The sequence below is a fragment of the Notamacropus eugenii genome, chromosome Y, assembly GCF_028372415.1.
Source record: "Notamacropus eugenii isolate mMacEug1 chromosome Y, mMacEug1.pri_v2, whole genome shotgun sequence".
In the NCBI taxonomy this organism is placed as follows: Eukaryota; Metazoa; Chordata; class Mammalia; order Diprotodontia; family Macropodidae; genus Notamacropus; species Notamacropus eugenii.
The window spans coordinates 5712297-5784385 of record NC_092880.1 but is presented as its reverse complement, the minus strand read 5'-3'; the positions used below and the strand labels follow the sequence as shown (position 1 = coordinate 5784385).

The following is a 72089-nucleotide window of genomic DNA, read 5'->3' as shown; positions in this document are numbered from 1 at the left end:
TATGTGTATGTATGTATTTAGGTATCTGTATGTATACATACATATATACACACAGATATGTGCATATACATATATATATACACGTGTGTACATATATATGTATGTGTGTATATAGGTGTGTAAGTATATGTTTATGTAAAGTAGGCAAGGAAATGTTGTCTTAATTGATGTTTTTTCAGTACACCAGCGTTTACATCTATATGACTCATTGTTCTCTGGAATTTGTTTGAAGAGCTTGGGGAGATTGGTTTTTACAGAGAGTGCAATGTAGGAGAAATTTAAGGTAAATGTACTCTATTCTCTTCCTGTGGCTTCCTTTCTTGCAGCTTTTTTTTTTAAATTTGGGGACAGAAAATTCTGAGAAAGAGTTATGAATTTTCAAAATGTTTGTGGCTGAGATCCATTATCTCCTAGAACTATCTTAATATCTCATATCTGCAATAGAAAGAGATAGTAAATGTAAGGTGAGGAAATGATAGATGTCTTCCTTCTAATATCTTCGTTCTCTACCTTATTGTCCTCTATATTTTACTTATTTTGCGCAATATTCAGGCCCCTCCTCATATCACTTCTTTTCTTCCTTCAGATCTCTTCACTCTTCTCCATTACCCTTTCCATCATTATTTTACTTTATGTATTTTAGGGGATAGTTTCAACTTGTCACTTAATTGGTGCAAGGAACTCTTCAGGAGTTTATTTACTTTTAAAATTTTAGTCACAGAGAGTTGTGTGTAGAGCTGAATGGTAAAGCAAACTTGCCAATGTTACATTATCTATTTGAGTCAGAATTGAAATTTCATGCCAGGACTCTCCAAAGGGCAAATGTAAACGAAGGAAATAGCCTGGCTGTTGAAATCGTTTCCTGTAGATAAATAGGGGGAAATCAAGTGCAAAGATAAGTTGTAGAGGGCCTTGAAAGCTAGGATAAAGACTTTGAACTGTATTAAATAGACAGAGTGGAGCCACTGAAACTATTTGTCCAGGGAAAAATATGTGAAATAAGCAGTTTTTGAGGAAAATTAAACAAGGATCACAGTTATAATACACCTTTGATTGTGAATAAATAAAATAATTATTTTGTATTTCCCTTCATTTGAGGTAATTACTTTATTGAGAAAGGAATAATTGTTTTAATGATCTTGCTTCATGCATTTATGTTTTGAGAGGCAGGTGAGCAGGAACCATTCTCATTTGTCAGAAAGATGATAAAAGTGATGTACAGACATGTTAAGTGAAATGATTAATGAATCTGCTGCAGGAATCAGATTCTTCATATTTTCTAACATTAAAAATATTTTTTCCCAAAATTATGAATTGTTGTAAGATACAGCAATTTTAGTAATTGCGATTCAGATTAAAATTAGGCAGAGGAAATAATGTTTGTTAAATTTCTCTTTTTGCTGTTACATTTTTTTACACAGTTGATACTCATGCACATTTTCAACAACTGATGAATCAGTCAGAAGGTAGAAAGAATCTTTTACATTTCATTGGTGACTGGATAGAAGGTGGAAGGTGGGAGTATCAAAAAGAGGAAAAACAACAATGTGTCAATTTAATTTTGTATTCCTAAAAGGGAAAAAATTCATTTTACAAAATGTAACATTTGATTCTATGAAACGAAGACTTAAAAAACCAAGTGTTTCCAGATCTCCATTTTGATTCTAAAATGGAGAGAGCACAGAGCCAGGGGAGATAAAGAGGGAGAATAAAATCAGAACAGAGATAAAGCACTGAGAGAAAGTCATGAAAATATTTTTTATTAAAAGCAGTTCATCATCTCTCAAACACAGTGTCCAAACCTCTGTGAGAAGAATTTTTAAAACATAAAAATGAGTTAGTTTGTAATTTTTCAAGTGAATGAAGCTAATATCTTTCCCTCATTCAAAAAAAATTGGTGGAAATCCAAACAAATATAAAGTCAGTTCTATCAGTCCAATCATGACTTTTTAATCTATCTACATATCTGTTTTAATTTCTTTTTGCTTATTTTCTTGACTTTTATTTTAATGTCTTATCTCCCCAACCAGATATTTAGCTTATATCCAGACATGGTGTAGTACACTGTTCTTTGCTCCTTTGTTAGTTTATTTTCCATATACTTTACTAAAATAATTCATAAAATGTCAGAGCTAGATGGAAGCTACAGTCATCAGATTCTGGGCGTTCATTTATGAAATTCAGGGAAAGATCTAGAGCTGTGAGGTCAATGATTTCATAGCTAATTAATAAGAAACTTGAAGGAGGCTAGATAGCAGGACTCCTCACTCAAAGTCCAGTTTTCTTTCCACCAAACCACATAGCACTGCTAAATGTTTAGCACTTGACATTTGATGAATTAATCAACTAGATTTGATATTTTTAACTTTTCTAGACTACTAAAGTATAGGAAGAAAAAAGCACATCAGTGATCAGAGAGAGCAATTCTTATATAACATATATAATATTTTCACTTTCCAATTTTGGTGCTTCTGTCATGGGTAGAATCCTGTGAGGTATGGACAACTACGTGTTCTAAAAAGACAAGTCTCAGGAAATATGAGTTCCAAGAAATCAAAAGGAATACCTTCAGATTTTTCTTCTGTTCTATTTCCTCTCTATAGAATCCCTTGTTCATTTCATTATATAAATATTTCCCTTTTTATGAAGTCCTATACTACTCATGGACTTACTGCTTCACAGTATTCTCAAAGATGCTCTCTTTTGTATTGTTCTCTCTTGTTTTATGTCTTAAATTTCTTAAGTTAGCCCAAGATTACATTATCTTCACAGGTTGTCGTATAGCACTCATAATTTATTGTAAGATTGATATCGGTTTATTATGACAGGGAAACAAAAAATATCATCTGAGGTTGAGATGTAGACCTTCTAGGGCTCAGGAGGAGCCAGTTCTTTTCTACTCTCTATGAGAAAAGAAAATATGGCGTATTTTCTTATGTTCTGGGTGCCAATAATTGTTCAATATATCAATAAACTGATAAGTATCCAGAGCAATACAAATAGTATATGAAAGGAGTTGGGATTCATAAAAAACAAAAATTAGTTGAAGGAATTGAGAATTCTCAAACCTAAAAACAAAACAACAGCAACAATAACAACATTGTCTTCAAGGTATTATAATTATAGTCACTTAGGAAAGAAATTATATTCTCATTTTGGTCTTAGATGGTAGAACTAGTCTAAATGGGTAGAAGCCTCAAAGATAAATTCAGCATTGATGCCAGGGTAAAAGAAATAAAAACGTGAATGGAAAAAAAATACACTTTCTAATGATTGCAGCTCTCAAAAACTTGAATGAGATGATTCAGGAATTAGTAGACTCCCTCTCATTGTCTGTAAGGAGGGGGGAAGGGGTCATTCATTATGTTGTGGAAGGAATTGTTTTGAAGGTAGAGATAAGAAGTCTTGTCAAATAAAGTTCTTTTCAACTTTAAAGTTCTGTAATCCCATTTATTGTCTTCCCTTATAAATAATAAAAACATTGAGAAAAGAGAGAAAGGAACTGACTGACTGACTACATAATTTGATTTCAAAGTATACAGAAAGGTTATGGTTTATGAATCACATAATTACTCAAGTCATTGAGGTTCTGAAAGTTCAGTCAAACATCATAAAGAATTATTCCAAATTGGATCCTTTGGGCAAACTGATCGCAGTAAGTACATATGAAAACATTTGCATATTTACTTTATAAAAAACTTCATTTATTTATTTTTAGTTTTCAACATTCACTTCCACAAGATTTTGAGTTCCAAATTCTCTCCTCATTTCTCCGCTCCACTCACCCCAACACATCATGCATTCCTATAACCCTTCCCCCTATCTGACATACATTCTATCGCACCCATCCCTTCTCTCATCCTCTCCGCCTTTATTTCCTTGTAGGACAGGAAAGTTTTCTACACCCCAAAACTTGTATATCTTATTTTCCAGTTGCGTGTAAAAACAATTTTTGGCATTATTTTTTAAAACTTTAAGTTTCAAGTTCTCTTCCTTCCTTACTGCCCACCCATCCCCACTGAGAAGGCAAGCAATTCTATATACATTATACGTGTGCAGTTGTGCAAAATACTTCCACAACAGTCATGTGACAAAAGACTAATTACAATTTCCTCCATCCTATTCTGCCCCCATTTATTCTATTCTCTCTCTTGACCCTGCCTCTCCTCCAAAGTGTATACTTCTAATTAGCCTTCCTCCCACTTGTCCTCCTTTCCATCACCCCCACCTTACCTGTAGTGTAAGAAAAATCTTTACATCAAACCGAGTGTGCAAACTATTTTCCTCCTTAAGTCAAATACGGTGACAGTAAGGTTCACCCTTTCCCTCTCACCCCCAATTTTTTCCCTCCATTGAAAAACTTTTTTCTTGCCCTTTTGTGTGAGATATAATTTACCCCATTCTTTTTGTCCCTGTCTCCTTCTACTTCTCTCTTATGATTTCCCTTTCCTGTTTACTTTTTCATATTTCTCTTGATTCTGTGTTCGAAAGTCAATTTTTTTATTCAGCTCTGGTCTTTTCATCAACACTGATTAACATCTATTTTATTTAATGACCTTTCTTTCCCCTGAAGTACAATAGTCAGGTTGGCTGAGTAGATGACTCTTGGTCTTAATCCTACCTGTTTCACCTCTGGAATATCATATTCCAATACCTTCTCTTGGTGTAGAAACTACTAAATCTTGTGTTTTCCTGATTCTCTTTCCACAACATTTGAAATATTTCTTTCTGGCTGCTTGGAACATTTTCTCCTTGACCTTGGAACTCTGGAATGTGGCTACAATGTTCTTAGAGATCCTTTTGGGATCTCTTTCAGGAGGCAATAAGTGGATTCTTGCAATATATATTTGACCCTCTGATTCTAGAATATGAGGGTAGCTTTTTTTTCTGGAAAATTTCTTGAGAGGTGATGTTTTTATCTTGGTTTTTACATAGTCCAATACTTTTTAAATCGTCTCTCCTGGATTTATTTTTCCCAAGGTCAAGTTTTTTCCAAGGCGATATTTCCCATTGTCTGCTATTGTTTTGATTCCTTTAGGTTCCTTTTATAATTACTTGATTTTTTCAGAAATTTATTACCTTCTCTCTGCTCCATTTGAATCTTTAATATTTTTTTTTTCTGAGAGCTTTGGACCTATTTTTTCCATCCAAAAAATTCTGCCTTTTAAGGCATTCTTCTCTTCAATGGCTTTATGGATCTCTTTTGCAATTTGGGTTAGTCTATTTTTAAGGTGTTATCTTCTTCAGCATTTTTAGATCCCCTTCTGCAATCAGTTGACTTGGTTTGCATGATTTCATTGCTTCATTCTCATTTTTCTTCTCATTTTTTTCTTTACTTCTCTTACTTGATTTTAAAAATCCTTCTTGACCTCTTCCGTGGGCTGAAAGCAATTCAAATTTTTCTTGGAGATTTTGGATGTAGGAGCTTTGACTTTGTTGTCTTCTTCTGTTTGTATATTTTGACATTCCTTCTCACCAAAGTAGATTCAATAGTCTCATTTTTCCCAGTTTTTGCTCATTTCCTCAGCCATTTACTAGACTTTTTAGTTCTTTATCTAGGTAGATATTTTCTTCCAGTGGGGGGTGTGTGTGTATAATGTCAGCTTCTTGATCCCCTCTCAGACTGTGAGCCTAAAATCCCATGAAAAGCATCTTGGGCTACCCCTGATGCTGCTGTGGCTGCAGTGGGCTCCTCCACCCCCTCTGCTGCCCTGGTACTGGGGTCAGTTCACTCAACTCTCTCACACAAGTCCCACATGTTTTTTCGACTGACCTTCCAATTTGTTCTCCATGTTTTGGCATTATGAAGTCTGAAAACCTCCGCAGGTGCCAGGAATTCAATCCCCTCAAGGCCTCCTCAGGTCCTGTCTGTGTTGGTGGGGCCCAAACTGGACTACTCTCTGCTCCCAAGCAGCACAATAGATTCTTCCTTCCGACCTTCTAAGATGTCTTGGGCTAGAGATTTGCTTCACATCGTCATTCTGTGGGTTTTTCAGCTCCAGAATTTGTTTAAGATCAAATTTTACAGGTATTTAGCTGGGCTTATGGGGAGAGCTCTAGCAAGTCTCTGCTTCTACTTCAAAATTTTGATTTGACCCCTATATTTACTTGTGAAAGCAGAAATGACTGCACGCACACACACACACACACACACAAGTGTGTGTGTGTGTGTGTGTGTATACATATACATATACGAATTTTTTATTTTGTATGCATTTCCCTTATAGAATGGAATTTCTATGTGGAGAGCAATGGTTTCATTTAGTCTATATTTCTCATTTTACCTTAAACAATTCAAAAATTTGAGTATAATTTTGATGCAACCCTACTTCTTGTAAGATAAAATGCAGGAAATTTAGGGAGAGATGATGATCATTTCTAAAAAGTGCAACTGTCATCTATTCAAATTGATTTCATCACTATCTTTTACAGAATATTTTATTTAAAGGATAATTATTCAGAAAACTAAAAGTTGAACTAAGTGTCAGCATAATATATCAAGTACAATTCACAGCAAACTAACTTGAAAACAGAGCAATGATATAGATGAAGTGTCCTTAAAGATGATCTGAGTATCTGAAAAAAAAGATTTCATGGTGTTTTTGAGGAAAAATATCTAAAAAAAAATTAGGCATAGATAGCAAATGAATAGTTAAGTTGTTGAATAAATGAGGTGATTTCTACCTGCAGAGAGTTCATGAAAGATAAGTTTACAGGGATTTGTACTTGGACCTATCCTATTTCATCATGTTTTCAATGCCTTCAATGGAGATTTGCATGGTACGATTACACCATCCGAAGATAGGCTGAACCTGGAAAGTAGAGTTAAGACAATGGCTTATAGAGTAAACATTTTGGCAGGCTGAAACAGTGAGTTCTAAGAAGATGCATTTTGGAGGTCGTATAAGTATAATTTTTATTTAATTTCAACAAATCAGTTCTTGCAACACTAGGTAGAGTTGTTTTGCTTGATATAAGTTAATGTGAAGAAAAAGCAGATCTGTTTTTGCAATCCATGTCTGATGATTATTTTCAAAGGCAAGCAATTTGTTTCTCTCTTGGTCTCAGTTAATTAATGTTCAATCAACAGTTTGGATTAGGTAACTGCTAATGTTTCTCATTGCTCTAAATCCAATTTTCTCTTTTTCTGGGAAATTAAACGCTAACTCCAAGAATGAAGAAAAGAAGTGATAGCAGTATTATAAATATAAGACTTATTAATAAGCAAAGGCTGGAAAAATGGAGTAATATGGGCTTTCCTATATGAGGACTCACTAAAACAAAGAAACATGTAATATTTAGTATGGGAAGAGAAGAAATAAGGAGGGTATAATACCTGACCATTAACTGATTGTGGTTGAAGGACTGTCATATTGAAAAAAACAAATTTTATTCCTTATTTTTACATCTGCTTTGTCCCAGTATGTAACTGTGAACAACAGGTGTAAATTACCAAGAATTAGACTCAATGGAAATGAAAACTTTCCGATTAGATCCATCCTTTTCACCAATCGTATTTACTTTAAGCAGGATGGCACATTGCTAGGGCACATTTCATTATAGGTAAATGTCTATGAAAAAGGTGGACAACCTGCAGCCAAGAGGTCACATGTTGGTGCCACTTTTTGACTGGGTCCAAGTTTTACAGGACAAAACAATTTATTAAGGGGATTTGTTTTGTGAAGTTTTGATTCAGTTGAAGGATCACACTCAAGAACGTAGAGGGCAACATGTGACTTTCAGATCACAGGTTACCCAGTCATGGTTGATGAAGTGCATTTAAATTCTAGGATTCTCTAAAATGCATGATAAGAATAATATGATTCCTCAGGCTTTATTTCCTCATACAGGACAAGACATATCAGATTTTTAGTAATTTACCCAGTAATATAATTTTCCCAGATTTGGAGAAACAAATCCTATATTTGGAATAATGGAGCAACAAGAGCCTGAATCAAAAAGAACAAGGAACAAAGTACGACAATTGCATGGGTTCTAAAGGTAATATTTTTGGGAGAGTTCCTCAATGAAATATTAAAGAGCTCAAGCATACAGATATATTTAAAAGCTGAGGACAGAGGGAAAAATACTGCTGCCAGATCACGCAAAATTTATCTTCATCATGTTTCTTTCTCTTTTTTGTGCTTTGAGTAGATCTCACTGGTTTCCAACCCACTTGCATTGACATTATAGAAATGAAAAATAATGTAACTGAATTTCTTCTTGTTGGACCCAAGATCCATAAAGGGAGAAAATAGCGTTTTTCATCATCTTGATTTTCTACATTGCCACATTTTAGGGAACCTGCTTAGTATTGTCACCATTAAGAACAGTCCCACCCTTGGGTCTCCTATGTATTTCTTTGTCATCTATTTATCCTTTCCTGATATTTGTTTGTCTACCACCACAGTCCCAAGACTCATAGTAGACAGTCTGCATAAGAGGAAAAGTATCACCTTTCATGAGTACATGATCCGGATATTTACAAGGCGCTTTTTTGGTTGCATGGAGATCTTGCTTCTCATTTTGATAATCTATGACAGCTATGTGACCATCTGTAAACCTCTGCACTGCTTGAGTATCATGAGTAGGAAAGTATGTAAGATCTTGTTGGAATTAGCCTGCCTGGGGTAATTTGTGCATTCCATTGCCCAACTCTTCATTGCCTTGAATTTACCCTTCTGTGATCCCAATGTTGTCAACCACTACTTCTGTGATTTACAGCCCTTGATTAAATTGGCTTGTACTGACACGTGTTAAACCTCTTGGTTGTTTTTAATAGTGGAGCCATCTGCATAGGGAGCTTTATATTACCGATGATCTCCTATGTTGTTATCTTATTTTCTCTGAGAAATTAGAATAGAGAAGGAAGGTACAAAGCTCTTTCCACCTGCAGCTCTCACATCACTGTTGTCCTCATATTCTTTGGCCCCTGTATATACAGCAGACCACTAACCACCTTTCCTATGGATAAGCTTGTAGCTGTGCTTTACGCCATTGGAACTCTTTTCCTAAACCATCTGATCTACACATTGAGGAATAAAGAAGTTAAAACTTGTATGAGGAAACTGTGGAGCAGCAGGAAAACTTTGCGTAGAAAACAATGTGCATAAACACCAAGATTTTTAAATAAAGATTTGATCAAACCAGGATCTATGCAGTAGTGTTAATATTTTGATGTTGTTGTGTAGAAGACATAAGCTTATCTTATTGAGTGTTTGTCAGGACTTGTCTAGAAAGAATAGGTATGGATGAGTTTTGGTCAATATTGTGTACAAAAGGAGATATCTAATTACAGGGATTTAAAGTCCCTAGGCCTGATGATGATCTACTATCAAGGTCCTGCCCTTTATAAATCTGGATCCAATATCCCTGATTCTATATGACTTCACTGTGCATTCTGAAAATGGAAAAATGTCATATCCCACTCTGCTTATGGTCTAAGTCAGGCATTTTATCTTATTCCTGGTTTACATTTCACTACTTAATTTCAACAATCTTGACCAAGGACCACTGGCTTTTTTGACTAAACTTTGCCTAGAGGATTCCTGAAAGGGATATCATCCTTCCTTTAATTCTGTCATATGAATTTCTTTTCTTTGAGATCATTAACTGGATGTTGCTAATTTATCAACAACCACATAGATACAGGAATATTGCAATTTTATTCACTCAAAATGAGACACAGTCCTTTAGGAAGAGTATGAAAATGTGTCTACTACGTGACAGTTGGCCATATTTAGTGTGACAAAATAGTTGACTGCATGAGATCAAAAAGAGGTATATATTTGTTATAATGTATGATATAAAGAGAGTATTTACTACTCAATATACGAGATAAAGAGGACCCTTAAAAAGTCATTGAATTGGTTATAAAAGAAGGAATAAAAAGTTCAGGAAGTTAGGTGGATTAATCCTGTCCTGCGTTCTTTTTGTTTTTCTCAGAGTAGTTAATATGTGCTAGGGTGATATATAGTTATTGGTGAACTTGAGTAAACGAAAGTTCCTTATGCCAGTTCTTACCATTCGTTTCTAAGAAGATCTAGGAGTTGTGGAGACATAGTCTGGTTGGATAAATACGAAAATGGAAGGAGCTTACAGAAGAAGACAAAAAATAACCTGAAAGAATATTGTGTCTATTAGCTTTGGACCTCAAAACAAAAGGATATATAAAAACTCATACATGTGTTTAATGTTGCTGAAATAACTTATAATTAACATATTCAAATATATGTACTGTTTTTCCACTTTGACCTGATGGACCTATACTTAGTGGTTATCAAAACTAGGAATAGCTGGATATTTTTGGGAAAAAACACAGCTAGAAATTTGGAGCAAAAGTGTGTTCTACCTGCAGTAATGTTGAAACTTGCCTCCATAATGCTTATGGAATCTTCATTGCAATTGGCATATTCTTGCTAATGGTTTTAAAGGAACACTGTCGAGATACATTGCAAAGAATTCTGGAGGATTTACATTTTGAGAAAGAGATGGATATGTTAGGATAAAAAAGTGATTTTGATCATAGGAGCTTTTTCTGTGCCAGCTAGAGAAGATTCCTTTAGAGGGTTAACAATATGCCAAATACCTGAACTCTAGGACCTGGTACTGGAGGCATGTTTTCCCTGGAGTGCTCCAATAAAAGAGAAATAATAGTGACTTTGAAGAAGAGGAACTTTTCCATTATTGCTTGATTTTTTTTCCCTTCGATAACTGAGCCAATCAATAAGCTACAGGAAGAAGTTTTGCAACAGGTATGCATAAAGATACTTTCAAGAAAAAAATTTTTATTAGGAAGAAATCAAAATAATACTTTTCTTCAATGTCTTAAGGATTATCATTATTTTGGTGGAATCAAGATGGTGGAGTAGAAAGACTCACATACTCTAGCTATTCCCCCACAGCCCATAAAATACCTGTAAAGAAAGACTCTCAACAAATTCTAGAGCAACAGAAGCCACAGAACGATGGAGTGGAGGAGATTTCCAGCCCAGTGTGACCTTGAAGGCTAATGGGAGAGGTCTGTTGCACTAGGCTCAGAGCAGAGTACACATCAGCCATGGCCTTGCCAGGCAGGGAGGAGTAGATCTCGGGGGTGGCATGCCCAGCAGCAGCAGTGTTTCCCAGATCCCTCAACACACAGACCCCTAAGACAGCTTCAGAGGTCAATGAGAGGGTTTTTCCAAATTGGAGAGAAGGGAGCAGGGGCCTCCCCTAGCCCTAGCCCCAAGTGGTGGCAGCAGCAGCAGCAACAGGCAGTGGCTACAGTAGTCGTGGAAGGTGGTGGTTGGCTTCCAGGGTTGGAGCCTCAGCTTAAATCCCTTGGGGAATTGAGCAGCTGATCCGAAATTCAGTTCTGACTGGCTGCCCTGCCCCTGCTTAAAGACACTGGGGGAACTGAACAGATGATCTGAATCTCAGCCACCAACCAGACCAGGGAGTAAACTCCTCTCCCTTGAGTGTGCCACTTTGGAAGAACTAAGATGTTACACGTCCTCAGAGTATACCTTATGCTTAAAAAAGGACCTAAAAGTCAAGGAACTGGTTGTGAAAATGCACCGAAAAGGGGAAAAAATAAGACTATGAAAGTTACTTTCTTGGTGAATGAGTATTCTCTCCCATCCTTTAGGGTGAGGAAGAACAATATTTACCATCAGAGGAAGACATGAAAGTCAAGGCTTTTGCTTCCAAAACCTCCAATATAAATACACAATGATCCCAGGTTGTGGAAGAGCTCAAAAAGGATTTTGAAAATTAAGTAAAAGAGGTGGAGGAAAAATTGGGAAGAGAAATGAGAGGGATGCAAGAAAATCATGAAAAGTGAGACAACAGCTTGCTAAAGGGGACAAAAAAAGCTGAAGAAAATAGCACCTTTAAAAATAAGAGAACTCGATTGGCAAAAGAGCTCCAAAAAGCCAATGAGGAGAAGAATGCTTTAAAAAGCAGAATTAAACAAATGGAAGAAGAGGATCAAAAGCTCACGGAAAAAAATAGTTCTTTAAAAATTAGAATGGAACAGATAGAAGTTAATGACTTTATGAGGAACCAAGTAGTTAACAAAACAAAACTAAAAGAATGAAAAAATGGAAGATAATGTGAAGTATATCATTGGAAAAACAACTGACCTGGAAAATATGCAGGAGAGACAATTTAGAAATTACGCGAGTACCTGAAAGCCATGATCAAAAAAAGAGCCAGACGTCATCTGTCATGAAATTATCAAGGAAAACTGCCCTGATATTCTAAAACCAGAGGGTTAAATTAATATTGAAAGAATCCACTGATCGCCTCCTGAAAGAGATACAAAAAGAGAAACTCCTAAGAATATTGTACTGAAATTCCCAGGTAAAGCAGAATATATTGCAAGTAACACTAAAGAAACAATTCACGTGTTGTGGAAATGCAATCTGGGTAACACAAGTTTTAACAGTTTCTACATTAAGGGATCAAAGGACTAGGAATATGATATTCCAGAAGTCAAAGGAGCTAGGATTAAAACCAAGAATCACCTACCCAGAAAAACTGAGTATAATACTTCAGGGGAAAAATGATCATTCAATGAAGTAGAAGGCTTTCAAGCGCTATTGATGGAAAGACCTGAGCTGAAAAGAAAACTTGACTTTCAACCTCAAGAACCAAGAGAAGCACGGAAAGGTAAACAAGAAAGAGAAATCACAAGGGACTGACTAAAGTTGAACTGTTTACATTCCGAAATGTAAAGATATTTGTAACTCTTGAAACTTTTCTCAGTATCTGGGTAGTTGGAGGGATTATACATACATACATACATACATACATACATACATGCATGCATACATACATACACACACACACACATATATATATATACATATATATATATATATATATATGCAGAGAGAGACAGAGAGAGAGACACACACACACACACACAAAGAGAGAGAGACAGAGAGCACAGGGTGAGTTGAATAGGAAAGGATCATATCTAATAAATAAAATTAAGGGCTCAGAGAGGACTATATTGGAGGAGAAAGGGAGAAATGGAATGGGACAAATTATCTCTCATAGAATAGGCAAGAAAAAGGATTTCCAATGCAGGGGAACGGGGCGGGGGAGGTGAGAGGGAAAAAAGTGAAGCTTACTCTCATTACATTTGGTTCAACGAAGGAATAACATGCACCCTCAGTTTGGTGGGAAAATCTATCTTACACTACAGGAAAGAAGGGGAGAAGCAGAGTGTGGTGGATGATGGAAGGGAAGGCAAGTGGAAGGATCGAGCAATTAGAAGTAAACATTCTTGGGTAGGGACAAGGTCAAAAGAGAGAATAGAAGAAATGGGGGACAGGATAGGATGGAGGGAAATATAGTTAGTCTTACACAACATGATTATTATGGACGTCATTTGCAAAACTGCCCTATATAGCCTATACTGAATTACTTGCCTTCTCAATGGGGATGAGAGGGAGGGAAGGAAGAAGAGAAGTTGGAACTCAAAGTTTTAGGAACAAATGTTGAGAACTGGTTTTGCTTACAACTGGGAAATAAGAAATACAGGTAACAGGGTATAGAAATTTATCTTGCCCTGCAAGACAAGGGAGAAGATGGGAATAAGGGAAGGGAGGGGTGTTATTAGGGAGGGCACATTGTTGGAAGGGTCCATCAGAATGCATGACGTTTTGCAGGGTGGAGGGGAGAGAAAGGGAGAAAATTTGGAACTCAAAATTTTGTGGAAACGAATGTTGAAAACAAATTAATTAATTAAAAAAAAAGAAAATGACTTCATCTGGTACATATTTTTTTTGTCTCCCTTTCCAAGACACACCCAAAGAAATATATCTGCACAACTATCATATATTTTATACAGAAGCATTTTTATAATTAGATAAATATAAATTCCTTATTGATTCGGGCAAGCGAATTTAATAAAAATTGAAATATTACCTAAATTAATTTATTTATTGTGCTGAAACAGGGATGAAAATCATCTGGAGGGAAAGGTCAAGAATCTTAAGGAAAAAATGTCCTAAAATGTTATTAAATCTCGATTTGCTCCCCAAAGAATTAATCATTGCATGATATCAATTGGTTCCTCAAGAAAGAGAGAGATTGATCAATGGAAAAGATAAATTAAAGAAGAAAATTAGACCAATAACCAGAGTCTTTGTCAATCCAAAGACCCAGGCTGTTGTGACAAAAAAAGTCAATATCTGACAAAAATTTCTGCGGTAACTAGAAAGCTTCCTGGAAGAAACTAAATATAGAACAACATCTCACACCATCTACCAGTATTGGTTTTTGAAGGATTTATGACTTTGATATAAAGGGTGAAAACATAAAGAAATTAGAGAAACAAAGAGAAAACACTTCAGACCCTTACAGGAGGTTAGTTTATGGCCAAACAAGGAATAAAGGGGCAAAATTAACAATTTGCATGTGGTTTCTTTGAAGTTTTATGCAAAACAAAACAAAACAAAACAAAACATGTCCATGAGGGAAAATTAGAAGAAGAGTGGAACCAAGGAAATAATTACCCCAATAACTGCACAAATGTAGCCACTAGATGGTGCAGTGGACAGGTCTCTAAGCCTAGACACCAAAAGACATGAGTTTAAATTCTGCCTCTGATACTTCCTAGTTTTACCTTTGTTTTCTTCCATTTCCTTAGCAGAAAAAAGGGGACAATAATATTTCTTATCTCCAAGGTTTATTGTGAGGATAAAATGAGATAATATTTGTAAAACATTTTACACAATATACTAGTTACTCTCCAAATGTTTTCATCAACATCATCATCAGCATAATGGTGTTGTAGTGTTCTAGTAGTAGTAGTAGTAGTATAGTTACATGTGGACATTACTCAAATCTATATGAATGAGACTTATACTCCAATTACGAAATAATGAAAAGAATTAATGGCAGTTTTCAGAGGGAACAATCCAAATTATCAATGTCCATAAGAAAAAAATGCTCTAAATCAGCAACATTTAAGGATACAAAATAAAATAACTCTGAGGCTTCACCTCAGAATGACAACATTTGACAGCGATAGAAAATAACAAATTCAGAGAGGTCAGGAGAAGAAAATTTATACTAATTCTTTTTGTGGAAGAATTGAATACTGATTCAGTCATTCTGGATATAAATTTGGAATTTTATCCACAAAGCTATTGAACTATTTTTTTCTCTGACCTAGAAAGAGCCTGTCTCAATTTATGCGAGACTTATTGAACAGAATGGAAAAGAACACGGATAAATTTGTGTGTTTGAGAACAAGCAAATAAATGTGTGTAAGTGTGCAAATATGCATATTTAGTATATGACAAGTCTTTAATTGTGGCAAAGGACTGGAGACTAAAAAGGTGTATGTCTAACAATTGAGGAATTTGTAAAAATTATCATAACAAAAAACTGGGATGGAACTATATTCTGTATAGTAAATATAGAGAATGGTTTCAGAGAAATCTGGTGATACCATAAATTGACACAGAGTGAATTGAATGGAAACAAGAGGACCATTTATACAATAAAAACAACATTGTAAAAATTAACATTAAGATGACCAAGTGACTTAAAATAAAAATATCTGATCAGTGCAATGAGCCACCGTGATTTCACAGGAGTAGTGATGAAACATACCAACAACCTTTGGGGGAAAATATGATGAACTCAGTGTTCAGAATGAGAGAAAACATTTATTTTTGCAGGAATTTGTTTTGTTTACATATACCATATATATTCGTCTCAAGGTCTTTCCAATGATAAGGAGAGGGAGATAAGATGGTTTGTTGCTAAATAAAAGAAATACAATTAATTTTAAAAGACTAATGTCTATTTATTCAGCTGTTAAAGATTGTTGCTTCCCTCATACTAAAGTGGTACAGATCGAAGGCACAGACCAACTAATTTTTATTAAATGCCTACTACATTCCAGACCCAAACTACTCTTTTTAATTTTTTTTTATTTTTAGATTTCAACATTCATTTCCACAAAGTTTGAATTCCAATTTTTCTCACCATCCCTCCCCTCCCATAATGTCTTGCATTCTGATTACCCCTTCCCTCAATGTACCCTCTCCTCTATCACAGCCCGCCCTTCCCTTATCCCCATCTTCTCTCTTTTCTTGTGAGGCAAGATAAATTTCTATACCCCATTATCTCTGTTTCTTTTGGCCCTGATATACATTAATAATTCTCAACATTCGTTTCTAATACTTTGAATTCCAACTTCTCTCTCTCCCTCCTTCCCAACCCATCCCCACTGAGTGAGAAGTCAAGAGATTCAATACTGGCTATATATGTGTCGTTTTGCAAAAGACTTTCATAATAACCATGTTGTGTGATACTAACCATATTGCCCTCTGTCCTACCCTGTCTCTTCCCTTTTTTATTTTCTCATTTGACCTTGTCACTCCCCAAGAGTGTTTACTTCTAATTGCTCTCTCCTCCCATTTACCCTCCCTTCCATCATTCCCCCTCACCCCACTTGCCCCCTCCTCCCCTACTTTCCCCTAGTGTAAGATAGATGTTTATACCAAATTTAGTGAGCATGTTGTTTTCCCTCCTTAAGCCATCTGTGAAGAGAGTAAGCTTCACTTTTCCCCTCTCATCTTCTCCTTTGTCTCCTCCATTAAACAGGATTTTTCTTATCTCTTTTATGAGTTATAGCCTGCCCATTCCATTTCTCCCTTTCTCCTCCCAGTATTTTCCTCCCTCACCCTTTAATTTTTATTTTATCATATTTTATGTATGTCATCTCTTCTGATTCAACTCAACCTGTACACTCTGTGTGTGTGTGTATGTGTGTGTGTGTGTGTGTAATCTTTCCACCTACCCAAATACTGAGAAAAGTCTCAAGAGTTAGAAATATTATGTTTCCATGTAGGAATGTAAACAGTTCAACCTCAGTAAGTTCCTTATGATTTATCTTTCCTGCTAACCTTTTCATACTTCTCTTGAATATTGTAGTTGAAAGTCAAATTTCCTATTCAGCTCTGATATTTTCATCAAGAGTGCTTGAAAGTCCTCTATTTCACTTAATGATCATTTTTTCCCGTGATTTATTATACTCGGTTTTGCTGGGTTGGTGATTCTTGGTTTTAATACCAGTTCTTTTGACTTCTGGAATATCATATACCATGCCCTTCAATTCGTTAATGTAGAAGTTACCCTATTCTGTGTTATCCTGATTGTATTTCCACATTACTTGACTTTTTTTCTTTATGGTTGCTTGCAATATTTTCTCCTTGATCTGGGAACTCTGTAATTGGCTACTATATTCCTAGGAGTTTCTCTTTGTGGATCTCTTTCAGGAGGTGATTGGTGCATTCTTTCAACATTTGTTTTACCCTCTGGTTCCAGAATATCAGGACAAATTTCCTTGATAATTTCATGAAAGATGATGTCCAGGCTCTTTTTTTAATCACTGCTTTCAGGTAGTCCCATAATTTTTAAATTGTCTCTCCTGGATCTACTTTCCAGATCAGTTATTTTTCGAATGAGATTATTCACATTGCCTTGTATTTTTTTCATTCTTTTGGTTTTGTTTTGTAATATCTTGGTTTCTCATAGACTCTTTGGTTTCCATCCGCTCCATTCTAATTTTTAAAGAACTATTTTCTTCAGTGAGCTTTTGAACCTCTTTTTCCATTTGGCTAATTCTGCTTTTTAAAACATTCTTCTCCTCATTGGCCTTTTGGGCCTGTTTTGTCAATTGAGCTAGTTTATTTTTAAAGGTGTTAATTTCTTCAGTATGTTTGGGTCTCTTTTTGCAAGCTGTTAACTCACTTTTCATGATTTTTTTGAATCGCTCTAATTTCTCTTCCCAATTTTTCCTCCACCTCTCTTACTTGATTTTCAAAATGTTTTTTGAGCTCTTCCACACCCTGAGACTATTGCATACTTATTTTGGAGGTTTTAGATGCAAAAACCTTGACTTTTAGGTCTTCCACTGGTGGTATGCATTGTTCCTCCTCATCTGAAAGGATGGAAGAAAATCTGTGCTTACTAAGAATGTAACTTTCTGTTGTCTTATTCTTTTTCCCTTTTGGGGGCATTTTCTGCTGCATTTACTTGACTTTTCAGTTCTTTGTCAAGAGGAGTGTATACTCTGGGAGCCTGTAAGTTCTCAGTTCCTCTAAGGTGGCACAATCAAGAGAGAAGTGTTTACTCCTCCCCTGACCTGCATGATGATCTGGGAGACACTACAAACACTCTTTTCTCCTGGTAGTATTCCCTCTCCAAATTCTCAGCCGGCTGCACTGGCCAGCGTTCCTCCTAAACCCAGGGCCACCACTCAGGATTGAGAAACAGATCAGCAGCTCAATTCCCCCAGGATATTTAGGCCAGGGCTCCAATAATGGAAGCTGTAGGTGCCTGTGGCAAAGACTAGACTGCTGTGTTCCCTTCTCACAGAAGGGAGACAGCTTTCTCACTGACCTTTGAATCTGTCTTTAGCATTTGTGAGTTGAGGAATCTGGGACCCATAGCTGCTGGTGGTGGTGCATTGAAGCCCATTCTAGTCCTGTCCTTGCCACTGCATGACCCAAGCTATGCCATATTCTGCTCCACTCATGGTGCAATAGACCATTACTGTCAGTCTTCCAGGCTGCCTTGTGCTGGAAATCTCCTTTTCTCTGTCGTTTTGTGCCTTATTCTGCTCTAGAATTTGTTTAAAATCACTTTTACAGGTATTTTATGGACTGCAGGAGGAGAGTTTCTGGAGTTGTGTCCTTCTACACTGCCACCTACAACATTTTAAATTTTAAAGAAAAATTTTCTTCAGTTAGCTTTTAAACGTCTTTTCTATTTGGCTAATTCTCCATTTTAAAGCATTCTTCTCTTCATTGACTTTTTGGATCTCTTCTGTCATTTGGGTTGGTCTATTTATAAATGTGTTATTTTTTTTGGTATTTTTTTGGGCCTCCTTTAGTAAGCTGCTGACTTACTTTTCATGATTTTCTGGCATCTCTCTCATTTCCCTTCCTTACTTTTCATCCACTTCTCTTACTTGATTTTCAAAATCCTTTTTGAGCTCTTCCATGGACTGAGACCATTGCATATTTTTTTGGAGGTTTTGGATGCAGAAGCCTTCACTTTTTTATCTTCCTCTGATGATATGCTCTCTTCTTCTTCATCCAAAAGGATGGAAGAAAAAAACCTTTTTGCCAAGAAAGTCAGCTTCTATAGTCTTATTTTTCCCCTTTTTGGGCAATTTAAAAACCAGTTACTTGACTTTTCAGTCCTTTGTCAAGTGAAGGGTATACTCTGCAGACGTGTAATTTCTCACTTCCTCCAAGGTGGTATAATCAAGAGAGAGGATTTTACTTTTCTCCTGGTCTTCTCTCTGATCTGTTAGAAACCACCAGCTTTTATTGCCCGGGGTACGTGAATAGGATTCCCTCTGCATGGTCACCACCAGCTCCACCAAGCCAGTTGCATCTCCTTGTCCCAGGACCACCGCCCAGAACTTTGAACCAGATTAGACACTCAGTTTCCCAAGGTTCTTTATGTCAGGGCTCCAAAAATGAATGCTGTTGCCACAGTAGCTGCCCCCACCCTGGGGCCAAGAGTAGGGCCAGACCCTGCTCCCTTCTCACCCAGGTGAAAGAGCTTTCTCACTGACGTTTCAAGCTGTCTTTGGAGTTTGTGGGCTAAGAAATCTGGAAAACGAAGCTGCTGCCCATGATTGCGTGGCCTGAAGGTGGCTCTAGTCCCATCCCTGCCACCCTGTGTGGCCAACAATGGGCTGCGTTCCACTATGGAGTAACAGACTTTTCCTGTTGGCCTTTCAGGCTTTCTTGGGTTTGAAATCTTTTTCAGTCTCTCGTTTCGTGGCTTGTGCTGCTCTATAATATTTGTAGGTATTTTACAGCTATCAGGGTAGAGCTAGAGCAGGTCCATCCTTCTACTCAGCCATCTTGACTCTCCCCCCATCCCTGCATAACCTGTTAATTGTATTATAACTGGACAGTGATTTGTCCCCCTTCATTGAACTAATTTTATGTGAGATTTAAAAAAAAAGCAACAACCTGTTACCTAGTTCTAGGTAATAGATGCCAGTCTAATTAAATCATGGATCTTCAAAATGTTGAAAAAATCAAATATGGTAGATTGGATGGGGAGCACCCTAGCTTTTAGGGTTCAGAAAATATATTTAGATGATGGGTTCTGAGTTGAATCTCAGAGGAGGAGAACATTCTATTAGGTAATTATTTTCTAAAACAGAGAGAGATGACCAATGTAAAGATTTTGATAAAGAGATGGGGATGGAAAACATCATTTGTTACGAAAATAGAAAAGTGCATATTTTTTGGATCATGGAGAATTGGAGGGGTAGTAATGTCCAATGATATTAGATGACTAGATGAGGACCATGCTGTATGAGAGTTTTAAAGTTAAGATGCTGCTAAAACCCTCAATCTGCAAAGAATCCATTCATAAACAAGGTTTTCTTTGTCTCCCACTTTGAGCAGAAGGCAGTTCTTTGCTTAAAAGGAGATATAAGTTTATGCAAGTCATAGTCTTGTGTCTGCAATAGCTTATTGTATCCCAGATACATATGAAATTAAAAAATAGTCATTCCACCTCAAATTTCATGAACAATTTGTTTATTCATTATGACTTTTATTATTGTATTTGATTTCAGTGCTCTCCAATCACTTCCTCATAACTTAGATTTTTTATTCCCTCACTCCTCCTCTCTACCCCCTGTCTTCCCCCTCCCTCCTTGAGACTGCGTACAGTTTTATATAGGTTCTACACATACACTCCTACTAAATACATTTTTAGCTTAGTCATGTGCCATAGAAGAATTAAAATGAATGGGACAAATTATAAAACTGTAACACATAATAAAATGATCTGATTCATTCTGTGGTTGAATTCCACAGCTGTTTCTCTGCATGTGAAAGGCACTTTTCCTTAAGCAACCTTTGGGACTTTTTTAAGTCCTTAGTTTGGAATGAAGTTTGAAGTCTACCACAAAAAATCCTCGCACACTATGGTTGATGCTGTATACAAAGTTCTTCTGGTTCTGCTCCTTTCACTACACATTGCTTCATAAAAGTCTTTCCAGGTCTCTCTGAAGTCTTACAGTTCATCATTTCTTATAACAAAATAGTATTCCATTGCATTAATATACCACATTTTATTCAGCGATTCCCCAATTGATGGGCATCCCCTTGATTTCTAGTTTTTGGCCATCACGAAAAGTGCTGCTATAAAAATTTTTTATACATTTGGGACCCTGTCCCATTTTTATGATCTCTTGGGGATACTGTCCTGGGAGTGGTATTTCTGGCTCCAAGGGTAGGCACACTTTTGTAGCCCTTTGGGTATAGTTCCAAATTACTCTCCAGAATGGTTGGATTAGCTCCCAGCTTCACCAAGAATGAATTAGTGTTCCAAATCTCCCACATCTTTTCCAACATTTATCATCATCCTGTTTTGTCATGTTAGTCAAACTGATAGGTATGATGTGGTATCTCAGAGTTGTTTTGATGTGTATCTCTCTAATTAATAGTGATTTAGAGCATTTACACATGATTATAGATAGCTTTGATTTCTTCCTGTGAAAATTACCTGTTCATATTATTTGCCCAATTGGGGAATGACTTGTATTCTTGTACAATTGACTCAGTTCGCTACATATTTTAGAAATGAGGTCTTTATCACAGACATTAGTTGCAAAAATTTTTTCCCAGTTTTCTGTTTTCCTCAAAATCTTGGTTGCATTGAGTTTGCTAGTGCAAAAACTTTTCGATTTAATGTAATCAAAACTAGCCATTTGGTACTTCATAATGTTTTCCATCTCTTGTTTAGTCAAAAATTTTTCCCTTCCCCATAAACCTGATAAATGCACTATTCTGTGTTCCACGAATTTGTTTATAATATCAATCTTTATGCCTATATCATGTACCCATTTGGACTTTATTCTTGTGTACAGTGTCAGGCATTGGTGTATGCCTAGTTTCCTCCATACTCTTCTCCAGTTTTTCCAGCTATTTTTGTTGAACAGTGAGTTCGTATCAGGGAAGCTTGGGTCCTTGGGTTTATCAAAGAGTAGATTACTATATTCATTGACTACTGCGTCTTGGGTACCAAATCTATTCCCCTGGTCTACCCTTCTGTTTCTTAGCCAGTACAAAGTGGTTCTTATAATCCCTGCTTTATAATACAATTTGAGATTAGATGGAGCTAGGCCACCTTCCCTAGCATTTCTTTTCATTAGTTCCCTTGATCTTCTGGACATTTTGTTCTTACGCATGAGTTTTGATATTATTTTTTCTAGTTCTACAAAATAGTTATCTGAAAGTTTGATTGGTATGGCACTAAATACGTAAATTAATTTAGGTATATTTGTCATTTGTATTATATTGGCTTCACCCACCAACGAGCAATTGATGTTTATCCGCTTACTTAGATCTGACTTTATTTGTGGAAAAGTGTTTTGTAATTGTGTTCATATAGTCCCTGGGTTTATTTTGGCAGGTATACTCCCACATATTCTATAGCGTCTACCCTAGCTTTAAATGGGATTTTCCTTTCTATCTCTTGCTGTTGGGCATTGTCAGTAACATATAGAAATGCAGACGATTGGCTTGCATTTATTTTGTAACCTGCAAGTTTGCCAAAGTTGTTTGTTATTTCAAGTAGTTTTTTACCTGAATCTCTGGGATTCCCAACCTTCTTTCAACCCCCTACCTTTTAATACCATTTTCCTTACTATTTCTTCCCTATCTTTTAGCCTCCCCTCCCTTTTCTTACCCCTTTCCCCTCCTACAGCCTATAGAGCTAACGCTATTTCAATACTTAACTGAGTTCCTTGAAACTTCCTTGAATCCAATCAGTTGAGAGTACCTCTCAATCGATACTGACCTCCCTCCCCTCTTTCCCTCTACTGTTAAATATATTTGTGCCTCTTCCTGTGATGGAATTTATTTTTTTCTACCTCCTCCTTTTCACATCTCCCATTAAAATCCCTTTGCACCCTTAAATCACATTTGTTATCATCACACCATTTAATTTATAACCACTTCCTCTATCTATGTATATCCCTTTTACATTTCATACTAAATATGCAATTCTCAAGATTCACAATTAGCATCTTTCCTTAGAGGAATGTAAACAGTTTGCCCATATCGTGTAACAAGTTCCCCCTGTTTATCTTTTTATGCCTCTTGAGACCTGCGTTTGAAGATCAAATTTTCTGTTGAGTTCTAGCCTTTTCATCAGGAAGGTCTGGAAATTCCTTATTTCATTGAATGTCCATCTCCTTGCCTGAAATATTATGCTCAACGTTTCTGGATAATTAATCCTTGGTTGTAGTCCCAGCTCCTTTTCCTTGTGGAATATCATATTCCAATTCCTTCTACCTTCAAATGTAGAAGCTGCAAGGTCCTGTGTGATCCTGACTGTAGCTCCTCAATATTTGAATTATTTCTTTGTGGCTGCCATTCCATTTCTGCCTTTCTCCTCCCAATATATTCCTCTGTCACCCCTTACTTTTATCTTTTAGATATGATCCCTTCCTATTCAATTCACCCTGTCTTCTTTTTCTCTCTGTCTCCCTGTCTCGGTCTCTATATCTCTCTCTTTTCTTGTCTCTCTCTGTGTCTGTCTCTCTGTCTCTGTCTCTCTCTCTCTCTGTATATATCTATATATGTATATGTGTATATATATGTATATATACATATGTATGTATATATGTGTGTATATATATAGATACGTGTATGTTTGTGCGTATAATCACACCAACTACGAAGATACTGAGAAAAGTTTCAAGAGTATCTTTCCATGTAGGAATCTAAACCGTTCAACTTTAATAAGTCCCTTGTGATTTGTCTTTCTTGTTTACCTTTTCATTCTTCTCTTGATTCTTGTGTTTGAAAGTCAAATTTTGTTTTCAACTGTGATATTTTCATCAAGAATGCTTGAAAGTCCTCTATTTCATCTTTATATTCTGTTTGAGTGATTCTTGATGTTTCATTGATTCATTAGCTTCTACTTGCCTGATTCTTTTTTTTATCAAGTTGTTTTTTCAGAGAATTTTTTTTCATATTTTTAACATCATTGACAAGTTTCTCTTCTATTTCTCTTATTTGGTTTTTAAAATGCTTCCTGAGCTCTTCCAAGAAATCTCTTTGTACTTCAGATCAATTCATATTACCTTCTGAATTTTCAGGTGGGAATATATGCTCATTTTTGGTATTCTTGCTTTGGTCCTTGTCTCCATAGAAACATTCTATGGTCTTTTCTTTGCTGCTTTGATTCTTACTCTTTATATTAATCCTTTTACTGGCTTTTAAAGTAGATCTCTGGGTCTGTGGCACAGGGAGCTCCATCCCATAGTTATTGTGCCCAAAACTTGAGGCTTTGGGTGTTATGACTTCTGCTCCTTTCATTGAGTAACTAAAATTCTGCAGCTTACCTGCTACTGAGCTGGCTGGTGTCTGAAAGCAAAGGTCAGGTGATGTCTTTTAGGAGTTTCCTTGCAGTTACATTGGATCTCGCTCTTTAGGTGTGCGGGAGGCATGGTCTGGACGCCTGAGGCTCCTCTGCTGACCTAGAGTATAGGCAAGCTCAGATGTCCATGCTAATGTGTTCTCCATTCCACTTGGGTGCTTCGGCATGCCTGGGATCCTGATGTTGCCAGTTTCTGGCTTATCGCCTCTAGAGTTCAGGATCTTCTCCTGGGTTTTTGAGGTTGGCCTGTCTGGAATAGCTCTGATCCTGCACTGTTGGCCTTTGGCCACAGCAAGAGGAGCCCTACTCGGAGATCTTTCTAGCCTCATGGACTGAGAGTCTGTTGACTCCTTCATCTGCTCCCACTGTTCCAGGGTTTTTCCTGGGTGGATAATCTCTGGGCTCCTCAGCTTCAATAAGAGGAATGTGACAACAAATAATGATCACTCCACCATCTTGGCTCCCAGAACTGGAAAAATGTTGAATATTTCAAAAGAGAGTAACCACAAATTATATAATCATGAAGGAAAATCTTATACAAAACCACTTGTTTCCTTTATCAAGAATGAAACAGTATACCTCAATGTGATTTGGAAGGTATGGCTTCTATTTTACTCCTGAAAGATTCTATCTTTTACAAATCACATTTTTAGATGAGTTACTAAATTTGCGTGGACCGGGATTTTCTTTCTGTCAAATGAGGAAAGAAGGCTATATGATCTTTAAGATCACGACCTACTCTAACATTCTGTGATTTTCTGATGGTAACAAAGAATATAACATTTGTAGCCACAGGTAAATTACAAGGACAATGGCTCTGAAGAAGATGATGGGAATTTTTTCACATTCATGGTAGGAGAGGTGGTAGTCCAGTCATTGCCCCTACATTTTCGAGGGGGTTAACCAGGACCTAGAATTTTCATTCTTAAAGTTTTTGTACTCCATTTATAATTTGATGAGATCTACTGATGATATCTAAGAATAACACATAAATAAAAACACAGAGAATTAAAAGGAGACCAATTATATTGGAAGGGCTACTATATGAGCAGAGAAAAAATAGTCCTAGATTCAGAAATCCTATCACGAATATCCTGGGTATCATGGTGATGAGATACTGGCATTGGCAACTTTTTTTTTTTACCTTCTTCAAGATTTATCACTCACGGGGCAGAGCCAAGACAGCAGAGTAGAAAGACACAGATACGGAGGCTGTCCCCACACAGCCCATAAAATACCTGGAGAGAGGGACTCTCAACAAATTCTGGAGCAGTAGAAGTGGAGAACAACAGAGTGGAGGAGATTTCCAGCCCAGGGCAACTTGAAAGGCCCAGAAGAAACATCTTTTGCACTGGACGCTGAGCAGAGCCCAGCCCAATCTTGGCCAAGGGGCAAACAGCCCTTGGGGGCAGAACCTCCAGTCCAGAATCTCCAGTCCCAGCAGCAGTGGGTTTGCAGATAACTCAACCCACAGGCGCCAAAGGTCAGTGACGGGGTTTTTTTCAGCTGCCTAGGAAGGGAAAAGGGCTTTCCATAGATCTGGCCTTAAGCAACTGCTGCAGAGGCCACATTGGCAGGCACAGCAGCCCCTACAGACCACACCATTGTTGCAGTGTAAAAACCCTGGGGCACTGAGGTTCTTGCCTCGACCCTGTGTAGAGCCCTTGGGAGAGCTGGTCTTTGTCTCACACTGAATGGTGGCCCTGCCCATAGAGCTTATCTGAAAATCAGCTCCCAGTGCTGACGTGGAGGAAATGGAGGCCAAGTGACTGTGGAGAGGAAACTCTGCTAAGATTCTGGGCATAAAAATTACTCTCTGAAACCAGACCAGTACATGCTTGATTGTGCCACCTTGGAGGAACTGAGATCTTACAGATTCCCAAAGTATACCCTACTCTTGACAAAGGACCCAAAAGTCAAGTAACTGGTTGGGAAAAATGCCCAAAAAAGGGAAAAAATAAACTATAGAAGGTTACTTCCTTGGTGAACAGATATTTTCTCCCATCCTTTCAGATGAGAAAGAACAATGCTTGCCATCAGGGAAAGAAATAAAAGTCAAAGCTTCTGCATCCCAAACATCCAAAATAAATATGCAATGGGCTCAGGCCATGGAAGAACTCAAAAAGGATTTTGAAAATCACATAAGAGAGGTAGAGGAAAAACTGGGAAGAAAAATGAGAGAGATGCAAGAAAAGCATGAAAAGCAGGTCAACACATTGCTAAAGGAGACCCAACAAATGTTGAAGAAAATAACACCTTTAAAAATAGGCTAACTCAATTGGCAAAAGAGGTTCAAAAAGCCAATGAGGAGAAGAATGTTTTCAAAAGCAGAATTAGCCAAATGGAAAGGGAGGAGGTTCAAAAGCTCACTGAAGAAAATAGTTCTTTCAAAATTAGAATGGAACAGATGGAGGCTGCTGAATTTATGGGAAACCAAAAAATCACATAAGAAAACCAAAAGAATGAAAAAATGGAAGATAATGTGAAATATCTCATTGGACAAACAACTGACCTGGAAAATAGATCCAGGAGAGCCAATTTAAAAGTTATAAACCTACCCGAAAGCCTTGATCAAGAAAAGAGTCTAGGCATCATCTTTCATGAAATTATAAAAGAAAATTGCCTTGATATTCTCGAACCAGGGGACAAAATAAATATTGAAAGAATCCACTGGTCAATTCCTGAAAGAGATCCAAAAAGAGAAACTCCTAGGAATATTGTGGCCAAGTTACAGAGTTCCCAGGTCAAGGAGAAAATATTGCAAGCAGCTAGAAAGAAACAATTCAAGTATTGAGAAAATGCAATCAGGATAACATAAGAGCTAGCAACTTCTATATTAAGGCATCAAAGGGCGTGGAATACAATATTCCAGAAGTCAAAGGAACTAGGACTAAAACAAAAATCACCTACCCAGGAAAACTGAGAATAATTCTTCAGGGGAAAATGGTCTTTCAATGAAATAGAGGACTTTCAAGCATTCTTGATGAAAAGACCAGAGCTGAAAAGAAAATTTGACTTTCAAACGCAAGAATGAAGGGACGCATGAAAAAGTAAACAGCAAAGAGAAGTCATAAGGGACTTAATAAAGTTGAACTATTTACTCCCGAAACTTTTTTCAGTTTTTGGGGAGTTGGTGGGATTACACACACATACACACACATACACACACACACACAGACAGAGAGAGACAGAGACAGAGAGACAGAGAGAGACAGAGAGACAGGAGCACAGGGTTAACTGTATAGGATGGGATCATACCTTAAAATTATGAAATTAAGACGTGAGAGAGAAATATACTGGGAGAAGAAAGGGAGAAAGGGAATGGGGCAAATTCTCTGTCATAAAAGAGGAAAGTAAAAGACTTTTCGGTGGAGAGAAAAAATGGGGAGATGAGAGAAAAGATGAAGCTTACTCTCATCACATTCGACTGAAGGAAAGAATAAAGTGCACACTCATTTTGGTATGAAAATCTATCTTACAATACAGGATAGTGGTAGAGAAGGTGATAAGCAGGGTGGAGGGGATACTGGAAGGGAGGACAGTGGGAGGAGGGAGCACTCTTGGGGAGGGATAGGATAAAAAAAGAGAGAGTAAATGAAACGGGGGGCAGAGCGGATGGAGGGACATATAGTTAGTCTAACACAACACGACTATTGTGGAACTCATTTATTTTTAAATTAAATTTATTTATTTAATTTTAACATTCATTTTCACAAAATTTTGGGTTACAAATTTTCTCCCCTTTTATCCCCTCCTCCCCAAACACCAAGCATTCTAAGTGCCCCTATGACCAATCTGCTCTCTCTTCTATCATCCCTCTCTGCCCTTGTCTCCGTCTTCTCTTTTGTCCTGTAGGGCCAGATAGCTTTCTATACCCCTTTACCTGTATTTCTTATTTCCTAGTGGCAAGAACATTACTCTACAGTTGATCCTAACACTTTGAGTTCCAACTTCTTTACCTCCCTTCCTCTCCACCCCTTCGCTTTGGAAGGCAAGCAATTCAACATAGGCCAAATCTGTGTAGTTTTGCAAATGACTTCCATAATAGTTGTGTTGTATAAGACTAACTATATTTCCCTCCATCCTATCCTGTACCCCATTACTTCTATTCTCTTTTGATCCTATCCGTCCCCATGAGTGTTGACCTCGAATTGCACTCTCCTCCTCATGCCCTCCCTTCTATCTTCCACCCCCACCCTGCCTGTCCCCTTATCCCCCACTTTCCTGTATTGTGAGATAGGTTTTCATACCAAAATGAGTTTGCATTTTATTCTTTCCTTTAGTGGAATGTGATGAGAGTAGACTTCATGTTTTTCTCTCACCTCCCCTCTTTATCCCTCCACTAATGAGTCTTTTGCTTGCCTCTTTTATGAGAGATAATTTGCCCCATTCCATTTCTCTCTTTCTCCTCCCAATATATTTCTCTCTCACTGCTTGATTTCATTTTTTTAAAGATATGATCCCATCCTCTTCAATTCACTCTGTGCACTCTGTCTCTATGCATGTGTGCGTGTGTGCACGTGTGTGTGTGTGTAATCCCGCCCAGTACCCAGATACTGAAATGTTTCAAGAGTTACAGACATTGTCTTTCCATGTAGGAATGTAAACCGTTCAACTTTAGTAAGTCCCTTATGACTTCTCTTTGCTGTTCACCTTTTCATGGTTCTCTTCATTCTTGTGTTTGAAAGTCAAATTTTCTTTTCAGCTCTGGTCTTTTCATCAAGAATGCTTGAAAATCCTCTATTTCACTGAAAGACAAATATTTCCCCTGAAGTATTATACTCAGTTTTGCTGGGTAGGTGATTCTTGGTTTTAGTCCTAGTTCCTTTGACTTCCGGAATATCCTATTCCATGCCCTTCGATTCCCTAATGTAGAGGCTGCTAGATCTTGTGTTATCCTGATTGTATTTCCACAATACTGGAATTGTTTCTTTCTAGCTGCTTGCAATATTTTCTCCTTGACCTGGGAACTCTGGAATTGGGCCACAATGTTCCTAGAAGTTTCTCTTTTTGGATCTCTTTCAGGCGGTGTTCTGTGGATTCCTTGAATGTTTATTTTGCCCTCTGGTTCTAGAATCTCAGGGCAGTTTTCCTTGATAATTTCATGAAAGATGATGTCTAGGCTCTTCTTTTGATCATGGCTTTCAGGTAGTCCCATAATTTTTAAATTGTCTCTCCTGGATCTATTTTCCAGGTCAGTTGTTTTTCCAATGAGATATTTCACATTATCTTCCATTTTTTCCATTCTCGCTTTGTTCTGTGATTTCTTGCTTTCTCATAAAGTCTCATAAAGCCTCCATCTGTGCCATTCTAATTTTGAAAGAACTATTTTCTTCAGTGAGCTTTTGAATCTCCTTTTCCATTTGGCTAATTCTGCTTCTGAAAGCATTCTTCTCCTCATTGGCTTTTTGAACCTCTTTTGCCAATTGAGTTAGGCCATTTTTCAAGGTGTTATTTTCTTCAACATTTTTTTGGGTCTCCTTTAGCAGGGAGCTGATTTGCTGTTCATGCTTTGACTTCATGTCTCTCATTTCTCTTCCCAGCTTTTCCTCTACCTCTCTAACTTGATTTTCAAAATTCTTTTTGAGCTCTTCCATGGCCTGAGCCCATTGGGTGGGCTGGGACACAGAAGCCTTGATTTATGTGTCTTTGCCTGATGGTAAGCATTGTTCTTCCTCATCAGAAAGGAAAGGAGGAAATGCCTGTTCACCAAGAAAGTAACCTTCTATATTCTTATTTCTTTTCCCTTTTCTGGGCATTTTCCCAGCCAGTGACTTGACCTGTGAATATTCTCCTCACACCCACCTTGCCTTCTGATCCTCCCAGCCAGAGTTTGGGGTCTGAGATTCAAATGCTGCTTCCAGCCTTAGGGCTTTTGGCGGGGGCAGGGCTGCTATTCAGTGTGAGATTAAGTTCAGGTGCTGAGGTCAGGGCAGGGCCGCCTCTCAGGCTCAGTTCCCTCAGGGGGTTTATGCAGAGACCTTCCACAATGGATCCAGGCTCCTTCCCCCTTGGGGAGCCCCGGTCTGCAGCCACCTCTCAGCTTCTACCTCCTAGGGGGGCCTGAGTTATGGGGGCACCCCACTCCCCTCTCGACCCGCCAAAGAGACTCTCTCACCGACCCCTGTGACCTGTGGGTGGAGGGACTTGTGCGGCCACTGGAGATCCTGTCCCTGAACCCCGCTCAGATCTTTTCCTCTCGGTGCCGCGACCGTGGCAGGGCTACACTCAGCGCCCAGTCCCGGCGCCCAGTCCGCAGCGTGAAGGACCCCCTGCGAGAGTTTTGCAGGTCTCTCCGGAGCAGAAATCTCCCTCGTTCCAATGTTCCGTGGCCTCTGGGTGCAGAATTTGCCGTGAGTTACTTCCCTGTAGCTGTTCTATGGGTTGTGGGTTTGGAGCTATGTGTATGTGCGTCTTTCTACTCTGCCATCTTTGGAAGTCATTTTTTAAAACTACACAAATATGGCCTATATTGAATTCCTTACCTTCCCAAAGGGAATGAGTGGGGAGGGATGAAGAGAAAATGGAACTCAAAGTTTTAGGAACACCTGTTGAGTATTGTTGTTGAAGCTAGGAAATAAGAAATACAGGTAATGGGGTATAGAAATTTATCATACCCAACAGGACAAAAGAGAAGATGTGGATAAGGGAAGGGAAGAATGTTAGAAGGGACGACATATTGGTGACAGGGGTAATTAGAATGCTTGGTGTTTTGTGGTGGGGGGAGGGGAGAAATGAGGAGAACATTTGGAACCCAAAATTTTGTGGAAATGAATGTTGAAAACTTAAATAAATAGATTTCAATACAAAAAAAAAAAAGATTTATTTCTCAGTGGCACAACAACTTTTCCATTTTTCCATATTCCTGACTTTGGATTTATCTTTGATTCTTTCTTCAAGTTCACTGCTTTTATTATTAATTTATCTATTTTCAGTGTTCTACAATCACTACCATATAACTTAGATTTTTCCCTCCCTTCCTCTTCTTCTCCCCTCCATCCTTCCCTCCCCAAGATAGGATGCAAGTTTGTGTAGATTTTACACATTCATTCCTGTTAAATACATTGTCACCTTAGTCATGTTTCATAGAAGAATTATAATTAATGGGAGAAATCATGTAAGAAATCAAAAGGTTATACTAAGGAAAATGATCTGCTACATTCTGTGAATGAACTCCATGGTTCTTTCTCTGGATGTGCAAGGCATGTTACCTTAAAAGACCACAGGGAATATTTAGGTCCTTACATTACAATGAAGTTTTAAGTGCACCAGAAAAAAAATCCTCACATACTGTGGTTGTTGCAGTGTACAAAGTTCTCCTGGTTCTGCTGCTTTCTCTCAGAGATCACATAAGTCTTCTCAGGCCTCTCTGAAGTTTTCCAGTTCATTATTTCTTATAGCACAATAGTATTCCATTACATTCATATACCAAAATTTCCTCAGCCATTCCCCAATTGATAGGTATCCCCTTGATTTCCAGTTTGTGGGCACCACAAATACTGCTGCTGTAAATAATTTTGTACATGTCGGACCCCTGTCCATTTTTACAATCTCTTGAGGATACAGTCCCAGAAGCCGCACTGTTAGGTCAAAGGGTATGCACATTTTTGTAGTCCTTTGGGCATAGTTCCAAATTACTCTACATAATGTTTGGATCAGTTCATAGCTTCTCCAACAATGAATCAGTGTTCAAAGTCTTCAACATCTTCTCTAATATTTATCATTTCCCTGTTTTGTCATATTAGCCAACCTTTTAGGTGTGATGTGGTATCACAGAGTTGTTTTTATGTGCACCTCATCAATAGCGATTTAGAGCATTTTTTCCTATGACTATAGATATCTTTAATTTCTTCCTCTGAAAACTGCCTGTTCATATCCTTTGACGATTTATCAATTGGGGAATTACTTGTATTCTTGTACATTTGACTCAGTTCTCTATATATTTTAGAAATGAGGCCTTAATCACAGACACTCATTGCAAAACTTCTTTACCAGTTTTCTGCTTCCTTTCTAAACTTGGTTGCATTGGATTTGTTTGTACAAAACTTTTCAGTTCAATGTACTCAAAATTGTCTTTTTTACACTTGATAATGCTTTCTATTTCTTGTTTGGTGAAAAATTCTTCGCTTCTCCTTATATCTGATAATTAAAATATTACTTTTTCCACTAATTTCTTTTTAGTATCAATCTTTTTACCTAGATCATGTACCCATTTGGAATCGTAAAATAATCAACAACTTCATTCAAGAGAATGACAATAATGAGATCACTTACCAAATCATATGGGATACTGCAAAAGCAGTTGTTTAGGGGAAGCTTTATATCTTACGTGCATATTTGAATAAAATAGAGAAAAAGGAGATCAATAAATTGGGTATGCAGCTAAAAAAAGCTCGAAAACATACAAATTGAAAATCCTCAAGCAAATATCAAATTAGAAATACTGAAAAGCAAAGGAGAGATTAATAAAATGACAATTAAGAAACCTATTGAACTAATAAGTAAAACTAATAATTGGTTTTTTGAAGAAAAAAATTATGAAATTGATAACCCTTTGGTCAATTTGTTTTTAAAAAAAAAAGAAAGAAGACAACCAAATTATCAATGTAAAAAATGAAAAAGGTAGAAATCACCTCCAATGAGGAGGAAATTACAAGAATTATTAGAAGTAACTTTACCCAACTTCATGCCCATAAATTCGACAATCTAAATAACATGTATGATTGCTTTAAAAAATATAAGTTGCCCAGATTGACAGAAGAGAAAGTTGAGTACTTAAATAAACCCATCTCAGAAAAACAAATTGAACAAGCCATCATTGAACTCCCCAGGAAAAAATCTCCAGGGCCAGATGGATTTACAAGAGAATTCTATCGAACATTTAAAGAACAGTTAATTCCAATACTACATAGACTATTTGGGAAAACTGGGTAAGGAGTCTTGGCAAATTCTTTTACGATACAAATATGGTTTTGATACCTAAACCGTGAAGAACCCAAACAGAGAAAAAAGTTATAGACCAATTTCTTTAATGAATATAGATGCAAAAATTTCCAATAAGATTTTAGCAAAAAGAATACAGTAACAAGAGAATAATACATTTTGGTCAGATAGGATTCATACCAAGAATGCAGGGCTAGTTCACTACTTGGAATTGGCAACTTCCACCACGATCCACTTTATTTTCCTCTTCCTATGAAACAATGATGTGAAAAGACATTTTCGTTCTCAATAAAAAAAAGGAAAATGAATAAAAGTCTACATCTCGTATTTCCCAAATTAGCCATAGCCTTGTGCTGTTGCCAACGCACACTAATTGACTAAAGATATTTCCTATTGTCCTTACTATCACCAGATGAACTTTGGATGTCAATACTCCCATAAAGGAATTCTCTTATTTCCTTGAAGGTTCAGATACAGTCTTTTGGATTCATATTCTCTGATACCCTTGATATAAAGTTTAGAGAATACACTGGCAAATTTTTAGGAGACAGCAGAGCTTATGAAGGAGGATTGAAAACAATGAATAACTAGATGTTTCAACCGAAGTTGCTTCTTTGTCCTTGTAAAATTCTGAGAAACGGAAGGCAAGAAGCTCCTGATTCCTTTACTGTAAAAGTAGTAATCTCTTAAGCTGTCCCTGTTGAGGAATCTAGAAAAAAATTCATAGCCTGATCATTTCCTTTTGCTGAAAGCAGGATGTTTACAACAGGACGATTCCAGTAAACCATCAAGGGAACCCCAATGTTTTGTCCCCTAAGCAATACAAACTCAGGGAGAAGGAAACACTAGACATAAACATATGAATTGTCTGGAGGGATTGTTCTCAGTTTAGTGGAAAATATGAATTTTGCATACCAACTCACATATTTTAAGACTCGCAACTTTGTAGACCCCTAAGACTTGGAAAAATCTATTTTCTGAGTCAGTTTTTCATTAACCTGATACTTGGAAACTTTTAATCAATGTTTTAGAACTATAATTCAATATAGTTTGTTTCCTTTCTAGTTTATACATTTTTTATGCAGTTAAAATTATGATTTTGAAAATTCATGCAAATCCTTAAAAAGGCTCTCATCTCTTTGTTTCCTTGTCTGTTTCTGTTTTTCCCTCTCCTGCCAAAGTGAGTAATAGCACCTAGAATTATAAGACAGAGAGATACAAAATGAATTAATTACGTATTTTATTTTCTTTGAAGAAAGAGAAAATCCTAGTGCATATGTTTTATAATGAAGATCGAGAAACATTACAGTTAAGTAAATATCACAACTAAGAATTTTTTTTACAAAAGAAATTTATTCTGATTATTGCAGTACAACGTAGAGAAAGAGGAAATGAAGAGAGGAGGAAAAAGACTCAGAGAAGGACACAGTGAGAAGAAAAAGAACAACCAATTATTATATAAAGCAGTTATTGCAACCAACACTCTTATTTTCATCACCTCTATTCAATCATTCTCCTCCTCCTCCTTTTTCTCCTTGTTCTTCATTCTCATTATTTTTATAATTATTGCTATTTTTTGACATTATTGGGTTTTTTTTGTTATTTTGCCAAGGTTGGGGTGTGTAATTCTCTCACAACACAACATAATACGAAGTAGTTCTATTTCAGGAAATCTTAGGTGGACCCGAGTGAAATATAATCTGCATCGTTTGGCAAAGCGTTAGAAAACAAGGACACAAGTAAAGCAATGGAAACAGCCCGCTTTTCTCCTGATAGAAAGGTATGGCAAAGTAATGACGTCAGGATAATGCAAGTATGGGGAACCACTGCTCCAATGGATTGTAACAGAAGGCATGAGATTGAAAACTGGTAAGGAGATACTAATCTCAGTAGAAAGGTGGCAGTCCTGCACTGCAAGGCTTTGTTGCATGGAAGTTCGCACATTGCCTCAATCACCTATTCTTTGAAAATCATGGTCTGATTGTCCTTGGTACAGATATGTGTCCACAGAAATCTTAGGATTTTTTTCCTTGGACATTACTCAAGGTCCTTCTAACCTAAATTGTTGGTTCTCCTTGGAAAACCTCTTAAGGAGTTATACAATGCTTGTGATACAACAGGTTAATTATACATCTCAATTATTTCCTTGCTGGGTCACTTTCAATTAACCCTCAGTCTGTGTTTTAACCATTGCCACCATAACTTTGTCCCTTCTCTATAACATTCCCTGTTTTTTTTTCTAACAGTGATTGTTAGTTTTCTTCAATTATATAATGCTTATAGGTTGGAATTTATATATAATCAAAGAAAGGAAGGAAAGAAAGAAGAGAAAGGAAGGAAAGAAGAAAGAAAAAAGAAAGAAGAAGTGAAAGATATAGACACAGAGAGGAGCAGAGTTAAGAAAGGAGGACGAAAGAAAAGAAGAAAGGAAGCAAGCAAGGAATGGAAGGAGGGAGGGAGAAAGAGGATAAGATGGAAGGGTAAGAAAGAGAAGAGGGAAGGATAGGAGAAGAAAACTAAAAAATAAGGATTCCTAACAGTTGCAGTCATTCAGACTTCGAATGGAAAACAATGCCTGCCTTTATCCTTAGTACATAAAATTGGTCCTTATTCTTTTTCCTTAGTCATGTTTGGAAATAGACTTAGTAGTGATATTTTTGATTCAAAAGATATAGAGAGTTTAATAATTCTTTGGGCATAGTCCAAAATTGCTCTCCAAGATGATTGGGTTAGTTCACAATTCCACCAACAATGAATTAATGCCCCATTTTTTCCACATCTCCTCCAATATTTGTCACTTTCCCCTTCAATCATTTTAACTAATTTGGTATGTGTCAAATGAGATCTCAAGTTTGATTTACTTTGCATTTCTCTATTGAATAGTTACTTAAAACATTTTTTCATTTAACTATCTTTCTTTGGAAAACTACTTGTTCATATCCTTTGACCGTTTATCAGTCGTGTTTGCCAGTGCTTTTACTTGGAAGACAGTATTGTGAATTGGGAAGAGGGGTACATTTAGAGTCAAAGGTTACAAATATGAATCTTGGCTTTTTCACTTACTACCCATGCAACCTTGGGAAAATCACTGAAAATTCCTTCATACTGTTTCCTCACCTGTAAAATGGGGAATTTGGATCAGAAATTGGTCTGGTCAGTTCTGGATCTAGATACATGAAGTTTCCTTCCCTCTCTTAGTAAAAAGGAAACTCCTTCAGAACATCAACTTTTAATATTGTCCTTTTGCGTTTTGGATAAAATAAACAATGTTTTTCTCAAAAATTAGTGATGGTAGCTTCTTGGAACTTAACTAATGAGACTGGGGAAGCTAGGTGGTGCACTGAATAGAGCACCAGTGCAGGAATCAGAAGGACCTGAGTTCAAATCTCATCTCAGACATTTGACACTCACTAGCTGTGTGACCTTGGACAAGTCACTTAACCTCAATTGCTTCGTCCTGGGTCATCTCTAGGCATCTTGATGAATATCTGGTCACTGGATTCAGATGGCTCTGGAGGAGAAGTGAAGCTGGTGACCTGCAAAGCCCTCCCTTACTCAAAAAAAAGTCAAGTGCAAGTCATGCCATTATTTTTCTGATAGCATGGTCTTCAGCAACGAAGGATGAACACATACACACATCAATGAGATTGACATGAATTCTTGGATAGAATATATAAAATGTATTTTTAATGGCTGATTTGTGATCATTCTCAAAAGAAGTATTAATCAATAGGAGCCAATGAATTTGAGTAAGAATACTTCACATGTGACTAAACTTATTTCCTTTTTTGATATGGTTAGCACAGTGATATAAGAATAGAATGACAATGATGATACATTATAAATTAATTTGTGAGTGAACAGATGTTATGTACAGATATATGTACATATGGATGTGTGTATGTCTATAGACACGTATACATATGTTCACCACATTTACTACACATGCATATATATATATATATATATATACATACATGCACACATATTAATTTATATACCTCTGTATATTGAAATACTTGGTGAATTGCAGGAGATAATATTTTCAAAATGAGGATGTTGATAATCACACTGTGCTTTGACCCTATCAGAACACATCTAGAATATTGTGCCCAGAGAGGATATGTACACACAGTAAAACCCTCATTGACTGACAACGAGGAAGGTGAGTATACTGCATATTATATGACATTTAGTGGTTTATATGACTAGAAATACTTTCCATTATAACAAAATATTTAAGGAGTACATGATAGCATCTTACCTTTTTTGAAGAAATGTCATATGGAAACAGAGACTCCTGCACTTTTACTTGAGATCAAAAATATAAACAATTGTCATATGTTATGAAGATATATATATGTATATATAGAGAGAGACTGAGATAGATAGATAGATAGATAGATAGATAGATAGATAGATAGATAGATAGGTAGATAAATAGGTTTGATAGAAACCAATATTTCTTATGGAGTAAACCTATAAAATGTTGTAACAACAGGAAAAAATAAGACTGAGTACAGCAAGACAATAGAAAATAAGCAAGGAGAAGATCAGTTTTCAGGAACTATTAACTTCAGTAAGTTAGCAATTCATATTTTGTCCTTCTACTAACAACGAAACTATTCTTTCATAAGCAAGCTGAAGATGTGGAGGATGGGTCACAATATATTATGCTAACTATTTTTTTTAATATTACGTATATGATTTTTAAAGGTACAGGTAGCATTGAAATACCTGAGAACGGAAAAATGATTCAGTAAGACACAGGGTCACTTCCTAATGCTACTTTCTTCTATTTAGATAATGATTAGTTCTCACATATTTCCTTCCATTTTCATTGAAAACATAGAAATGCAAACAACGTGACCGAATTCATTCTCCTTGGACTGACACAAGACCGAGAGAAAAAGAAAACGGTATTTGACATACTGAAACTGTGTTAGGAAACCTCATCATCATTTTGACCATAAAGACCAGTCCTACACTTGGGGCCCCCATGTACTTCTTTCTGACCTACTTGTCCTTTGCGGACTCCTGTTTCTCTAGTACTGCAGTCCCCAAAATGATTGTAGAGAAACTCTCTAAAAAACAGACAATCTCCTTTGATGGGTGCATGACCCAACTCTTTTGAATGTATTTCTTTGGATGAATGGAAGTCTTGTTCCTTATCCTCATGGCCTATGAACGCTATGTGGCCATCTGTAAACCTCTGCACTACACAGTCATCATGAACTCGATGATGTGTGAGATTTTAGTAATATTGGTCTGGATGGGATATTTTCTGCATTCTGTCACCCAAATCTTCCTTGCCTTGTGTTTACTCTTCTGTGATCCCAATGTAATTGCTCTCTATTTCTGCACTTGCAGCCTTTGTTGAAATTGGCCTGCACTGACATATATGTGATAAACTTATTGGTTCTTTCTAATAGTGGACCCATATGCATGATGAGCTTCGCAATTCTACTGTCTTCCTATACTTTTATCCTTTATTTACTAAGAAATCACAGTGCAGAAGGTAAGCATAAAGCCTTGTCCACCTGTACCTCCCATATAATCGTGGTCATTATATTCTTTTCCTTGTATTTTCATATGTATCCAGCCCCCAATTATCTTCCCTTTGGATGAGTTGGTTTCTGTATTTTATACCACTGGAAGTCCTTTGCTCAACCCCTTGATCTATACCTTGAGGAATGCAAAATTAAATCTGCTGTGGTAAAGATATGGAGCAACAGTGTAATTTCTAGTGGCAAATAGCATACATAACTCCCCACCTGAAATGATTCACATGTCATTTCAGAGCTGTCTACTTCAGTTTCCTCAAATATAAAATAAGAGTAATAACATCTACCTCCCAGGGTTCTTGTGAGGATTAATTCAGATAATATTTGTAAAGTGTATAGCACAGTGTCTGGAATAAAATAGATGTTGAAAAAATGAGTATCACCTTCTGCTTCAAAGAAGATTTGGACCAATGTGAATAAGAGATGTCATCAGTTTGTATTTCTTCCTGATCCCTGAAATTTTAAGAATAATATATAGACAGTTAAGTACACAAAGACTAATGAATCTATCATGTTCAGCCCAAAATACCAAAATAATGACATCACTATGAATGTTTACAACTCTTAGTTATACATGGTGCCTGTATACCCCACAATGATGCCACTATTTGTATGTTGCTTTTGTTGACTAGGGAGAAAAATCAATGATTTTATAGCTTTCAGCTGAGAAGGGAGATTAGAGGTTTCAATTGATATGTGAAGAAATTGCAGACTATAGTGGTTAAGGATTTCACCTAAGTCGACATAAATCATAAGCGACAGAAGTCTTGGATTTTCATCCCAGCCTAGGGGTATTTTCACCATACTATACTGCTGTCTAATCCAATTTTCCCCTTTTCTATTCTTCTCCTGCAAAGTTTTTCATTCCTCAGTTACATAGGTGAATCTTCACGACGTGAAAGAAGGATGTGTTCATTTCTACTTAGAAAATATTCTTTTTTAATTTCCTATTGTGGTAATTTACAAAATGTCTTTATTTGAAGTACGCGTCCTTTCATTGAAACAGATTAAAAGTCGATCACTACTTGTGAAAAAATACATATTTCTAGGATTTCAGGAGTCATAGTACAAACCTTGGATAGCTTTCTGGAATAGCTACATGTGACAGCGGGCAGAGTTCTATAACTGGATGCAAGAAGTCATTGGGAAGGATAAATTGCTACAACATTTTTAATATTTTAAAATAACGGTTTGTGTGGAGAAAACAAAACTATAATGAGGGGTAAAGTCTAGATTTTAGAAAAGATAGAGTGTAAATTCACATGCAGTTTACATAATAAAAAAGAGATTACAAAAAAAAAGCAACAGGGAAAATCACCATTCAAAATCTGACCCAGTCCATGCAATAAATTTCCACTAACTGATGGGAGTACTTGTTAATAAATCACTCATTAATGGTCGTCCAGGCAAAAAAATGCAAATTATATAGCTTAAAGTGTATTGGAGTTACTTGGGCTAAGCTGAAATACTCACTTTACTCTTGAATATTTCTACAACTAAAAATTATAATGGTAAGAAAGTTACTCACTGAACTTCTCTATAGCTGAGGCCACATTTGCTATATTGGGAAAATTACACATGATCATTTTATCTCTAATATTTGATGATTATAAGAAAATGCATTTGTATTATTAATTTATTTCTTTTCAGTTTTCAACAATCACTTCCACAGGGTTCAGATTTTCTCCTTTTCCCTCCCTACTCCCTCCCCTAAATGGCATGCAGTTTTATAGGGGTTCTACACACACATTCTTGTTAAACACATTTTCACATTAGTCATGTTGCATAGAAAAATTAAAATGAATGGAAGAAACCATGAGAAAAAAACAAAACAAAGCATAACAGAAGAGAAAATATGCTGCATCATTATGGGTTCCAATTACAGAGAGAGAACGTCAATTCATATAAGTCTTTCCAGGCCTCTATGGATTCTTCCTGTTCATCATTTCTTATAACAAAATACTATTCCATTACATTCCTATATGGCAACTTGTTCAGCCATTCCCCAATTGATGGGCATCCCCTCCATTTCCAGTTCTCGGCCATCACAAAGAGAACTGCTAGAAATATTTTTGTACACGTAGGACCCTTTCCCATTTATACGACTTCTTTGAGATACAGTTCTAGAAGCGATATTGCTGGGTCAAAGTGTATGCACATTTTTGAAACCCTATGGACATAGTTCCAAATTGGTCCCTATAACAGTTGAATTAGCTCTCATCTCCACCTACACTGAATTAGTATTCCAACTCTACTACCTCTTCTCCAACATTTATCATCTTCCTGTTTTGTCATGTAAGCCAATCTGATAGGTGTGATATGGTACCTCAGAGTTTTTTTGATTTGCATCTCTACAATCAATAGGATTTAGAGCATTTTACCTTATGAATATACATAGTTTTAATCTTTTCCTCTGAAAACTGCCTGTCCATATGCTTTGACGATTTATCAGATAGGGAATGACTTGTAATCTTGTACATTTGACTCAGTTCCCTCTACGTTTAGACATGAGGCTTTTATCACAGACACTAGTTGCAAAAATTCTTTCCCAGTTTTCTGATTCTTTCTTATTCTTGGTTGCACTGGGTTTGATTGTGCAAAAACTTTTCAATTTAATGTAAGCAAAATTATCCATTTTGTACTTCAGAATATTCTCTAACTCTTGTTAGGTCATAAATTTCTCCATTCTTAACAAATATGACAAATACATTATTCCTCGCTCCTCTAATTTGTTTGTAGTATCAGTCTTTATACACAGATAATGTATCCATTTTCACTTGGGTCAGGTATTGATCTATGCCTAGTTTCCTATACACTGTAATCCAGTTTTCCGAGCAGTTTTTGTCAAACAGTGAGTTCTTATCCCAGAAGTTCGGGTCCTTGGGGTTATCAAAGAGTGCATTATTCTATTCACTTACCACTTTGTCTTGAGTACTTAACCTATTACACTATTATCCCTCTATTTCTCAGCCATTACCAAGTGGTTTTGATGAGTGCTGTTTTGAAATACAATTTGATATCTGGTAGAGCTAAGCCACCTTCCCTAACATTATTTAAATCAATTTTCTTGATATTCTCAATCTTTTGTTCTTCAAGATGAATTTTGATATTATTTGTTCTAATTTTAGAAATGTTTTTCTTGTAGTTTGATTGGTATGGCACTGAATAAGTAAATTAACGTAGGTAGAATTGTCATTTTTATTATATTTCTCAGCCTACGCAAGAACAACTAATATTTTTTCCGCTTACTTAGATCTGACATTATTTGAGTGAAAAGTGTTTTGTAATTGTGTCCATATAGTCCCTGGGTTTCTTTTCGCAGTTAGACTTACAGACATTTTGTAGTGTCTACTGTAGCTTTAAATGGATTTTCTCTTTCTAAGAAAATACTTTTTTGGGGGTAAGATGGTAGGGTATTCAAAAGGGCACAGTGAACACTGTACAAATGATTATTTTTGTTTCAGAGATAATGGCATTTATAGAGAGAGTGCTAAACACTAGGTTCGATAAGAAACTTGCAATGAAGACCCAGTTCACCTGTATTTTCTGCTTCAGCCAGGACTTAGCTTCAGATCAGATTAGATCAAATTTGATTGGGTTATTTCTTCATTCATCTACCTTTAAGTTACAAAGCATATGGAGTGAATTCTCCCATAAAGAACACCCCTCATTTTCCTAGAGACTGAGAGTTCTCTAAGTTTCTGAAGTTTGATGAAAGCACTTAAATAATCTTTTAAGAAAAAAAATTAGGCTCTAAGAAAACCAAACACAGAGCCCACCCCCATCCAGATTTAGACCAAGTTTCTATTGTAATAGGCCCTGTGCCTAACTTTCCTCTGGCCATTAAAGGCATATGGGTCAAGGAATTAGAGTAAAGAGTTTCCCAAATATTTGGTGTCCAAGACCCAACGTTCTTTAAGAATCTCTCAGGCCTTGACTCAGTAAAGTTATGCTAAGATGACGAACTCAGGAAAAAAAAAAACTTTGTTCTGTAATTCCTTTCCCTCTTTTGCTCCCCTGCATCCCCACTTCAATCCATGTTCATTCTCCCTTTCACCATGTCTCACTCTGCCTCCGGTCTTTTTATTCCTCAGTCTTTTTATTCTAGACCTTTGACTTTATCTAATGATCAAAATATTATCAATCCATATCTTTATTTTTCTATTCAACACCTATTTCATATCTTTTTTTCTTTTTTACCAAAATGGAAATGGAAGGTCAGTCAAAGTGGAAAAAAGGTGGGGAAAAGATTAGAACATATTGAGAGCCAAATTATTTGGGACTTTAAATGTTTTAGTAAGGACTTTAGGTTTTATTGCCTAATAGATGAGGAAACTTGGAAGCTAATTAAATAGGGGAGAAAATGAAAGATGCATTACTTAAGGGACGTTAATCAGGAAATGTAGGAATAATTCAACTCAGCTTTTGGGATAAAAATCATTACTTCTTGGATTTCAACACATGTCTATTTGCTCTTTTCATATTTAATTGAGCTCAACCTACATGACACTTGTGATACTGATGAGATGCCTCATTGTTCTGATTTACGTGTCTATGCAGAAATATAGACATAAATAAATTAAGTTTTCACAACTCATACAATGACTCAGCAACAAGGACCTGACAAATGTACTGATGGTCACTTAATCCCAGTTGCCTCATCCTGGATCATCTCCAGTCATCCTGATGAATATCTGGTCACTGGATTCTGATGGCACTGGAAGAGAAGTGAGGTTGGTGACATGCACAGCCCTACCTCACTCAAAACAAAGTCAAGTGCAAGTCATGCGATCATTTCTCTGATGGCATGGTCTTCTTCGGAAACAAAGGACGAACACACACACTATTCATTTATAAGTAATTAAACAATTAACAATATATTATTTCAAAAAAGTGAGATTTAAGCATACACGTACCATTCTGCAATGTCAAATTTACTGTACCAAAAATATATTTCAAAAAACCACAATATTTTCGTCTTTCTTTTATATGACTCCATATGTGAGAATCATATGATAAAACACTCTTTAAACACATAAACAGCAAAAACAGAACCAAAAACAATGGAAATCAAATGAATTCCTTTACCATGAAGAAATAAAATTAATGTTTTCTTCTATCTTTATTTAGATTGTTGTATTTTTTAATTTATTTTTATTCTTCTTTCTCAAAAAACTCAATTTGATTAAACAGCATTGTAACCAGAAAAATAAACCAACTTGGGTAAAGTATCTAAGGACATATGATGCCATGTATTATTTTAAAAAGTAGAAAAATTAAATAAAAAACAAATTAATATTTTCAAGGTTGAGGTAACGAATTAAGATGGGAAAGTAGTAAAAAATAGGTATAGGAAAAAATCCCTCAAATCATAGGGTAATATAGGGTGACACTGAGAAGTAATGCCACTTTCTAAGATTCAGAACAAGAGATCAATTATGTCTTTAATTTTCCTATTGTCCTTAATCTTTCATCATTTCTGTTTTACTGAGAGATGAAGAAGACGGAACAGTTTTTTGGAATGTTGGTATCATGTTAATTTCTATCTCATATGAAAGTAAGAAAAAGAATGAAGATTTTAAAAATATGAAGAAAGAATTCACTGAAGAGAATAGCTCCTTGAAAAGGAAAATTGGACAAATGTAAAAGGAAGTACAAAATTTACTGGTGAAAATAACTTCTTCAAAGGAAAAATTGGGCAGATGGAAAAGGAGATGCAAAAGCTAAATGAAGAAAACAATAGGATAGAAAACAGCATCAGGCAAGTAGAAGCTAATGAATCTATGAGACCTCAAGAAGCAGTGAAGCAGAATCTAAAGAATGAAAAGATAGAAGAAAATATGAAATATATAATTGGAAATACAACTAACCTGGAAAATAGATCCAGGAGAGAAAAATCTAAGGATTATTGGTCTACCAGAAAGTCATGATGACAAAAAAAGGTCCTGGATAACATCACCCAAGAAATCATCCAGGAAAATTGCCCAGAGGTCCTAGACTCAGAAGGCAAAATAGTCATCGAAAAAATCCCCCATTCACCTCCTGAAAAGGGACCCCAAACTAAAACCAAGAAATATCGTTGCCAAATTCTAGAACTATTAAGTGAAGGAGAAAATACCTCAGGCACTGAGAAAGAAACAATTCAAATATCTAGGAGCTACTTTCAGTATCACACAGGACCTTGCAGCTTTTACACTAAAAGATCAAAGAAATTGGAATACAATATCCTGTAAGGCAAAGGAGCTGGGAGTACAACTAAGGATTAATTGCCCAGCAAAGTTGAGTATAATATTTCAGGTAAGGAGATGGACAGTCAATGAAATAAGGGATTTCCAGAACTATCTGATGAAAAGAACAGAACAATAGAAAATTTGATCTTCAAACGCAGGTCTCAAGAGAAGGACAAAAAGGTAAAGGGGGGAAAAATGCCACACAATATGAGCAAACTGTTTACAACCCTAAAAGGGAAGAAGATACTTGTCAATCTTGAGAATTGTATATTTATTATGAAATGTAAAAGGGACATACATAGACAGAGGGAGTAAGTATGAATTAAATGATATCATGGTAACAAATATGATTTAAGGGTGAGAGGATATCTAAATGGAAGATATGAAAGGAGTAGGCAGAAAAAAATAATTCCATCACAGGAAGAGGCACAAAAATATATTACCTTAGAGGAAAAGAGAGGAGGGACATGAACACTGTTTGAAAGGTACTCTCATTTGATTAGATTCAAGGAGGGTAAAGCAAGCGCAGTTAAGTGTAGAAATGCAATTAGCTCTATAAGCAATAAATAAGAAAGAAAAGAGAGAGAAGAAGGAGTAAGGGAAAAAGGGATTAAAAGTGAGGGAGGATGAAAGAAGGGAGGGAACACTGAGGGAGGCAGTGGTCAAAAATTACAACTCTGTTGTGGAGGGGAAGAGAAAAGTGTGAAGTAAAAGCGTAAACAAGGGAAAAGGGGAGGCAGGGAAAGACACAGACAGTACCCATAATTGTGAAAGCGAATGGGATGAAGTCTTCCCAAAAAGGGAGACAGATAGCAGAATCGATTAAAACCATAATCCAACATTATGTTGTTTATAAGAAGCACATTTGAAACAGAGTGGCATACACACAGGGTAAAGGTAAAAGGTTGGAGGACAATATTTTGTGCTTCAGCTGATGTAAAAAAAACAGGAGTAGCAATCATAATCTCAGACAAAGCAGAAGAAGAAATATATCTAATCAAAAGAGATAAGAAAGGAAACTACATCCTGCTAAAAGGAGCTATAGACAACGAATAAATTTCATTACTAAACATATATGCTCCAAGTTGTATAACATCCAGATTCTTAGAGGAGAACTTAAAGGAGTTAGAGGAAGAAACAGACAGCAAAACTATACTAGCAGGGGACCTCAAACTCCCCCTCTCTAAACTTGACAAATTTAACCACAAAGTAAACAAGAAAGAAGTTAAGGAGGGGGATGGAACTCTGGATAAGGTACATATGATAGATCTCTGGAGAAAACTGAATGAGAATAGAAAGGAATATACATTTTCTCAGTGGTTCATGGCACATATACAAAAATTGACTATGTACTAGGCAAGAAAAATCTCCCAGTTCAGTGCAGAAAGGCACAGATAGTCAGTGCATCCTTCCCAGATCATAATGCAATAAAATTTATATGTAATCAAAGGCCATGGAAATATAAACCAAAAACTAATTGGAAACTAAACAATGTAATCCTAAAGAATGAGAGGATTACACAATAAATTATAGAAACAATTAATAACTTCATTCAAGAGAATGACAATCATGAGACAACCTACCAAATGTTATAGGAGACTGCAAAAGCTGTTCTTAGGGGAAGTTTTATATCTTTGAATGCCTACATCAATAAAATAGAGAAAGAGGAAATCAAAGAATTGGGCATGCAGCTGAAAAACAGCGAAAAACAACACATTGAAATTCCCCAAGCAAATACCAAATTGTAAATACTGAAAACCAAAGAAGAGATTAAGAAAACTGAAATTAAGAACACTATTGAACTAATAAATTAAACTAGGAGTTGGTTTTATGAAAAAACCAATAAAATTGATAAAGCTTTGGTCAATTTGATTAAAAAAAGAAAGATAAAACGAAATTGCAAATATCAAAACTGAAAAAGGTGAACTCACCTCCAATGAGGAGGAAATTAAAACAATAATAAGAAATTACTTTTCCCAACTGTATGCCCACAAATTCGAAAAACTACTTTCCTGTAGTTTAAGATAGGTTTTCATAGTAAATTGGGTGTGCACGTTATTCCTTCCTTGAGAGAAATTTGATGAGAGTAAGCTTCACTTTTTCCCTCTCACCTCCCCCTTTTTCCCTCCATTGAAAAAGCTTTTTCTTGCCTCTTATGAGAGATAGTTTACTCTATTCCATTTCTCCCTTTCCCTTCTCAATATATTCCTCTCTCATACCTTAATTTTCTTTATTAAATATGATCCCTTCCTATTCAATTCATTCTGTGCCTTCTATATATACACATATATATGTATATGTATGTATATATTTATATATATATATATATATATATGTTTATATGTATGTAGTGTTGACCTGAAAACTTGGTTAAAGAAAAGGCAACAGGCTAAATGCATACATTTTGTGATTTAATTAATTAATTAAACAATTCCCTATTAAAGAAAACGGTAACATAATGCATTGTGGAGCCAGAAATGTTCTGGCTATCCAGTGCAGAATTCTTCTGGCTTATATACATTTTGCTGAGAGGAAGGAACTCTCCTAGTTGAACAAATCATAAATTTAGTAAGACAAGACAATTAACAAAGTAATGTCAGTCAAGCCTTGGGATTCCAGGCTGGGTAAACATATGTCTTGGTGATAAGGAAGGAAATCCCACCACTAGTAAGTGGCAGGCTTCCTGCCCTAAACAGATAACTGACATAGGAAAGGGTAAACAATGTTCAACAGAAATTACGACCTAAGATGTCTATATTTTCTTTACCATCAACATGCCATAATACAGTATGTGTCTATAGATAACAAGATATAAAGGAAAGTCCCATTATTCAAGATAGTGTGTCAGGTCAAAGGTCTCCCAAGGAATGTAGAGTCAGCCCTGGCTGGCTTTGCTGACGTAGGAAGAGGCATTCTCTGAGTTTGCTTCAGAGAGAACAAAGAGATTATTCCAAAATTTTATATTAAACATTATCAGTATGCATGCATATGTGTACGTATTTATATATACATACATACATACACATGCTGGGGATTCCACCCCCTAGGTCTGCTCCTGTCCTGCTCCTCCTGGTGTCACGTGGCCAAGGCTGGGTTGCACCCCATTCCATGTCCGGTGCAATAGACCTTTCCTGTCGGCCTTCCAGGTTACCTTGGGCTGGAAATCTCTTTCACTCTGTCCTTATGTGGCTTCTGGTTTTCTAGAATTTGTTGTGAGTCATTTTTTACAGATAATTTATGGGCTGTGGGGGAAGAGCTAGCATATGTGTGCCTTTGTACTCCTCAATCTTGGCTCTGCCCCCCAACACCCATTCGTATTGAAAACACTGGAGAACACAGGAATAAATGGAACTTTCAGGAAAATAAAAAGAAGTATCTAGCTAAAGCCTTCAGCAAGCATTGTATGCAATGGGGATAAGCTAGATGCACTTTCAGTAAGATCAGGAGTGAAACAAGGATGTGCATTTTCACCACTATTATCCAATATGGTACTAGAAATTATAGATGTATCAATAAGAGAAGAAAAGAAATCAAAGTAATTAGAATAGGCAAAGAAGAAACTAACCTATCACTCTTTGCAGATGATATGATGGTATACTTAGAGAATCCCAGACAATCAATTAAAAAAGAACTTGAAACAAGAAAATTGAAGAAGATGGTAGATATTTTATTTGACCTTTATAATAAATAAGAAGTATATGTTATAAGATCTGAACTCAGGATTTCTAAGATGTAAAAAAATCCAGGCACTGAGTCACTACATTGCATTCATTTAATAATAGAACACTCCGAGGATTAATATATTTTAGTCATTACTATATAACCATTAATTAATATACTAAGGACTAGTGTTATTGGTCTGAAAATAGCAAGGTATGACAAAGGGGATAAAAATATAAAAAGTATTTATATTATTTAAAAGTATTTTAAGGTATTTAAATCTATGGAAGGTGACCCAGAGAGGTATTTTTGAGAGCCTATTATATATTCCCAAGATAATAATAGTGATAACAATAATTAAAACGTACATAGTGTTTTAAGGTTTCCAAAGTGTTTGAAGATTATTTCATTTTATCCGCACAATGATCCCAAAGGATAATTTACTGGTATTATCACAATTTTACAGGTAAAGAAATTGATGTTGAGATAAGTTAATGAGTTTCTCAGAGTCACATACCTGATTAATGTCTGAGTTTGGATCTGAACTCAGGTCTTCTTGATACAATGTCCAGCCTTTTGGCTACTTCAGCACTCAATTAAGCAACTAAAAACAAATCTAAAACCACTGTGTCTGCACAGTGCAAGTTTTGGGGATGTGTCCGGGATTGCACACCCTTTTTGAGGACTCCCCCAAGCTACATTTGAGGGTAGGCACTGAGCCAAATTTTCTGGGGACCTCTGGCTTTCGGCTGATTTGGGACTCTCCCCTGAGGAGGGAGAAACCTGAACCATGATATCAGAGTAGCAAAACGAAAGTTCTACAGCACAGGTAATCAGAACACCACTGCAGCCACCTGTGTGAAGTGAAAGACATTTTCAGTCACATAAGTTTGTGCACACAGACCAAGGTAAGCCAACTGGGAAGGCTTGGAACTTAAGCAAGGGTCCATAAGCAGACTAAAATAGAGTATGAAAAAATTCTCGAGCCTTAATTTGGAGGACCCTACAGCCTCCTCCGGGTTTATTTCGTGACTAATTCATGGAAAGAATCCATGGAAGAACTTTTGGGAGTGGCCCAGAAAGTGTATGTAGCAAGAGGAGAGGAGGAGAAGAAGGGACAGAAGACGCATTCCCGGATTATGTTACAAACCTTGAAACAACAAGGGGAAAAGACTAAACTTCTGCTACAGACAGTTCAGGCTGTGGCAGGAACAGTAAAGAAGAACCCAGGAAACCAACATTCCTTAGGGGCAAGGACAATCTTCTGGATGGCGCCCTAGGCCCCACCTGGAAATAGGACAAAGGAGAGGGACTGGTCCAAGGACCCTACTTAGTTGTTGGAAATGTGGCCAGGAGGGTCATGTAAAACAAGACTGGCCCCATATGAGTAAGGATCAGAAAGTATTCTCCCTCATGGAAATGGAAGATTAGGGATGTCAGAGGTTCATATATCAAACCCACCTCCAACCCTTGAAAATTTGAAGGTAGGGACATTAGGAGGGGAAGTTGTATTTTTTAGTGGTACTGGAGCTACAAGATCTTCAATAAGAGCAATGCCAACAGGAGCAAAACTGAAGGGAGGGGAGACATTATTGATCTCAGCAGTAAAGACAGAACACTTTCCTGTACCTGTTAGTCAAGTCCTAGAACTTGAATATGATAAAATTAAGGTACTGGGAAAGCTTCTGTTGATCCCTAAGGCAGGAGTTATTTATTAGGGAGAGATCTTATAACTAAGCTATCTATCCGTCTGGTCCCTCAAGGGACAAAAATTATCCCTAAGAGAATATTGGTATTAAAAGAAGAGGAGGAGGAGAATAAAATTGAATCCTAAGTCTGGGCCCAACCCTGGAATCGAGGAGGGGGGTTAGTATTACTCCCATAAAGATTAGACTCAAAGATCCGAATATGATAGTCCAAGTCAAACAATATCCCATACCCCAGGAGGGGAGAAAGGGACTTAAACTGGTAATACAGGGATTAATAGAGGATGGATTGCTGGAGCCTTGTTGTTCTCCTTATAAACTTCAATATTACCCCTTAAAGAAAGGAGATGGCTCTTGTAGGTTGGTTCAGGACTTGAGAGAAATCAATAAGACTGTCCTCCCTTAATACCCTGTGGTACCAGATCCCTACTCCCTCCTAGGAAAAGTCCCTTATGATAGTGAGTGGTTTAGCGTAGTGGATCTGAAAGATTCCTCTTTGACCTGTCCCCTTGACCCAGAAAGCAGAGATCTGTTTGCTTTTGAGTTGGAAGATCCAGACACAGGGAGAAAACAACAACTCCAATGGAGGATCCTCCTGCAAGGGTACACTGAGGGCCAAGTTTTGGAGAGTATCCTGGAAAAATTTTAGGATCCCACCCTTCACCACCATTCTCCAATATATAGATGATTTGTTAATTGCAGGGGAAAGGAGAATAGTCAGTAATGCTACTATTGAACTTTTGATTTATCTTGGAAGCATAAACTTGCGAGTATCTAAGGGCAAATTGCAGTTTGTTGAAAACGAAGTCAAATACCTGCGCCATCGAATCAGTAAAGTAAGCAAGAAACTAGATCCTCATATGATCTCAGGAATCTTGCAAACTCCTTTTCCCCGAACCAAAAGGGAGCGTAGAAAATTTTTAGGTCTGGTTGGGTATAGTGGAAATTGGATTGATTCATATGTAGTATTGAATAAGCCATTGTATAGTTATCTATTAGAAGAGGGACCAAAATCCCATCCCATGGGATTCTGAGGGACAAGAGAATTTCCAGATGTTAAAGATAGTCTTGGTGTGTCCCCCTACCCTCCTGTGCTTGCCCTGCCCTCATTAGATAAGCCTTTCCATTTATTGTAAACAGAGAAAAGAGTGTGACCCTCAGAGTTCTAGCTCAAGTAAGGGGGGGGGCAAAGAACACCAGTGACCTCCCTATCAAAACTCTTAGCTCCTGTAGCCTGGGGATGGTGCACTAATACTCAAGCAGTTGGTAAAATAAAGTAGAAAGTTGACGTTTGAGGGGAGGCTGATAGTGAGTGTTCCTCAGCAGGTCCAGTCTGTTCTGGATCAGAGAGTAGGTAGATGATTGATCGACTCATGAATTCTTAAGTATGAGGCCATCCTCTTAGAGAAGCATGACTTGGTATTAACGCAAGGCCCTAACTTTAATCCAGCCTCTTTCTTGTCAGCCATACCTAACCAGGAGTAGGAAGAGGTAGAACACTGTTTTATGTAAATAATAGATTATCAGACAAGAACTGGAGAGGACCTGCCAGACCCTCCCCTCCCTGAGGAAGTTGATTTGTTTATGGACAGCTTCTCCAGGTTGGTAAAGGGGCAGAGACAGAATGGGTATGCTGTTGTGGAAGGTGATAGTACAGCCTTGGTAGAAGCAGCCAAGATGCCAAAAACTTGGTCATCTCAGACCTGTGAATTGTATGCCTTGAACAAAGCTTTAAATCTTTTAAGAGGAAAAAGAGGAAACATATGTACAGACTCCAAGTATGCTTGGTGAGTGGTACATGTATTTGGAAAGATTTGGGAAGGAAGGGGTATGATAAACAGTAAGGGGAAAGAATTGACCCATGTCACCCTCCTCTCTCAGATTCTTGAAAATATACACGCATATGTACATATGGGTACATGTATATATAGTACCCCTTGTTTGAATGATCTTAGAGCTAAGTAAACTGAAAGTTTAATGATTTTGTTTTACTCTTTTCAACTTGATTTTATTGCATATTTGAATCTGGATTTTCTTCCTCTCATCTTGCCTCTTCAATCCCCACTGAGAAAGTAAAAACACAAAATGATTTACAAACGTATAAAGTGAAGGGAAGCAAATTCCTCCTTTGGCTATGTCCAAAAGCCAAAGAAAGAAACAAGAAACATCAACTTTTACTCTTAGACCATCACCTCTTTAACAGTAGCTTATTATCACATATAAGTAATTTTTTGTTGTTCAATTTTATAAGACATTTTAATATTATCAATACTCCTAAGAATTGACTTGATCTGAATCAGAGGGTGGCTTGTTTTCTGACAGAGGAGGTATCTAAGAGGCAACTACAAAGCCACTTAACGTTACAGCTGATTTTTCCTCAGTTGTGGTTTGGATTTGATATACAACTCTGACATTCTGAGAATCTATGAGTGAATCATCAAAAATCAGTGCTGTTTCATAAAGCTCCTAAATGCCCTGAACATTGGATATTTAAGTGATACATCAAACTATGCCCTCTGTAAACGTCAATGTTGTATATGTGAATAATTCCCTCATAACATAATTGACACAATGCTGATAAAGCATTTTTCATGTTGCTTTATATATTTTTTTTTCAGATAACTACTGGTCACCTAATATTTAAAAAAAGATGAACAATAAGAATAATGTCACTGAATTTATTCTCTTGTGTCTTTCTCAGAACAATCAGGTTCAGATTCTGTGCTTTGTCATTTTCTTATTTTGTTACATAGCTATTCTGATGGGAAATTTCATTGCCATGACCTCTATCACATGTAGCCAGATCATCGAACAACCCATGTACTTCTTCCTGACTTACTTGTCTTTTATGGATGTTTGCTACACCTCTACAGTGATCCCTAAACTCATCATTGATTTGCTGGCTGAAGAGTATTTCCTATATTAATTGCCTTATCCGGCTCTTCACTGTGCATTTCTTTGGAGCGGTGGAGGTCTTCCTACTCACGGAGATGGCCTATGATCGATACGTGGCCATTTGCAAACCTCTCCACTACATGGCTGTTATGAGCAAGGATAGGTGCAACGCACTGGTCTTTGCTGCTTGGGGTGGGGGGTTTCTGCATTAATTTGCACAATTGATCCCTGCTATTCTCTTACCTTTCTGTGCCCCCAATGAGATCAATCACTATTTCTGTGACATGCATCCATTGCTGAAACTTGCCTGCATGGATACTCACAGGATTGGTCTTTTAGTAATAGCCAATTCAGGGATGATGGCTTTGGTGGTTTTCATGGTTCTCATGACTTCATATGCTGTGATCTTATATACTCTTCAGGCACATTCTTCTGAAAGCCGCCAGAAAGCTCTTTCCACTTGTGGTTCCTATATCACTGTTGTTGCCCTGTTCTTTGGGCCTGCACTTTTCATTTACATTAGACCAGGTACCATGTTACTGGAGGATAAAGTTTTGGCTCTCTTTTAAACAATCATTGCTCCCATGTTTAATCCTTTGATTATACGTTGAGGAATTCAGAAATGAAAAATGCCATGAAGAAAGTGTGGAACACAAACTTATTCAAGGGAAGAAAAAAATGTTTTAAAAGTTATTGCTGCATTTCACTATGAGTGTAGATGAGTATTTCAGCTGAGTACCAAATCATTCGGCAGAGGTTTATGGGAGTCTACTCTGGAATTCACACACACACACACACACACACACACACACACACACACACACACTCTTGTCATGAGCTGTAGAACTTGAAGAGATTTAGAGTCCATCAAGTCCACTACATTGGTCTTACTAGTGGGAAAACAAAAGTCAGGATTAGCCAAGTGACTTCTTGAAGAGCATACAATTGTTTTTTGCTAGAACAGAATGGAAATTCAAGTTTTTTGACTCAAAACTCAATGGTCTTACCTTCATAGTGCTAAACCTAAGTGATGATAAATCTTGAGTGCAATTGATTTCATTTGCTAGTAAGGTTTTATTCATATATTATGATTTTAGCAGTTAATATAATCATATAACAAGGAGAAAAATCCAATAACTGGAATCCTCTCTTTATAAATACTAAAAATAGGAGGTAGACATATCTCAAGATGATTGGGTCTTTATGTTATTATATAATAATTGATTCCATTTAAATATTAATTCAACATTTGCAAAGCACCATGCATACGCAATTTCATTTTATCCTCACAACAGCCCTGTGACATAGGTGTTATTATAATCCTCATTTTACACATAACAAACCTGAGAAAAAGATTAAGTGAATTGCCATTGATCATATAGCTATCAAGTATCTGAGATTAGATTTTAACTCAAGTGTTCCGGGCTCCAAGTTCTTCACTCCATTCACTGGACAACAACTTTCTATTACTACTTGTATCTTCTTGTGCTTATCTCCCCATTGAGATTGTCAACTCTTAAAGGGAAGTAATACTAGGCAATTAGACAGTGTTTCCCCCATTGTGGAGTCCTCTGATCTTTTTATAACCTATGAAATATGTTAAATAAATAAATGTCATGTGTTTATATGTGTGCATACACACACACATATATATACATATTTGTATTTGTTAAATATATATTAAATAAATATTATGTGTATACGTGTGTATATATACACATATATACAGACAAAATATATGTATATATACACACATACATATACATATATATGCGCACATATGTATATACAATATACACATGTTTGTGTATATATAACATAAATATATGTGTTTGTATGTGTGTATATATATATATATATATATATATATATATATATATATATATATATATATATATATATATATATATCAACTATTAAGATGCAGAGTCAAGAAAAGTGTAATGGAATTGAATGTGATAGACAACATGTTTGGGAAAGTAGTATTTTTGTGTCCACATTAATCTGACCCTGCCATGATCCTTGAATTAACTATAGCTTCTAGTCTTCCTTTCTTTCTTCCATTATTTTTTAATACTTGTCTTATCCTCTTTCTTTAGGGGAAAGTATATGTGGATCAATTCCAAAATGCTTGATAGTTTATAGTTATCACTGTAAAATGTTTTTAAAATATTGTATATTCTGTAACTTTTATTATTAAATGAGAATGCATCTACATTCATATATTCTGTCTCTCTATGTCTCTCTCTCTGTCTCTGTCTGTGTTTCTCTCTGCATATCTCTCTGTCTCTCTCTCTACGTATATCTATCTTTCTATATATATATAATCTATATGTATATAGCTTATATATATTATGTATTTACTTGCAGATGGACATATATATTCATATTTATATGCATATTTAATAAGAAATATTAAGGATAGAAAACCTTAATAAAAAAGAAAGAACAATTAGAATAAGAACATAGGCACACAATTAGTTATATATATGTATATATATATATAAATACTTACATGTATATGTACGTATATGTGTATGTGTGTGCACTTAATCTTGTATATTTTACTGTTCCGAAATACTATTATTGTCTCCTATATTCTTTTGTTGAAAAATTTTGATTGATAAGTTTTGCTAGCATTTCATCTTCAACTCATGGTTTTTAACTCCTCATTCTCAAGGTTAATATGCCCAATACATTTAATGTCTTACTGAAGTTGCTATAATTATCAGTTCTTTGTCAAATAAGAAAGAATATTCTTTCAGTGCACTTCTGTGTATAACTAATAGTTTTGTGACTACAAATTGTGTGAACTCTATGTTTTAAGTTGATACATTTTATAATGATTTGAATAATTCATGTATTAATTAATATTTGTTAAATACTAACTACATGTAAGATTCTCTATTAAGCTCTGGGGAATGCAAAAAATAAATTAAAATATGATAACCACCTTCAAAAAGATCAGTCTTATGGATAAAACAATACACACATGTATATACAATGCTTACATAAAATACAGTGTAAATGGAAGTTTATTTCAGAATGAATGCACTAATATTGTGTGAGGAGCAGCAAAGTCTTTCTGTAGAAGGCAGGGTTTGAGATTATTCTTCAAGGAATCCAGGAAGAGTTGGGAATCTCCAGTCATACAAGAAAACGAATGAAAATAAATATGAAGACATGAAATTGTTTGCTGTGATTAAAGAAAAAACAAAAATTACTAGTGCAATTGCCTCATGGTGTATGAGAAGAAAAGCAAATTATGAAAACATTGTAAGAGTAAGAAGGTATCATATTTTGAAAGGTTTTAAATTGACAATACAGCAGTTTTTATTTGATTTTAGGGCTAACAGGTATTTGAGTTGTGAATTATATGGGAACACCTGTGCTTTAGGAAAACAGGTTTTCTATCTTAGTAAATGGGAGTTAGGAGAGACTTGAGGCAGAGGGACCAACTGAAAGGATATTGTGATAGTTCTGAAATGATATGATGAGGAACGAGGCAGGAGCAATATTTGTGGTGAGGAGATCATTTATGCTGTGAATGTTATAGGATAAAGGAAGGAAACAAAAAAAAAAACTTGTTTATTTATTGCCTGTTTTGTTCAGGTAATGTGCTAAATTCTTTGTAAATGCTACTTTCTTTGAGAAGGTAGCAATGACAAGACCTAGTAAAGACCCTATATGTGGGATGAGTGTGAATGAGGAATTAAGTTCGTGAGTCTTGGTCACTGAGAAGTAGCAATGAATTTTGGAAGACTGCAATTTTGTATTGAAACATAATCAGTTACTGGGGGTGGAGCCAAGATGGTAGAGTAGAAGCAGGGACGTGCTAGAGTTCTCCCAGCAAACACATAAAAACCTATACAAAATGACTTTGAACAAATTCTGGATTCAGAGAATGAATGACTGAAGCACATTTCTTCTTTTAATTAATTTTATATATTTTCAGTGTTCTACAAGCAATATCACATAACTTAGATTTTTTTCTTTTCTTTTCCCCTCCATCCTCTGTACCTCTTCATTCCCTCCAATAGATGGTATATAATTTTATATAGGTTCGATACATACATTTCTATTAAATATATCTTCTCTATAGTCATGCTTTGTAGAAGAATTAAAATGAATGGGGGAAATCTCATTATATATGATATATGATATATGATACAAGATATATATAAAAAAAAACATAATACAAAAGAAAATGATCTGCTGCATTCTGTGAGTGAATTCCATAGTTCTTTCTCTGGATGTGGAAGGCATTTTGCCTTACAAGATCATTGGGAAATTTTTTAAGTCCTTGCATTGCAATTAAGTACCAGAAAAACTCTCACGCACTGTGGTTGTTGCTATATATAAAGTTCTCCTGGTTCTCCTCCTTTAGCTCAGCATCCGATCACTTAGGCCTTTACCGGCCTCTCTGAAGTCTTCTTGTCCATCATTTCTTATAGCACAACAGTACTCCATAACATTCACATACCATGATTTATTCAGCCATTCCCCAATTGATGGGCGTCCCCTTGATTTCCAATTTTTGGCCACCACAAAGAGTGCTGCTATAAATATCTTTGTACATGTGGGAGCCTTTCCCATTTTTATGATCTCTTAGGGATACAGTCCTAGAAGTGATATTTCTGGTTCAAAGGGTATGGATATTTTTGTAGACATTTACACATAGTTCCAAGTTGCTCTACAGAATGGTTGGATCAGCCCACAGCTCCAGCAAAAATGAAATAGTGTTCCACCTTTCCCGCATTCTCTCCAACGTTTGTCATCTTCCTGTCTTATGATGTTAGCCAATGTGATAGGTTTGATGCGGTACCTCAGAGTTGTTTTGATTTGCATCTCTCTAATCAATAGTGATTTAGTGAACTATTTCATATGACTACAGGTATCTTTAATTTCTTCCTCTGAAAACTGCCTGTTCATATCCTATGAACATTTATCAATTGAGGAACGACTTGTTTTCTTGTATATTAGATTCATGTCTCGATATTTTAGAAATGAGACCAAGGACAGAGCCAAGATGGCGGAGTAGAAAGAGGCATATACTCTAACCCTTCCCCCACAACCCAAAAAATACCTGTAAAAAATGACTCTCAACAAATTCTAGAGCAGCACAAGCCACAGAAAAACAGAGCGAAAGAGGTTTCCAGTCAAAGGTAAACTGGAAGGCCAACAGGAAAGGTCTAGCTCACAGAACACCGAGTGAAGTGAAGCACAGCCCTGGCAACGTGGCACTGCAAGGAACAGAACTTGAACATACCTCTGAATTCCCAGCAGGGGGAGACCCAGATCCCTCAACCCAGTAGCCACAAAGCAGCTCCAAAGGTCAGTGTGGGAGGGCTTTCCCAGCTGGGAGACAGGGAATGAAGTTCCTCCAGCAATAGCCCCAGGTGATGACAGAGACCAGGGGAACAGAATGCAGGCAGCTAAGGTGGCCAGGACGCAACCTGGGTCCATTGTCCAAGCAGCTTAGCTTAAAGCCTCTGGGGGTAGGGAGCAGCTGATCTAATCCCCAGCCCTGAGTGACGGCCCCACCCCCACCCCAAGCCCTGGGAAATCCAGCAGCTGAGTTGAATCTCAGCCTTGAACAGGGCACTGGAGAGAGGAGAGACAATAGGACCATTCTCTTGAAAAAGGATTCAGAAGTCAAGTAACTGGCTGGGAAAATTCAAAAAAAGGGGGGAAAAAATAGGACCATAGAAGGTTACTTTCTCATTCTCCTGACAGGTATTTTCTCCCATTCTTTCAGATGAGGAAGAACAAGGCTTACTGTCACAGGAAGGCAAGACCCCTGCCTACAGGGCCTCCAAAGGGAAATTAAATTGGCCTCAGGAAACAGAAGAGCTTTAAAAGCGAGTTAGTAGCTTGCTAAAGGAGAACCAAAAAAAGTACTGAGGAAAATAACGCCTTTACAAAGAGTCTAATTCAATCTGAAAAAGAGGTCCGAAAAGCCAGTGAAGAGAAGGAGGCTTTAAAAAGCAGAATTAGCCAAGTGGAGGAGAAGGATCAAAAGCTCACTGAACAAAATAGTTCATTGAAAAAGAGAACCAAGCTCAGGGAAATGAATGTCTATGAGACAAACCGAGCAGTTAAAAACAGAACCAAAAGTTTGAAAAAATAGAAGATAATGTGAATCATCTCATTGGAAAAACAACTGACCTGGATAATAGGTCCAGGAGAGACAATTTAAAAATTATGGGACTACCTGAAAGTCATGATCAACAAAAGAGCCTAGACATTACCTACCATGAAATTATCTAGAAAAACTGTCCTGATATTCTAGAAGCAGAGGGCAAAATGAATATTGAAGGAATACACAGATCACCTCCTGAAAGAGACGCGAAGAGAGGAATTCCTAGGAATATTGTGGCCAAATTTCATAGTTCCAAGGTCAAGGAGAAAATACTGCAAGCAGCAAGAAAGAAACAATTCAAGCGTTGTGGAAATACAATCAGGATAACACAGGATCTGGTACCTTCAACATTAAGGGATTGAAGGGCTTGGAACAGGATATTCCAGAAGTCAAAGGAACTGGGTTTGAAACCAAGAATCACCTACCCAGAAAAACTGAATACAATACTTTAGGGGAATAAATGGTCATTCATTTATATAGAGGACTTTCAAGCATCCATGATGAAAAGACCAGAACCGAATAGAAAATTTGTCTTTCAAACACAAGATTCAAGAGAAGCACGAAAAGGTAAACAGGAAAGAGAAATCAAAAAAGACTTTCTAAAGCTGAACTGTTTACATTCCTACACAGAAAGAAAATATTTATAACTCTTGAGACTTTTCTCAGTATTTGGTAAGTGGAAAGATTGTACATAAACACACACACACACATAGACAGAAAGTACAGTCTGTGTTGCATCAGAAGAGATGATATCCACAAAAAAAAATAAAACAAAAATTAAGGGGTGAAGGAGGAAAACACTGGGAGGAGAAAGGGAGAAATGGAATGGGGCAGGCTAAAACTCATAAAAGAGATAAGAAAAATCTTGTTCAATGGAGGAGAAAAGGGAAAAGGGGAGAGGGGAAAAGTGAAGCTCCTCTCTCCACATATGGCTTAAGGAGGGAATAACATGCTCCCTAAATTTGGTATGAAAATCTATCTTACACTACAATAAAGTAGGGGAGTAGGGGACAAGTAGGATGAGGGGAATGATAGAAGGGAAGGCAAATCAGAGAAGGAAGTAACTAGAAATAAACACTTTAGGGAACAGAGAAGGTCAAATGATAGAATAAAAAAATAAGGGGGGATAGAGTAGGATAGAGTGCTATATATTTATTATTACACATGATTATTATGGAAGTCTTTTGCAAAAGGACACATATTTAGTCTGTATTGAATTACTTGCCTTCTCAGTGGAGATGGGCAGGGAGGGAGGGAAAGAGAAAAGTTGGAATTCAAAGTATTAGAAACTAATGTTGAGAATTATTATTGCACGTAACTGAGAAATAAGAAACACAGTTAATGAGGTATAGAAATCTACCTTGCCCTGCAAGAAAAGAGAAAAGATGGGGATAAGGTAAGTTTGGGGTGTGATACAAGGGAGGGTACATTGAGAGAAGGGGTATTCAGAACGCAAGGTATTAGGGGATGGGGGAGGGGAGAGATGGGGAGAAAAAATGGGCACGTTACAATGTAGGGTAAAAGCAATTAGTATTAGAATAATTGACTGAATTAATTACTGAGACTAAATCAGAGACATCCTTATTTCGGGGAAAATAATTTTAGTCTAAATTTCCTAGAGGCAAGTAACCTCAGGTAAAATTTGGAATTGGGTTTTAATGGTAAATTTGATTTTATGATTGCTACTTAATCAGGGACTAGAACATGTATAGAGAAGCATGTAAGCCACCTAGCACTTGCCTCAAAAGACGTTCCTTAGCCAATGTGAGATTATAGTCATATCTGAAACCCGGTTATTGGAACTTGCTATTTTAAGACGCTATGGGACTATTAAGTGACTACCTTCTGAGTCTAACTCCAGGTATGGATAGCAAGAAAGGCAGTCTGAGCCACCAATCCATGGTTCCAGTAAGCCTGTGAGATGCTGGTAGGAACTGAAAAAGGTGATCTCATGGAAAGGGAGGGAGAGTGGCTGTTCAGCCTGGGCTGAGGTAGGATTCTCCTGACTCAATTTCTCCACTGACACTTGGAAGACTTTAACCCTGACTGAATGGAAGTTGACAATATACTCCTGCTTGGAACTGACATGAAGTTGGGGAGATTGTTTCCCTGCAATGTCCCTACTCTTAGTGGCAATTTCCTATAGTCAAAAGGTTTGTAAGCTTAATACCAGATCTTTAAATTATAGATATATAGGGGAACATCCGAGGGTAAGTCTAAAATTAAGCTATTAGGCTTAAGACTTTAGACCAACAACAATAAGTTAGAGTCCTTTAATTCTTAGTAATACTATGGAGACAATTAGGTCAAGGGTTTGTGAAGTTAGCATACATAATAATTATTTGTGTCTCAGTTGGTTAATGTTAAAAAAAAATTCGTTTGTGCTCTATATTGTAAATGCTTTAAAAGAAGTATCACCTAAGAGTTGGAATTCTTTAGTGTGATAAGAACTGTGTTAAAAATGAAAAAAAAAATTAAATATGCGTTGTCATGAAAAAAAAAGGAATGAAACCTTTATCAGAGACACTAGCTGCAAAAATTCTTTCCTAGTTTTCTGCATCCCTCAGAATCTTGGTTACATTGGGGTTGCTTGTGCAATAACTTTTACGTTTAATGTAATCAAATTGTCCATCTTGAACTTCATAATGCTTTCTATTTCTTCTTCAGTCAAAAATTCTTCTTTCTCCATGCTATTCCTTGCTCGACAAATTTGTCCATAGTGTCAATCTTTATACATAGTCCATCTTCCCATTTAGACCTTATTCTTGTGTATGGTGTCAGGAATTTTTCTGTGGCTATTTTCTGACACACTGTTATCCAGTTTTCCCAGCAATTTTTGTCAAGCAGTGAGTTCTTATCCCAGAAACTGGGGCCCTTGGGTTTATCAAACAGTAGATTGCTATATTCATTGTCTACTGTATCTTGAGTACCTAGCATATGCCACTTGTCCACCCTTCTTTTTCTTCGACAATACCAAGTGGTTTTGACAATTGCTGCTTTATAATACAGTTTGAGATCTCGTAGCGCTAGGCCAACTTCCCTAGCATTTTTTCATTAGGCCCCTTGAAATTCTGAACCTTTTGTTCTTCCAGATGAATTTTGATATTATTTTTTCAGCTCTCGAAAATAATTACATGATACTTTGGTATGGCACTAATCAAATAAATTAATTTAGGTAGAATTGTAATTTTTATTAATATTGGCTTGGCCTACCCATGAGCAAATGATGTATTTCCAATTACTTAGATCTAACTTTATTTGTGCGAAAACGGTCTTCTAATGCATCGAGTTTATCTTCCTTGCATATAATACTTGCTGAAGGTTTTGGAAGATATTGCTTATTATTTTATGGAAAGTTCCCTTTATTCCTAGGCTATCTAGTGTTTTTAATAGGAACGGGTGTTGTGTTTTGTCAAAAGCTTTTTCTGCATCTATTGAGGTAATCATGTGGTTTCTGTTAGTTTTGTTGTTGACATAATCAATAATGCTGATAGATTTCCTAATGTGGAAGCAGACCTTCATTACTGGTATGGAGCCTACCTGATCACAATGTATTGTTCTTGTGATTAGTCGCTGTATTCTTTTTGTTAAAATCTTATTTATTTTCATTAGAGAAATTGGCCTATAATTTTCTTTCTGTGTTATGGCTCTTCTTGGTTTAGGTGTCAAAACCATATTTGTATCATAAAAAGAATTTGGAAAGACTCTGTCTTCCTCAATTTTCCAAAATAGCCTATAACTATTCTTCAAATGTTTGATAGAATTCACTTGCAAATCCATTGGGTCCTGGAGATTCTTTCCTAGGAAGTTCATTTGATGGCTTGTTCAATTTCTTTTGCTAAGGTGGTGTTAAGTATTCAACTTTCTCTTCTGTTAATTTGGGCATTTTATATTTTTTAAAATAATGATCCATGTCATTTAGATTGTCAAATTTATGGGCATAAATTTGAGCAAAATAGTTTCTAATTATTGTTTTAATTTCCTCCTCGTTGGTGCTGAGTTCACCCCTTGCCTTTTTCATTTTGGTAATTTGGTTTTCTTTTTTTTTTAACTAAATTGATCAATGGTTTATCAATTTTATTAGTTTTTCATAAAACCAACTATTAGTTTTATTTATTAGTTCAATAGTTTTCTTAACTGCAATTTTATTACTCGCTCCTTTGGTTTTCAGTATTTTTAATTTGTTATTTACTTAGGGATTTTCAATTTGTTCTTTTCTGAGCTTTTTCAGCTTCATGCCCAATGTATTGATCTTCTCTTTTTCTATTTCATTCATGTAGTCATTCAAAGATATAAAGCTTTCCTTAAGAACTGCTTTTGCAGTATACTATAAGATTTGGGAGGTTTTCTCATTATTGTTATTCTCTTGAATGAAATTGTTAACTGTTTCTACGATTTGTTGTTTAACCCATTCCTTCTTTAGGATAACAATATTTTGTTTTCAAATAATTTTTGATTTGTCTTTCCATAGCCTTTTATTACATATAATTTTTATTCCATTATGATCTGAGAAGGATGTATTGACTGTGCCTTTCTGCACTGAATTGTGAGGATTGTATGCCCTAGTACATGGTCAGTTTTTGTATATGTGCCATGTACTGCTGAGAAAAAGGCATATTCCTGTTTATCCTCATTCAGTTTTCTCCAGAGATCAATCATGTCTATCTTTTCCAGAGTTTTATGCACCTCCTTAACTTCTTTCTTGTTTATTTTAACGTTAGATTTATCAAGTTCAGAAAGGGGGAAGTTGAGTTCCCCCACTAAAATAGTTTTTCTGTACATTTCTTCCTGCAACTCCCCCAATCTTTTCTCTATGAATTTGGATGCTATGCCACTTGGAGAATACATGTTTAATAATCATGTGTCTTCATTGTCTATGGTGCCTTTTACCATGATATAGTTTCCTTCTTTATCTCTTTTGATTAGATCTACTTCTGCTTCTGCTTTGTCTGAGATTATCATTGCTACCTCTGCTTTTCTTAAATCAGCTGAAGCACAATATATCATGCTCCAATCTTTTACCCTTACCCTCTGTATATCCCCACATTTCAAATGTGTTTCTTGTAAACAGCATAATGTTGGATTATACCTTTTAATCCATTCTGCTATCCATCCTTGTTTTATGGGAGAGTTCATTCCATTCACATTTACAGTTATGATTACAGACTGTGTCTTTCCCTCCATCATCATTCCCAGCATTTGTGCTTTTAGTTCTCCCTTCTCCCTTTCCCTCCTCAATAGAGTTTTCACTTTTGTCCACCACTTCCCACAGTGTTGTCTTTCTTCTTTCAGCCCCCCTCCCTTTTACTCCCCTTTAACCTTACTACTTCTTCCCTCCCTTTTTGCTTCCTTACCCTTTCTTCCCCCTTCTCCTCCTACTGCCTATAAAGATAGTTAGATTTATATATTTAATTAACCAGGGCTAGGAGCAGAGCACACCCCATCCCTGCCCACCATGGGCCACACCAGCACAAACAAGAGTGGAGCAGGCTTCAGGACCCTGAATTATGGGCAGCTGCCATGGTCTCTAGATATCTCCAACCACAATTCAAAGACAACATCAATGGTCAGTGAGAAAGCTCTTTCACTTGAGTGAGAAGGGAGCTTGGTCAGGCCCCAGGCCCACCCCCAGGGTGGTGACAGCCACTGGCACAGCAGCATCCACTTTTTTTTTGGAGCTCTCTGCCTAAAGACCCTGACAGAATCAAGCAACTTATCTGGGTCTAAATCCTGACTGGAAGTCCTGGTGTGAGGAGGAGTGCTGGCATGGTGAAGCTAGCGGAGAAGGAATCCTACTGGAAGTTCCAGGGCAGAAAAGAGTATACCCTACACTTGAAAAAGGACTGAAAATTCAAGTAATTGGCTGGGGAAATAACCAAAACAGGGGAACTCTAAGACCATAGAAGGTTACTTTCTTGGTGAAAAGGTAGTTTCTTCCATGCTTTTAGAAGGAAGAGCATGACATACAATCAGAGGAAGACAACAAGCTCAAGATTCCAACATCCAAAGCCTACAAAAAAAATATGGAATGATCTCATGTCATGGAAGAGCTCAAAAAAGATTTTGAAAATCAAGTAAGAGAGGTGGAGGAAAAATTGGACAGAGAAATCAAAGTGATGCAAGAATATCATGAAAAACAAGACAAGAGCATGCTAAAGTAGAGTAAAAAAAATAATGAAGAAAACAACACCTTTAAAAAGAGACCAGCCCAAATAACAAAAGTGGTCCAAAAAGCCAACCAGGAGAATGTCAAAATGGCCAAATGGAAAAGGAGGTCCAAAAGCTCACTGAAGCAAATAGTTCTTTAAAAATTAGAATGGAACAGATGGAAGCTGGTGAATTTATGAGAATTCAAGAAATTATAGAGCAAAACAAAAAGAATGAATAAAATAGAGAACAATTTGAAATATCTCTTTGGAAAAAAAACTGACCTGAAAAATAGATCCAGGAGAGACAATTTAAAATTTATTGGTCTAGCTGATCAAAAAAGGGATTAGGCATCATGTTTCAAGAAATTATCAAGGAAAACTGACCTGATATTCTAGAACCAGGGGGTAAAATAGAAATGGAAAGAATTCATTGATTACCTCCTGAAAGAGATCCCAAGAGGAAAACTCTTAGAGATAATGGAGCCAAATTTCAGAATTCCTAGGACAAGGAGCAAATATTACAAACATTCAGAAAGAAACAATTCAAGTATTATGGAAATACAATCAGGATAACATAGGATTCACTTTTTTGTTTAGTGTTCATCCTTCATTGCCAAAGAAGACCATGCCATCATGGAAATGATGACATGACTTTCTATTGATTTTGTCTCGAGTGAGTTAAAGCTGTGCAGGTCACCAGCCTCACTTCTCCACAGCCATCCACCTCCAGTTACCAGATCTTCATCAGGATGACTGGAGATGACCCAGCAATATACACAATATATGCATAATATGCACAATAAATACAGCTACATAAATGGAAAAATATTAAAAATGAAACTGAATTCTCTGTAATTAACCAGTTAATTAGTCACCAATCTGGGCCTCAGAAAAGAGATAAGACTATCGATGTGGAATGATGCTTATGTCAGATGTAGACAGTTTATTAGTTGGTTTTGCCTAACTCCATTTCTTTGTTAATCTTTGTTATAAGACAAGGCTCACTGGGTACAAACAAGTGAGATATAAGAACAAAAGGAATCAATAAAACTTTGTGAGGAAGGTTTTGTTGTTTTTTGTGTGTGTCTTTTACCTATTCAGATACTGGGGTGCAGGGGAACAGGGAATCAATTCAGGATATGGTGACCTGGAGAGGTATTGTGAGTATTGGAGAATGTGATCCAGGGCATTCTCTCCCTGGCTGACCATAAGTCTTGCCCAATGTTACTCTTATACATTTCTCTTTGGAACTTGTTTAAAGGTCCTATTGGTGTAACAAATAAATATGCCTCCTTTGAGTAAAATAAGAGCTTTCATCCTAGGATATTAACTCAATCACAGAAACCAGAATTATTCTTTTAGAGTGATTCAGGAGTCATATGCTGATCTAAAATGACATCTTTTTAAAAAAGTTCAAATTTTTCCTCATTTTTCCTGACTTCATTTTTAACTCTATTCTATAATATCTAATATCCTTGTGCAAATGAAAAAGACTTAAGAGTTTTTTTTCTTGCTTGAAGAGTATAAACCTTGGAATAAAACGGGGTGGGTGATTGATAAAATAAATTTAAAAATAGTTCTGCTAGGATACTACTGGAACTTTCAGACATTTAAAATTACATTGGCTTCTAAGCAATATATTCTGACAGGATTCAGTAGCTTTTACACTAAGGAATAGGAATTAGAATACAATATTCCAGGGGGCAAAGGAGATAGGATTAAAACCAAGAATCACTTACTAGCAAAACTGAGTGTAATACTTCAGGAGAAAATGGAATTCCAATGAAAGGGAGGACTTCCATGCATTATTATTGAAAAGACTAGAGCTGAATAGAAAATTTGACTTTCAAAGACAAGAATCAAGAGAAACATGAAAAGATCAGTAGGATAGATAAACCTTAATGAACTCATGAAAGTTCAACTGTTTACATTCCTATATGGAAGATCATATTTGTAACTCATGAGACCTTTTTCAGTATTCGGGTAATTAGAGGGAATACACACACACACATACATACATACATACATGTATATATATTTATACACATACATATGTGTATATATATGTATATACATATATACATATATATATATATATATATATATATATATATATATATATAAACAGATTGCACATAGTATGAATATGAAGGGAGAATAACCAAAAAATAAAATTACTGTTGAGTGGAATGCAGTAGGAGTAAGAGAAAGGGAGAAGTAGAATATAGTAAATCATCTCACATAAAACAAGTAAGAATGAGATTTTACAATGGAGGGGAAGAGGGCTAGATGAAAGAAAATAAGTGAGTATTATCTTATTGGATTTGGCTTAAGGAGGGAACAATATGCACTCAATTGGATATGAAAATCTATTTTACCCTGAAGGAAGGCAGGGCAGAAGGGATAGGAGAGGGAAAATAATAGAAGGGACAGCAAATTTGGGAATGGGATTATCACAAGCAAACAATATTATGGGAGGACAGGTTAAGGGAGAAAATGGAATAAATGACAGGCAAGATAGGGCAAAAAGAAATGTGGCTAGTCTTTTACAACATAACTATAATGGAAGTGCTTTGCTTGGCTATACACGGATGACCTATATTGAATTGTTTGCTTTCTCAACGGGGTGGAAGAAAAAAGAGAATGTGGAACTCAAAGCTTTCAAAATGAATGTTAATTTTCTTTCTCACAACTGTGAAATAAGATGTACAAGCAACTGGGGTCTAGAAATCTATTTTTCTCTACAGGAAAGAAGAGAGGAGGATGATACCAGTAGGGGAGTAATAGGAGGGACGACAGACTGGAAGAAGGGGTGGATGGGATGCATGCTATCATGGACTGGGTGGTGAGGAGAGATGGGGAGAATATTTTGAATCCAAGTTCTTATGGAAGTGAACATTGAGAATTTAAAAAAAAACGCATTACATTTTTTTTCAAAAAAATCAAGTTATTGTCTTGGAAAATGAGCAAAAGGAGGGAAATAGACTACATATTCCTTTCTCAATGAAGAGGCATTTTCTTGCATCACTGATGATGAGGAAGATCAAAACATACAAGCGGTAGAAGAAAACAAAGTCAAATTTCCTGCATCAAAAGCCTCCAAGAAAACTATGAGTTGGCCCAAGGACATAGTAGAACTGAAAAAGAATTTTAAAAATCCTGTAAGAGAAGTAGAGGAAAAATAGGGGAGAGAAATGAGAGTGGTGAAAGAAAATAACGAAATATGAGTGAACAGCTTGCTAAAGTAAACGTCAAAATGGCTGAAGAAAATAATACCTTCAAAATGAAATCAACCCAAATCGAAGTCCAAAGAACTCCAGAAAGTCAATGAGGAGAAGAATGTTACAAAAAGCAGAATAGACCGAATGGAAAAAGAGGTCCAAAAGCTGAGTGAAGAAAATAACTCTGTAAACATGAGAACGGAGCAAATGGAAGCTAATGACTCCAATGAGAACTCAAAAAATTATTGAATAAAACCAAAAGAATGAAAACAATTGGAAAAAATGTGAAATATTACATTTGAAAAACAACTGATCTGGAAATTGGATCCAGGAGATATAATTTACAAATATTGGCCTACATGAAAGTCATGATTAAAAAAAAGAGCCTAATCATCATCATTCAAGAAATTACCAAGGAAAACAGCCTAATATTCTAGAAACAGAGAGTAAAATAGAATTGAAAAGAATCCACCTATGACATCCAGAAAGAAATCCTAAAAGGGAACATAATACAAGGTTTGTAGCTAAATTCCAGAGTTCCAAGATCAGGATAACATATTACAAGTTGCCAGAAAAAACAATTCAAGTCTTGTGGAAACAAAACCAGGATAACGCAAGATTTAGCAGTTTTTATACTAAGGGATTAGAGAGATTGAAATATGATTTTCCGGGGGCGGAGCCAAGATGGCGGAGTAGAAAGACTCATATACACATACCTCCGAACCCACAACCCATAGAACATTGGTAAAAAGGAACTCACGGCGAATTCTGGAGCAGTAGAGGTCACAGCACAGTGGAGCAAAGGAGATTTCTGTTCCAGAGGGACCTGCAAACCTCTTGCAAAAGGTCCATAGTGCTGTGGACGTGGAGCCCAGACCAGCCCTGCCGCGGCAGCGGCATGGAGAGGAGCAGATCTGAGCAGGCTTCAGGGACGGGATCTCCAGCAGCTGCGCGTGTCCCTCCACCCACAGGTGACAGGGGTCAGTGAGAGGGTCTTCTTGGCAGGTCGAGAAGGGAGTGGGGTGCCCCCATGACTCGGGCCCCCTCGGGAGGCAGTAGCTGATGTGGCAGCAGACCAAGGCTTCCCAAGCAGGCAGGAGCCTGGATCCATTGTTGAAGGTCTCTGCATAAACCCCCTGAGGGAACTGAGCCTGAGAGGCGGCCCTGCGCTGACCTGAGTACCTGAACTTAATCTCACACTGAATAGCAGCCCCGCCCCTGCGGAAGCCATGAGGCTGTGAAGCAGCATTTGAATCTCAGACCCCAAGCTGTGGTTGGGAGGATCAGGAGGCGAGGTGGGTGTGAGGAGAATATTCAGAGGTCAAGCCACTGGCTGGGAAAATGCCCAGAAAAGGGAAAAGAAATAAGACTATAGAAGGTTACTTTCTTGGTGAACAGGCATCTCCTCCCTTCCCTTCTGATGAGGAAGAACAATGCTTACCATCAGGCAAAGACATAGAAGTCAAGGCCTCTGTATCCCAAACATCCAGACTAAATACTCTGTGGGCTCAGGCCATGGAAGCGCTCAAAAAGGATTTTGAAAATCAACTTAGAGCGGTGGAGGAAAAGCTGGGAAGACAAATGAGAGACCTGCAAGCACAGCATGAAAAACAATTAAACACCCTGCTAAAGGAGACCCAAAAAAATGTTGAAGAAAATAACACCTTGAAAAACAGGCTAACTCAATTGGCAAAAGAGGTTCAAAAAGCCAATGAGGAGAAGAATGCTTTCAAAAGCAGAATTAGACAAATGGAGAAGGAGATTAAAAAGCTCACTGAAGAAAATAGTTCTTTCAGAATTAGAATGGAACAGATGGAGGCTAATGACTTTATGAGACACCAAGAAATCACAAAACAAAACCAAAAGAATGAAAAAATGGAAGATAATGTGAAATATCTCATTGGAAAAACAACTGACCTGGAAAAGAGATCCAGGAGAGACAATTTAAAAATTATGGGACTACCTCAAAGCCATGATCAAGAAAAGAGCCTGGACATCATCTTTCATGAAATTATCGAGGAAAACTGCCCTGAGATTCTAGAACCAGAAGACAAAATAAATATTCAAGTAATCCACAGAACACAGCCTGAAAGAGATCCAAAAAGAGAAACTCCTAGGAACATTGTGGCCAAATTCCAGAGTTCCCAGGTCAAGGAGAAAATATTGCAAGCAGCTAGAAAGAAACAATTCAAGTATTGTGGAAGTACAATCAGGATAACGCGGGATCTAGCAGCATCTACATTAGGGGATCAAAGGGCATGGAACAGGATGTTCCAGAAGTCAAAGGAACTAGGACTAAAAGCAAGAATCACCTACCCAGCAAAACTGAGTATAGTACTTCAGGGGAAAAAATGGTCTTTCAATGAAATTGAGGACTTTCAAGCATTCTTGATGAAAAGACCAGAGCTGAAACGAAAATTTGACTTTCAAACACAAGAATCAAGAGAAGCATGAAAAAGTGAACAGCAAAGAGAAGTCATAAGGGACTTACTAAAGTTGAACTGTTTACATTCCTACATGGAAAAACAATATTTGTAACTCTTGAAACTTTTCGGTATCTGGGTACTGGGTGGGATTACATACGCACACACGCACACACACACACACACACACACACACACACACACACACACACACATAGAGACAGAGTGCAGGCAGTGAATTGAAGAGGATGGGATCATATCTTAAAAAAATGAAATCAGGCAGTGAGAGAGAAATATATTGGGAGGAGAAAGGGAGAAATGGAATGGGGCAAATTATCTCTCATAAAAGAGCCAAGCAAAAGACTTATTAGTGGAGGGATAAAGAGGGGAGGTGAGAGAAAAACATGAAGTTTATTCTCATCACATCCCACTAAAGGAAAGAATAAAATGCACGCTCATTTTGGTATGAAAACCTATCTTACAATACAGGAAAGTGGGGTATAAGGGGATAAGCAGGGTGGGGGGATCATGGAAGGGAGGGCATAGGGAGGAGGGAGCAATTTGAGGTCGACACACATGGGGAGGGACAGGATCAAAAGAGAATAGAAGTAATGGGGGACAGGATAGGATGGAGGGAAATATAGTCAGTCTTATACAACACAACTATTATGGAAGTCATTTGCAAAACTACACAGATTTGGCCTATATTGAATTG

General features: G+C 36.8%; 2 pseudogenes; both read left to right on the top strand.

The window, feature by feature from the left end:
• Nucleotides 1-8195: 8195 nt before the first annotated feature.
• On the top strand, nt 8196-9113 carry LOC140516653 (olfactory receptor 4C11-like; annotated as a pseudogene).
• Nucleotides 9114-53194: 44081 nt separating this feature from the next.
• On the top strand, nt 53195-54151 carry LOC140516740 (olfactory receptor 4P4-like; annotated as a pseudogene).
• Nucleotides 54152-72089: the final 17938 nt, after the last annotated feature.